Source organism: Sinocyclocheilus grahami, unplaced genomic scaffold (assembly GCF_001515645.1).
Source record: "Sinocyclocheilus grahami isolate Dianchi unplaced genomic scaffold, SAMN03320097.WGS_v1.1 scaffold715.1, whole genome shotgun sequence".
Taxonomy (NCBI): Eukaryota; Metazoa; Chordata; class Actinopteri; order Cypriniformes; family Cyprinidae; genus Sinocyclocheilus; species Sinocyclocheilus grahami.
In genome coordinates this window covers 46,793-118,881 of record NW_015505894.1, presented here as the reverse complement: position 1 = coordinate 118,881, position 72,089 = coordinate 46,793, and the positions used below count along the sequence as shown (strand labels likewise).

Here is a 72,089-nt window from a genome sequence, read left to right as displayed (position 1 = left end):
CACATCAACTATGGAGTGTTTATGTGATGCAAAGAGCAGATCTGTGACCCTTGCAGAGGAGAGTCATTAGACTAATAAATAATGCTAATGAACTCCATGTTGCTGCCTGCTGCATTATCATGATAAAAAAGATAATTCTAGATCAAAATAATTCTCAGATTTGTGCTTATACAAGACCTGAAGCTGTGGTTTTGTAGTTTATTAACTAGGATAAAAAAGTAATTATAATTTTTTATTAAAAAAAAATCTAAGTGTAGTATTTCAGAGTTTTAATGTAATTCATAGCTTCTACTTATTAGCTCTGCGTGCTGAAGCATCAGCCTTCCTGTGAAAGTTGAGGGTTGATTTCCTCTCGTGTGCATGTGAAGTGGGGATGCAGCCTTGTGACGGCATTCTCTGACATGCTGCGCACTGTGTAAACTTTAAGTCAGTGTCTCCCTTTGACCCGCATATTTCACAAACCCTAAGTCTCCTCTACGGTGCCAGACGTCAGCTGCCACTTAGATGATTAGATGTTTCCTCTGAGAGTAAGTGTGAGGTTGAGTCCACTTTCATTGGTGAATTTTATCACTGCAGTGTTAACTTGTGATTTTGTCTAAAACTAAATCGGCTTGCATGCTTGATCTATAGTGTGTTTTTTCTCTCGCATACTTTCAAAATATATACTGTATGTGTGTGTATTTATTTATATATACATAATAAATCAGTACATAGTAAACAAAAACTTTTATTTTGGATGCAATTAATCACGATTAATCATTTGACCGCACTAGTTTTTATTTTTTATTATTGTTTTCAGAATATATCATATACTCAAGCTTCACCGGAGGTCAAATGTTGTTTTGAATGCTGTTATTCATTTAAGCTTGCACAAAAGTCAAAATTTACTGAAATGAAATGTTTTTTTATCGTTCTGGAAATAAATACAGAAAACACTAGATGAAAAAGACTTTGAGTGAAACAGACAGAGACCTGTCAGGATTACACTCTAAGCGTTTTGCTTTTTAGTGAGGTTGTAAAACTGAAAGGGCTGTGATTGTGCATCTGCTGCTGGAAACACAAAGACCACATGTGTGCGCTCTACCCATGATGAATACTGCTAGATGATTCCCGAGGGTTGTGTAAGCGTGCCACTCTGTGCTGTTCCCCAGCAGCAACATTGGCCTGTGATGACAATCCCCATTGACATCAACGCCCTACTTTATTCTCAGTGTCTCCCCAACATGGAAATACGGATGCATTAAGTCGTAAACACAGGTCTAGACTGCAAATCCTACATGCACAAAGTGTAAACTGACTCACAATAGATTGTGTGTGTTATCAGATATTACACAGTGATGACACACAACATGTAAAGTTAAAGATTACTGTTTTACTATGCTGTAAGGTCTGTTTTTTTTTCCAGAGGCTGAATTTGTGCAGTTTTTCAATTTACTGCTCAGCCTCACAAGAAAACCACAGTGATGTGTGACCATGTTGATTCCATCTTGCAAATATCCTGTGTGGGTTTAGATTTCAGACGCCTACCATATACACAAGCACACTACTGTTCAAAAGTTAGAAGTAAGATTTTTAAATGTTTTTGAAAGAAGTCTCGTACTCATCAAGGCTCAGTTTATTTGCTTAAAAATATAAATGAAGAGTTCAGATGCAAAAGTGCCATCTGAAATTTTCATATACTGTAAAATCAGCATTTTTATCAGACTCCTATGTGTAGGTTCAGTAATTTTACTCTAATGGCAATGTATATGTCCTTATCTATGCAATTAATGTGAAATAACTGAACATAAATATAGGAGCCTGATAAAAATGCTCATTTTAGAAGAAAATTCCAGACGGCACTTAGAGGCTTTTCAAATGCTTATATGCTTAAAAATACAGTAAAAAAACTTGAATAATATGAAATATTACAATTTAAAATGAAATGTATTCATTTGCGTGTCACAAGACACTTCAGAATTCATTCTAATAGGCCTACTGTATGCTGTTTTGGTGCTCAGGAAATGATGCAGTAAGATCCAGGCAGTCAAGTAAATTACTATGTCGGAGATCAATTTTAGAAGAAGGAATAACAAATGTGTTAAAAGTTATTAATAAAATAAAAGAATTAAACTCTAAACAAAATTAAGATCTATTTTATAGTGGTGTGTAACGGTATAGGCCTATGTATTCGTACCGAACATTTTCAGTACGGGTCTTTAGCTTTGGTACGCATGTGTAACGAACAGATACAGCATTGTTTTAACAACTGCACAAATTGAGCTTCATTGGAAACTTCCACTTGTCTTTCATATTGTTACTTTTGATAAGAAACAAAGTCTCATCTTTCAAATTATGTCAGTTTTTTTCAGTTAATTCAAACAATAAATGCAGTTTTGACGCTCTTTGGTGAGGTGTGTAATCTCATGTATTCACGCAATCAGTGTTTCAAACGTGGAAAGATGTCAAAACAAAATGCAACTGCAAAAACAAAAATCACGTAGCATTTATTTACATCAGGCAAGTCATCAGTGTCCACAGCTCATTAATTGGCTACAGAAATTAAGTCTAGAGAAGAGCATTTTGTGAAATATTAGACTATATACTTATTATATTTTACTTTACCTGTTAGTGATGTTTTAATTATTTGATGTGTTTAAATAAATCTGTTATGAAACAAGTTATGACAGCCACTGTGAAAATGAATATATTTCAACAACAAATAGAAATTTAGAAGTTAATTTAAAAACTGCATTATGTGCAGTTTACATGATTGCATAAAATGTTTAAGTTGAGTGTTGATTATTATATTTAAAAATCATTAATTGGCTACAGAAATTAAGTCTAGAGAAGAGCATTTTGTGAAATATTAGACTATATACTTATTATATTTTACTTTACCTGTTAGTGATGTCTTAATTATTTGATGTGTTTAAATAAATCTGTTATGAAACAAGTTATGACAGCCACTGTGAAAATGAATATATTTCAACAACAAATAAAAATTTAGAAGTTAATTTAAAGACTGCCTTATGTGCAGTTTACATGATTGCATAAAATGTTTAAGTTGAGTGTTGATTATTATATTTAAAAACACATAGTAATTAAATTTAAGTTTGGGCTCTGTTGTTAACTAGGCCTGTCACGATAACAACTTTTTGTTGTGCGATATATTGCCCCAGAAATAATTGCGATAAGCGATATTATTGTAATTTTAAAGACCATTTTATGCCACTGAATATATAATCATAATGTAACAGCATAATAATGCAAGAAGGCCAACACACTTCCAAATGACAACAAACGTTTAATTTTTAAGAATATTTAGATCATGGAAATGAAGTCTCATAATATTAGATACCTTAAAAAACGGAATAAATAGTAAATAAACATTTTCTAACAAAAAGTGCAAAGTACCAGAAATAATTGCGATAAGCGATATTATTGTAATTTTAAAGACCATTTTATGCCACTGAATATATAATCATAATGTAACAGCATAATAATGCAAGAAGGCCAACACACTTCCAAATGACAACAAACTTTAAATTTTTAAGAATATTTAGAACATGGAAATGAAGTCTCATAATATTAGATACCTTAAAAAACGGAATAAATAGTAAATAAACATTTTCTAACAAAAAAGTGCAAAGTAACAAGTACAAAAAAAGAAAAATGCACAAAGAACTTGTATGGAGATTTTTCCATCTACAGATTTTTCCCTGACCTTCTTTTCTCTGTAAATTAAGGGTGCACACTATTGCTGAAAAACACAATCACTACTTAGCAGTCAGATGTCCATATGCACAAAGGCACAAGGTCATATCTTCAGATGAAACTTTTTTTTGTAGAAGTATTTTTTAAAATTAGAACTAGCACCTCATGACTACACCACGTTATGTACGAGAAGCTGCAAAAGACACAGGCGCAACTTAAGTGGAATGTACAAAACATGGTGACATTAATTTTTATATATTTAAAAAAAAAATGTATTCAATTTAATTATATTTAAAGTAAATATAATGGGCGATATATATTGCGTCACCAAAAATGATTGAGGTCATGTACATATATTGCGTGATAAGTAGATATATTGATTATTGCCACATGCCTAATTGTAACCCTATAGTAATGTAAAGGGGCTACTATAGTTTAGAGCATAAGCTGAGGTAGATTTTTATCCCTAGTTAATTTTTTATTATAATTTAATTTATTTTAAAAAAAGAGCTATTTGCTCAGTAAACCACTGCTTATTTAAAAAAAAAAAAGAAGCAATTTTATGTTTAGATTTCCCCCCCTGCTATACCGAAATCAAACCGAACTGCAAAAAAGGAGAAGAAATAAGCACAAGGAAATAATATATATATACTCTTTTGCTGTTCCCGTTTCCTTGCATATATATGTTGTCTGTGAACAATCAGAAACAAGCATTAATGTCGCCTGGAGCTCTGGGGTGCCTTCCCGCTGGTGTCTCTTCTCCTGGCTTTTAAGGCCAGCGGGAACGAGCTCCAGGTGCGCCACTCATCGCACACAGGTGTTGTGCGTCGGTGATCAGTGTGGCAGCGGCTTTTCCAGGGTGACGCTAATCTGGACTCGGGATACTCGCCATTATATATATATATATTTTTTTTATTATTTTTTATTATATATATATATATATATATATATAAATGAAAGTCTCTCAGTGTGTGTTGTATGTGTGTGTGTATCTTAATGGCACTCATACAGTGCAGTATTGTAGTCCTACTTAGGACATATTTTACAGCTAAGCCCGATTGAGGTGGCCCTTGTGCCATAGTACACCCATTAATGGGCTCCTGATGAGTCCCTGCTGTGTAAATTACATAACCGATGATTGCACAGCTCAACCGTCCCAGCAGTTCTGTCCCTTCCTGTATATTAACATGGAAGTGTTTTTCGCTGTGATTGTACTTTAGAGAGAGAAAGGAATGTTTGGCACCACTTTAGAATAAGGACCAATTCTCACTATTAACTAGTTGGTTATTAGCATGCCTGTTATTAACATATGTGACCCTGGACCACAAAACCAGTCTTAAGTCGCTGGGGTATATTTGTAGCAATAGCCAAAAATACATTGTATGGGTCAAAATTATTGATTATTATTTACTTTTATGCTAAAAATCATTAGGATATTAAGTAAAGATCATGTTTCATGAAGATATTTTGTAAATTTCCTACTGTAAATATATAATAACTTAATTTTTGATTAGTAATATGCATTGCTAAGAACTTTTTAAGATTTTCTCAATATTTTGATTTTTTTGCACCCTCAGATTCCAGATTTTCAAATAGTTGTATCTCGGCCAACTATTGTCCTATCCTAACAAACCATACATCAATGCAAAGCTTATTTATTCAGTGATAAAAAATGACTGGTTTTGTGGTCCAGGGCACATATTGGCTGTTTATTTAATACTTACAAAGCACATATTCTACATGACAATATTCTACATCCCTAATACCTTAACTTAACAGCTACCTTACTTACTATTAATAAGCAGCAGCAAATTGGGTGTTTATTGGGGGAAAAGTCATAGTTAATGATTTGTTAATAGCGAGAACTGGAGCTTAAAATAAAGTATGACCAAATGTTTTGATACCACTCGAAGATTCATTCCCTATTCTGTTTTTCGTTTTATTTCATTTATTTTCAGGTAATACACAATACCACACGGAAGGTGATGGTAGTAAAGATCTATAAGAATGATGTTGATCAAGACAGCATTGTACGAGAAATCAGCCTTCTGCAAAAACTCTCACACCCCAACATAGTGAGGTAAGCCACTTATTAATGCTAATTAATAACTTGTCATAAACTGTAACTCTTATTTATTTTTTAGTCATCGTATATGTTAATTGTCTGCTGGTGTTTAAAATGTATCCCAGGATGCACCTCATGAAGCTCATGAAGAGTGTGCAGTGCTGCAATCTAGACAAATAGAGGCTTCTTTGAAGAAGCTAAAATATAAGATGGTTTTAATTGTTTTTTTGGTCATTTCAAAACTTCATTTTGTGTTATTTAGTAGTAGGTGTTTCCAAACCCCTGTAGAGATGTACATGCTAGATACATACAAGACTGTTTGTACAGGTTACAAGTCACACTAAGCTCTGTCCAGCACAGCGCTCTTAAACTGCTGTTAATCTTGCACTATGATGTGTGTTTGTCTTAGCAATCTCAGAATGGCTTTTTCCAGTGCGTTGCGGAAGGACAAAGCCATATTCAAAACTGCCTGTGCAGTGTTAATTTATCACAACTTTCCAGTTACTGCCAGCTGTCATCACCTCAGTACAGATGACAGTCATGTTAACCCATGAACAGAACTGCTGAATGTGACAGAAACCGCATGAGGTCACCATGACACACTGACATATTACATTTACTGCTTAACTAATTCATGGTTCTCTAATATGTTACTAAAAACATCAATTGAAAACCTGAACATCGTTTTAACATCAAATTGACCTAATTTTCAGTTTCTGCTCAATTGTTGGGCATTTGACAAATGACAGGGGCTTTGGACTGTATTTAGGCTGAACCTACTTGACAAGGCAGATTTAGGGAATGGCTCATAACCTCCCACATCTCTTTTTCCAGGTATCTGGGTATTTGTGTCAAAGAGGACAAGTTGTACCCAATTCTGGAGGTGAGATCTCTGTTTTCTCAGCCTCAAAACTAAAAAGTTTGTTCCGCAGTTTGAGTTTATTTTATGCATTAGACTGTACAATTGCACAGTTAGATTTTTGAAATATCATATAGATGTGATGCTTTGAAACTGTACACTTGATGGGCTCAACAATAAGAATTTTTCTGCTTTTCTTTTAAAATGTTTTATGTGTCAGAAAATATATTTTATATTTAGCAAAAGATAAAAAAATGTACTACCAATAAATAATTTCATGTGCACGTTTTATATAGACGTACACAATGAAATTAAATTGAAACATATGCTGTATTTTCATGTATATTAGTTACATAATACAACATTATATAAGAAATCAACTCCCTAAAATCAGTAGCAGAAATGAGTAATACGTTTAAAAATGTTGCCAACAACAGCTCTGTGTTTCATCTGCCAAGGAGCGAACAATTATGAGCCTTTACCAGGATTATTATTATTATTTTTTATTTTATTTTACAGTAAGGTTTCATTTGTTAACATTAACTAACAATAACTAATACTTCTACAGGATTTATTAATATTAGTCAAAATCAAAAGTTGAGCAGCTCCGGGCGGATGACGTATGAGGTCGGCATTGCGCATGCGCCGGTGAGTCTCGTGAAAACCAATATTTGTTAACAGGAGCAAAGGAAGCAAAGTTTATATCGGCTTATATCAAAATCCTCCAACATTCTTCTTTACAAATCCTTGTTTTGTACTTCTAATAAGTGACTGGTGTTTTGTTTTGATCTCTCCCCTGCGCTTCCGCATTCGTCACTTCTGAGCGGCGCATGCGCAAAGCCGACCTCATACGTCATCCGCCCGGAGCTGCTTCCGTGTAGGACTGTTGGCGCAAGCTACATTAAAGTGATTATTACGTTTTGAATATGGATATTTTTCTTACAAAAACGCATCGATTCGCTACAGGAGGCTTTTGTTCACCCCCCGGAGCCGTGTGAGACACTTTTTTTTAATGGATGGGCGCTTTATATTTAACTTCTTTTGGACTGATGCACGCAACACCCACTGAGTGGCATTACACAGCTTGAAAGATCGAAGACTATTTTTAATATAACTCCGACTGGATTTGTCTGAAAGAAGAAAGTCATATACACCTGATGACTTGAGGGTGAGTAATCTGTGGGCTAATTTTCATTTTTGGGTGAACTAACCCTTTACGATCGACTGGTTCCCTGAAACTGGTTTTGTTAAGTACTTGCATTTGGAACATTAATTAAGAGGGGGTGAAAGGGTTCACTTGCTGAATAGCATAAAATGTCACAGAACTACAAGATCTAAATATGATCTTCTACGGTCCGATTAAAACATTTATTGTATGTTTATCTATATGAAATCAACTGTCTAAAAATGTTCTATATGAAAAAAATGATTCATATATAATTTTAAAAAATTATTTGTGTCATTGAGATACTATTATAAGTTTTGTTCATATTTTGAATCATTTTTTATTTAAATTTTTTTGTTTTCATTTTAATTTTAGTTTTAGTGTTCTTGTAAATTTTTATTTCAGTATTTTAGTACAATGGCGCTTTGGCAAAAAAATACATATTTTACTTAATTTAACTCTCTTTTTATTTCAAGTAATGAAAATGTTGTTTATGGTTTTAATTAGATTTTAGTTTTATTTAACTATAATAACCCTGGACAACAGCAGCTCTAACTTTTCTAAGTGCAAAATTATGAACATATACCAGTATCGTATTTTTATCCAAGCACTTATTATTATTATATATATTTTTTTTTACAATTTCCTTATCATTATAATTATTATATATAATTACTAGAATGAAATTATTATAAGTGTATGGTTTTTTGTTGTTGTTGATTTTATGTTGAATCAAACACCCTTAGTGCTTTTCTTTCAAACCCACCCATTAGCTGCATAGCCAGAGGGTGTTGCAACACTTGGCATGTGCATGAGTTACTGTTCTAAATTTGGAGACTTCTAGACTCTGGGCTGTGCTTGGAGTTTTCTTAGTCCTATAATCATAGGTCAGTTTTTGGGATGGAGGCTTAGCTGAGGTTTCTAATTCAGTCCAGATGCAGAACTCACTGTTGTATCCATCAGCACTTTCTGCTCCAAGAGTCCCACTTGTCTTATGTAACGTCTCTGTTGTACCTGGATTCCCCCTGCTCTGGTCAGCCTCAATGTTTCCTCATTTGCCTTTCTTCTAAAATAACAGGCCATTTTTATTACACCCTCAATCATTTTCCTTTAAACTACTGAGTTTTCAGACTACGTGGTAATGTTTCTAGCCATGACACATCATCACTAGAGACATTCAAACTGGAAGCGAGGTATAACATTGCATATTGGTACCCCTGGAGTGATAGAGATGGAGGAGAGGAATTGTAGGCGGTCCGGACCCTTTGGCGAGGTACAGGGTCAGCTGAATAATTCATTAAACGGAGACGGTGATGATGAGAAAGTCTTTCATTTGAGCCTGGGAGTTCTGCTTCAGCCGCCAGGCACATCATCTCCAAAGAACATTACAGACATGCTACAGATACTAAACCACAAAATTGCTAACATGCATCTTATTTATGCTTGTATTGTATTTGTCTTTATCTGTATTGCATTTAGATGCTTATTAATTCCACAGTTTACATTCACACAAAAAGTCCACAAACAAGTCAGTCCACACAGCTTCAAACTTTGAATTTGGTTCGTGTTCATTTGGAAACTGTAATATTAATGTCTGCCATATGAAGGTGTTATATGGTACTAGACAAGTTCAGATTTCGGAAATGCTATGTAAGAGTTTTTGTGGGTGAATGAGTTTAGAAACTTTCTGCTGGTTTTTGGCGCCGCCTTTTGGCAGAGAAGGACAGCACATTCACTTAAAATAATTTTGTAGTGTTTTTTTGCATGTCTGTATCTGGTATATTTGAATGAATTATATGACATTATTTAAAAAGAAAGAAAGATTAACAGTAAATAATTGCAGATAACATGCAATTATTTATTAGCGAAAATGAAGCGTATATACAGAACAGTTTAAAAGTTTTGAGATCAATTAGATTTTTTTTAAATAAATTAATACTTTAATAAATTAGAAATATTTTTGAGCTGCAAATAAGCATATTGGAAAGATTTCTGAAAGATCATGTGACACTGAAGAATGGAGTAATGGCTGTAATAATATTTCACAATATTACTTTTTTACTTTATTATATTTTACTGCATTATATTTTACAGTCCCAAGAGTGAGAATAAACCACTAGTAATAGTACTAAAATAGACTAAAAAGAGACTAAAAATACTAATTTTGCATCAAAACATCTTTGTGTATTTGTGTCTCCAAAAGAATTGTCTAATAAGGGTAACAGCGAGAGGCAGAGAAGCTCTGGTTACTGATTTTGGTTTGGCTCGAGAGGTGGTTGAACTTCCTGCAAAGGACAGAAAGCTTTCACTTGTGGGCTCTGCTTTCTGGATGGCCCCTGAGATGCTGCGCGGGGAGCCCTACGACCGCAAGGTAATGGCTCAAAAATACCAGAGCAAGATGTGAAATGTTGGTCTTATGTACGTGATGTTCTAAAGCATTTTCTAGTTCTCACCTTCTGATTTTGCTTTATTTAACGCTAGGTGGATGTGTTCTCTTTTGGAATTGTTTTGTGTGAAATTCTGGCTAGGATCCCAGCAGACCCAGAAATCCTTCCAAGAACACAGGTGATCAGAAATAGAATTATTGACACTTTGGAAATGCCAGAAAATATTACATCCAGTATCAATTTTTTACAAAACAAAAAAACCTACTGTCTACCTACACATTTATGATTGTGTGTGTTGCAGGACTACGGCCTGGACGTTTCAGCATTTGGGAAAATGGTCAGTGAGTGTCCTCAGCGGCTTTTAGAGTTGGCAGCCAGCTGCTGTCTGGTAAGTGACCTTGTTACCTTTCGTGTATATCAAATGAACACACATTTCCTCTGTCAGTTATGCCTAAAAACTAACAAACCCTTTGAAAAAGGAAGTAAAGTGTTACCATTGACTGTTGTTGTTTCTCATGCAGATAGAGGCTTTCCGAAGACCCTCTTTCTCAGAGCTTCAAGACGAGTTGGGTGAAATCGCTGAGACTTTGGAGGCTCCTCACAATGATCTCACCACAGGCTGATCTGCGGCACATCCTCTGGTATCCCATCAGCCCTGCAAATGGACACAAGCAGCTGGAGTTCTGTACATAGATTTAAGCACAATGACAAATGCAGCAGAACTGCAGATTTCTCTCTGGGCTGTTTGCTTTGAAAGAGCAAATCAAGGAAAAGGTCGCTATTTATTATGAAGTAACTAGATGGCCTACAGTTCAACTCCGCACAGCTGTACATACTATATATTGCACAGTATATATTAATAGTATACCAAGAGAAATATTGTATCAGGTTCCAGCTAAAGTGTTTTCATTATTTCAAAGCTACAGATTTTCAAACCTATTGTTATTCTTGTTTTGTATATCAATCATTTTATATTGGAAAAACAACCCTAAAATAGGTTTTGAGGCTTCAGATAACCATTGAGAAAAGGACTAACTTGGGGGTCACAAGTTTTAAATAACCAAATAATATTTTCATAGGCTTCAGTATATCGATACTTGATTACATTTGTACAAGAGAAATTTATTTATTTTGGTACCAACTGCCCAAATAGGAAAAAAGTGCAAAAAAGACTTTTTTGAAAAGCCACATATTTGAAAAATTAGTGTACTTTTCGTTATTTGAAAAGCAATTTATACAGGAGCAAGCACTCAACTCATCACTTGTGGTTTTGCCTCCACTGAGCTGAGCTGAGCTGCTGATCTTTGGAAATTCTCCATAAGACCACCGCAGGATGAAGCCCGTTTCCTGCCTGCAATGTAACGATGTTGCTTCTGCAGTGTTCTCATTGTGGATTGTGCTTTGATTGTGGAGTGTTTGTGAAAGCAGTTTTTCTTTTCAGCATTCAAAAGCTTAAATGTTTCATGTTTTAACACTTTTTGTCCATTTTGGTGTACTTGTTTTCCATGTGTTGTGCATTTCAGTACTCACCATGTATCAGAAGAGCAAGATGGCACCAGTCCGACTCCAATAAACAGTGACACCAAACAGTATCTCTGGACATATTATTGGCTGTAACTGAATTAGAAATGTGAGATTAAATGTTTAAGACCATCCTGCTGTAGTATTCTGAAAATGTGTGCAACTTGAGCAAAAACGAACACTCTGTAATACTGAAATCAATATTCCTCTCTAATTTCAAATGCGTAACTTGGCACTATTGATTTGTATTTGTTTTTAATATTTATATGTAAGTTCTGCTTAGATGTTATTTCAGTTTCGTTAGGCTCTAGTGAATTGCATGTTGAACATCGTTCAAGTTATCTTGAACAAAATCTACATTCTGTGCCTCAAAGAGGACGCTTGAGTTAGATCTTTTGGTGAGAACTATGTCATGCTAACCTCATATCTCTGAACCAAGCCTGATGTCTGTGTAGTCTGAATCCTGTGGTTTGTAGTGTTTTTGTAATACAGTACATCATGATATAAAAAGAGAAAAGGAAGCGAAGTGAATGGTGTGTATTTTTCAAATAAAGCCATTGAAAATCTACTGTTCTTTGCACAGGAACTGCACTATTAGCATCAGGATTTTATAAACTGCTTCTGCTTGATAGAAGTTGACGTATGATAAGAAACATTTGTGTAACTATCATATCAAAATGCACTTACTTTCATGTCTGGTTACCTGGCAACTTTGTCTACTGTGTGGACTCTTAAGAGTCGGGCTTCTTTGTGGCGCCTGCTATCAAACCACTTGATGCAAATTATTTGAATAATCATGAATGACAAAGTGTATCATGGGATTATTCTCTTTATGTGATCCTGGGCTATTGAATTAATAACTCAGGTGAAAGGTGACACGTTTAAAACTGCCCTGGACTTTACATCAGATTAAACAAACCTTAAGAGTCTGAACAGACTTTATAATGGAAATTGGTTCTGCACATTCTTAAGTTCCTTTAGAAATCACTGTTTGACTGTCGTATCATTGCTTGTTTTCCCTCAGGGATCGATTTTATACACCCCTTGATTTGTTCTTGCTTGACCTGAAAACAAAATGGAACAATTTAACTGGTGCTCTTAGTGTTTATACAACGGCCTGTTTGTTTCCAGCTGTACCAAGACACTGAATAGATGTAAATGTAAAAAATAGATGTAGATGTAAAAAAAGGTGACATGTAAATGAATAATTAAACACTGGCTTTTCTTCTGGTTTCTGGCGGTGAGCTGTAGAGTGTTCCAAATCAGACACTTATGAGGCTCCATAAAAAAGAATGGAGACGTATTTATAAAGCAGGCTCTGCTACCTTATTGCCGAAAACAGTAGTGACGCAATCTGTCCATTAGATGGCAGTGTCTTGTATGATTTATACTTAGCTGCACTGAAATACAGCAGGTTACTATTGTAGTGCAGTTAAAACTCGTTTTAGTGGCACAGAATTTTTTTTCTTTCATTAAAATAAATCAATAAATGCGGTTCCTTTGAACTATTAATCAAACAATCCTGAAAAATTGATGCTTTCTGCAAAAATAGAAACAATATTGAAATAGCAAAAAAAAAAAAAAATCGAATGATTTCTGAAGGATCATGTGACTAAAGAATGGCTGCTAAATATCTTTGCCACCATAGGAATAACTTACATCTAATATATCTTAAAATAGTTATTTTACATTTTAATGACATTTGACAAATTTACTGTTTCTACTGTATTTTCTATCAAATAAAATGAACGTAAGAGACTTTTTTCAACAAAAAAAAAAAACTTTGATAGGTAGTGTACATGGATCAGTGTACAGCCTTGCTCCATTTGCTTTATATTTTGGACTATACTATTTTCTTACTGTAAAATAGAACCGTCTCATCCCCAGGAGCCCAGTTTGAAAACACCCGGTCTAGCAGACTCTTTTCATCTTTTCTACAGTACATTCATTTCCGGTAGAGTCTCTGTGAGGCTGAATACACTGGAAGCAGGAGTATGATCAATGTAACGCTCTGGTTACTGGTTCACCTTTACCTGAGACAGAAAACTGTGTTAACAGCACAGATCTCGCACCAATTCAACTATTATTATTAACAATAACAGTTCGTGCATAAGGGCTCGCAAGATTTCAAGATCCCTGGTAGCCTTTCGGGCAGGCATTCTTCAGAGTTTGGTCAACCAAAATGAATTAATTAGCTCGAATAAAAAAGATATCGGCTGAACTTCACAGTGAACAAATCAGCATGATTGAAAACCTCAGTGATTGTATTTTTTCTTCAAATAACAAGTCAAGAGAGTAGGGGTGCAACGGATCACAAAACACATGGCTCAGATCATGGTTTTGAGTCACAGATCTTTTTTGGTGAGCAATAAATAAATAAATAAATGTTTAACTACTTAAGTGTCACTAGCCCACCTGTGGGCCCACTGGGGCTCTTTTTTTCCGTGGTCTCCCCCCCCCCACCCATCACATATTTTAGTAAGCATCAGAAATTATATATAATTTGAAAGCTTAAAACCTCAAAATTCATACTGTGAAAACCATTGTTAAACCGGATATTGCTTTACCATGGAAATGGTACTTTGAATCTTTTGGCGGTCTCCTCCCCCTTAGTGGGCGGTGTCAAGTGTCATATTACAAAATGTATTATGGTCTTTTAGAATAAAAACTTTTTATAATCTTGACAAAATACATATCATTGGAAATTTTGTGATGTGCGTAACATTGACAGAAAAAATTTGACATTTGTGACAGAAAAATGCATTAAAAAATTAAATGGAGTTTGAGTCATTGGCTTGTTTAGTTAACACTCGAAGGTGATTGGGCTCTCGGGCGAGATCCCAATTCGTCAGTCACTGACGTAACGTTGAACGTGACTGACTGAATGGGAACCTCAATTTTTTATATCACCTTCAAATATCTTATTTAGACATATGGCTTTAATTTGATAGCAATTTTGGATTTAAAAATACTTTGCAAAATATTTATTTTATATCAAATTAAATAAAATTAGTACACTGCAAAATTAGTAAAGCTACCATTAACAGAATTACCATTAGGCTACACATTACATTACATACAAGTAGAAGGCTTAATGAATCTCACCACTTTAGCAGACAACACGTGCAAGTACAAATCTTTCATATGGGACACACTCATACTTTCCAGAAATGTCATAAGACCTTGAAGGCAATAATCAAGCATTTTATGAGATGTGCTCATCTACTTCGCGTGCTCATCTACTATGAGTTTAATGTTGTGTGTCCTCCTGGAGTGATAGCAGTCTGATGTTCGTTCAGCCCTGCTGCCTCTGACCTTCTTACAACCCCCCACCCGAACAAACACATCTACAGGACACTGGATCCTCGGTGGGGTTCACGCGCTTCCCACAGCCTGTTATGAGAGTCATGAGCGATGGAAACCATTCAAATGTCAGAGCTCTTGCCATAGTGTGCATAACACAACATAACATAACACGCTAACACACAAACATATGGAATAAATATTATTTTAAGGCACCACAGAGAATAGTTTGTGGGTTATGAGTAATACACACTTTAATATCCTACCGTAAAAAGGTTTATTGTGCTCGGAAGAGGTTTCTGCTTCAGTAAGGTGCAGCTACATATTCTCAGCAGAATAAAATGAATTTATAAGGTTAATGGAGTGTGAAATTTAGGACAGGGAAGTGACTAAAGGACGGGTCACAAAGAAGCAACAAATCTGAGGAGTTTAGTGCACATCCCTGATATACTAGCCACGGTATGAGTCAACAGTACTTTTGCAAAATATAACTTCACATATAAACATTCACATAAACATGAGTAAGTGTAATCCATTAGGCTAATAAGAACATGAAATAATCGAAACATGAATTTCATCATGATGAGACATGTTTACAGCAGCTATAAAGTGTAGTAAACATCAAATCATTGATGTGACCCTGGACCACAAAACCAGGCATAAGGGTCAAGTTTTGGAAATTGAGATTTATACATTATCTATGGCTGCTGAAAATCTTTGCCATCATAGGAAAAACTTACATCTAATATATATTAAAAGAGTTATTTTAAATTTTAATGAAATCTAAATTTTAATGAAACCAGGCATAAGGGTCAATTTTTTGAAATTGAGATGTATACATCATCAATGGCTGCAAATCATTGATGTGACCCTGGACCACAAAACCAGGCATAAGGGTCAATTTTTCGAAATTGAGATTTATACATAATCTGAAACGATGTATAATATTTGGCTATATTTGGATGAGATACAACTATTTGAAAATCTGGAATCTAAGGGTGCAAAAAAATCTAAACATTGAGAAAATTGCCTTTAAAGGGGTCATCAGATGCAAAATTACCTTTACAAGTTGTTTGAACATAAATGTGTGTTGGAAATGTGTGTACACATCCATCCTATAATGATAAAAATCCACCCAGTGTTTTTTTTAAAAATCCTTATTTTAAAATCCCCTTTCTCAAATCAGGCTGTTCTGAGATTCATGTCAGAACGACGTAGTTCTGCACAGGCCCCTCCCACGATAGTTGATTGACACTAGCGTCTTACCGTAGACCCGCCCTGAGTGAGCTGTCATCAGTCCGCCATTGTGCCAATCCGGTGCAGGGGAAGTCAAGAACGTCTCCGATTAAGCGATTGAGGTGTTTTGTTGTTGGATGTAATAATGAATATAGCAGTCGTCATTTACTCCCGACATCTGAGCTGCTGAAGACGCAGAGGATTAACATTACTTTCTTTTTGATGGGAATGCGCCGAGCCCAATCTGCCTAAATTCATCTATGTTCGCGTGAATCATTCGTGATCCAGCTTCATCAACAGAAGAAGTGAGTATAAGGGTTTTTTATGAATCTTTGCAAATCGCCTTTCCTAATAACGTGCTAGTTATGCTGGGTACACACCACAAAATAATCGGGCTGATTTTGGGCCGATTTCTCCCCTTCCAACAATCCTAGGTAATGTCCCGTTTATCTCGGTGGTTCTAAAGATTATCTTATCAGATTTTCTGTGGTGTGAGGTGTGTTAAGAGTAGGGATGCTCCGATTGATCGGCTACCGATCACTATCGGCCGATAATCGCTTTGGGATGATTGATCGGCAGCCTCTAAAAAGGCAGATCTCAAAAAAACGATCTCAAGCTGATGGCGCTGCCATGAGAGGTTTGGCACGACATGCAGAGGCACCGTCTCAGTCTCTGTCTGGCGTGGGTGAAATAATTATAATTATAATTATAATTAAAGACACAGGAATTGTCACTTGCACAATCGAGGCAGTGTTACATCGTCACTAAAGTTTATAAATTGCATTTCTGTCAGGACCACTATTGTCAATATAACTTATGATTAGCATACATTTTAGGTTGGAGGAATGGTTCTGTCCTGGGCAAACACTCCCTGCCCATTCACGCAGCTTAGCATGGATAGGAGCAGGGAGAGCAGAATACCCCCCCTTGGGTAACAGAACAGAACCAACATTAATGATAAATGTAGCAGATACCATTAATGTTCAACGTGATTATTTTAACAACATGATTCAGTGGTCTGACTCAATGATATATTCACTGCCAAGTCCTGACTGGATGAGAGGAGGAGCTGGGGATGGAGGTGGGTGATTAGTTCCTGAGCGAAGCGATAGCTGCTGAATAATGACTGAAGGGACCTTATGAGTGTCAGCTGATGCAAGCTTGACTAACATGGCCTGCCAGAACTATCACTACGCTCCATTACTTTTTAATTCTTGCCCGTGTTTAACCATTCAGTGCTCGCGCACTCTCCTGGAGACAGTGCGCTCATGCACACTCGCAGCGCACATACATAATGCCAGGTTCACATTACTCCGTTTGCAGTGCAAATGTGGTGCGTATTTTTTCCGCGCTCATGTTAACGGATTAATTAAGCGTGCACACTGCACACGGTTGCGGTCTGGCAGTGCGTTCTAGGAGCGGTGCGTCTGCAGCAGTGCAGAGACCGTTTCCGCACCAAATCTATTTTTGCTGCGCTGCAAGCGCTGAATTAAAGTAACTTTACCACATTGTTTGCGGTAAATATGAACATGGATTGACACGAAAATGTAGTAATTACACCATAAATGCATATTATTACAGTCTACTGTTTTTCACATTCAACACATATGGCTTGTTGGCTAGGTTTAAAGGGAAAGAGCACTTTTAGATAAACAAGGCAATAATAGATGGCACTTGTGGAGGTAGGAAAACAAAGTTCTTTATGAACTGCACCATTGCTTGTAATAAAGATTTCAATGCAAAAGGAAAGGCAGTAGAGCTGACTATTTCTGTCAATGGTAAGTTTCTGATAACGTAAGAAAAATAGTTTAAATGTTTTACCACTTGCTTGAGCAACTTAATATACAAGTCTAGAAGTAAATGCAAAAGTAAAAAGCATTGAATAATGTGTTGCTTATATTTATTGTGTTTAAACATGTCTGTGAAAGATTGTATTACTGTACTGTGTAAAAAAAGAATCGCAATGTTGAAAAAGCATTTTCATTGACAATGTTTGGATTTGAAATCAAAATAATGGATAAATGTTGTGTTTGTGGTAAACAGCCACGGATCAGTAGTGGACTCCTGTGTGAAAGCTGCTTCCCCTCTCACAAGAGTCACCTAAGAGGGGAATTCCCCCCATTTTCAAAAAATTAAATTCAGGCCCTTAATAAATGTCTAAAAATCTTGATTGGAGTATCACTATAAATAGTTATAAATGATAAAAAAGAAGGCTTTAAAAAGATCAGTATCGGTGATGATCGGTATCGGCAGATACTACTTTCTGAGATCGGCGATCGGCCTCAAAAATCCTGATCGGAGCACCCCTAGTTAAAAGTGACTGAATCTGCTCGGAAGAACGTCGGAGGCACCCCGATCGCAAAGCGTAAATATTCAACATGTTGCATATTTACGATCAGAAATCCTGATGTGTGGGGAGGGGACCCCGAGGACACCACACACTATAGGAGCAAACCGGTTAAATCTAGGATTTTTTGTCCTCATGTTTGTGGTCTCTCACATTTTGAAGATCTTATAAGATTTTAAAAATCTTTTAGTGTGTACCCAGCATTAGTTAGCCAGTTTACACAGTCTGCTGACTCTGCTCGTCACCCCACGGAAGAGAGGGGCGGGGTGAGCAGAGCACATTAGCATTTAAAGCAACATGGACTAGAAATGGCTTGCTGAAAACAGAGCTGATTTTGACAGAGTAAAAAAGGTGTTTTTCCATTGAGAAATGTGAACCAAATTATGTTATAGACTTTTCATTAAAACCCTAAAGAATCATGAAGAAGCCTGGCGAGCGAGACTAGCATCAGTATAACCCAGTTTCCATTTCCATTAGGAATACATTTTGCTTTCCAATGGTCTTCTGTTCAGAAAACATCATCCCTACTTAACAAATTGTGCAATTTGTATTCTCAAGCCCCTGGGAAAAGATTAATTTGTTCACTTAAAATTGACCTCTAATTTGCTGACCACATTTTAAAGTGAAGGTTTCGGTGCATCACTGGACCTCAGCGAACAGTAATTTGTTTTCCGGGAAGGGTTGATGCTTTATGTGGGCGTAAATGGTGCTGTGCATTATTGTTGTTTTCTGCAACTGAAGTGCTGAAATGACAGACGATTTACAGATTTGCCAATAGCAGGATGAAAGCTGGCCAGTCACAGCATAATATGCTGGTCTCAATAAGGCCAGTTGTTATCTGATGACTACAAGTAACTGGACTGGACTTGAAATAAAACATGAACAAAGTGGTTTAGTACTTCGTAATGATTTAGGGAGAAACTGGTGTTGGATCTTGAAAAAATTTGCCTTTATTATTATTATATACTCCACACTACACAAATTTCATATAAACATACATCTTTTTAATGACATCCCAACATGCATAAACACTAATTATGCAATGCAACCTTGTCCCAGAAAAGCTTTGAACAAGCAAGCGGGCAGTTATTTGTAGCCCTGTGATCAATACTAATCTAACAGTGTGAGGAGAAAGAGAGCAGGAATCTGGGTCAATGATAAGGAAATAGACAGAGATGCAGGAACGGAGTGGAGCGCTAGCGTTTATGCAAAGAAAACCTGCCAGGTCAAGATGAAAGAGGGTTGGAGGAAGGACGCAGAAATAGATCGACACAGAATCAAGACTCTTTGACTGAATGCTCTTGTTTATAGGGTGAGGATGCATTAGGCCAAGGCTGGAGCTAAAATAAGCACTGCCCTCCAGAGAGTGTGGGACAGTAATCTGTCTTAACATTGATAGTCTAAAGGAGAGCACTGATAAGGCTAACATTGTTGCAGTCACGCTTCTTACACCAAAATCTTTTTAAATAATTACATTTATTTTTTAGATTAGTTACAAAATTTTCTTTCCTTCTTAATATACACTAACGTTACTGTTTAACTGTGAGGTCAATTTTTACAATGATTTTGAAAGTTGTCTCTTATACCATTTATATGATCAAAAATAGAGTAACAGAATACACAGTAATATTGTGAAATTTTATATATATATATATATATATATATATATATGTGTGTGTGTGTGTGTGTGAGTGTGTTATTACCCTAGTTATATAAATTATTGTCATCTTAAGTCATGTTCATTTACACAAATTTAAAATATTAATGATGTATTACTAAATGTAGAAATTAACATGAATTAACAATGAACAATTTTGAAAGCTTTTAATAATGTTGATTACTACATTAATTAATGTTAATGGATTGAACCTCTTTGTATTGCAGAGTATATTATATACCAAAAAAAGAGAGAGAGACAGAGAGAGAGAAAGAGTGAAAAAATTAAGATTGTCTGACAGTGGTTAAGACAGTATACGTTCATCACTAAATAGGTCAACTCTGATGGCTGTAAAAGGAAGTGAAGGTGGCATTTTTGATTAACATCATTAATGTTTAATGTTCCGTTTTATGTATTACGCATAATATCAATAATGTGTAATGCCCAATGATCTGTTTAATGTCAAATTCTTAATGTTCACCAAACATGAAAAGTATTTTTGATGATTCAGTTGCAGCGGTTTGCACTTAAGCTCCTTCCCATAATATATAGTGTTATTCTTCATGTTGTGTTTTATTGTGATCGCAAAAAGCGGAAACTAATGGAATCAGATAAAGAATAACGTAGGCAATTAAACCAGCTGCATAAAGGAGAATACTTCTAATATGGCAGTGTCTGCTCTATACTGAGGACTGTATCTATATACTGTGTGCTTGTGAGTAATTTTGTTGCTTCTAGGTGAGCAGAAAGTGAGCAAGGTGGGATGGATAATGAAAATAGAAGGGAGTGGTGTAAACGACAAAAGCGATGATGAAGAAACTCAACCTCAGGGCAGAAGATCAGGAGAAGGGTGAGATGAAGTGAAGGATGGCAAAAGGAGTGAATGTGAGAAGATGAGAACAATGCAAAGATGATAAATTAAAGACAAGATTGAGGTAACATGAGCTATACGTTCAGCTCTCATGCACACAGACTGATGGGTAATGAGGTGGATAGAGAAAGGGAGGTGGAATTAATAGTGGCCGTACTTGCTGGAGTGAATGTGTGTGTTTAGAGATAAATGAGCTGTAAAGCAGAACAGATATGAGAGCCTTTCATCAGCAAGGAGACTGAAATATAAAACATAAGCAACAACACAGAAACAGAGGCCAAGAGAAAACAAAGACAGGGGAAATATTATGGATGGTAGCTCCTGATAAAATAAATAAATAAATACAACTAAATTAAAAAAAAATTTTTAATTAAAAAACAAAATAAAATGAAAAAAAAAATCCTGAAATAAAACAATACATTTAATTAAATTAAAAATCTAATGAAATAAAATAAAATGACAAAATTAAATCATTTAAAAAAGAAAACAAATGAAATAAAATAAAGTAGTGCTGTTAAACAATTAATCGCATCCAAAATAAAAGTTTTTGTTTACATAATAAATATACACAGTACACACAAATATATTATGTATATATAAATACACACACATGCATGTATATATTTAAGAAAAATATGTTACGTTTATATTTGAAATATATTTAGATATGATATAAATTATATGAATATAGATATATACATGTAAATATTTTCAAAATATATGCTGTATGTGTGTGCATATATACAGTACATAATAAAATATACACAATACACACATATATTATGTAAACAAAAACTTTTATTTTGGATGCAATTAATCGTTTGAAAGCACTAAAATAAAGTAAAATAAAAAATAAAGTGAGAAATAGAATTGTGAAGGTTGGTGAAGTTCCACAAAAATGATGGATTGTTTTACAGCAGCATCAAATGTACATGTACAGCTATCCACTGTAATTCCGACAATGATATTTTTAACTATACAGGGCTCCAAAGTAGCAGAAATACACAAAACTACATACAGTTGCTTTAAAGACAGGACAAAATACTGAGCAATATCAAAAGAGACAGGAAGGACTGAATGAGAAAGCTCAGAATGGAGTATATTAGAAGACACATAACCGTGAAGAATACATGTGCTCTAATAAACAGCTTCAGTGAACTACGTCATGAGAAAGTAACCCTGAAATCGATGAGGTTCCATTACACTTCAAATGAAATCTCTGAAATAAAATACCAGCTGCCACCAAAAGCTCACAGTCCTCCAAGGAATGAAACAATGTGTGACAAACCGAATGACTCATGAAGCTCAGCCAGCCAATAAAATGCAGACATCCTTTTCATAATGTCTTTACGATGCTGTGCCATGACCTTTCAGCAGAAAACCGGGAGAGTTTCTGTCCTGGGGTCCTATTATCTTTGAAATAACCACCATCACTGTCATGCTTTATTAATGTCCCAATATGAAAAAAACATACACTATAAATTTTATAGAACCCTACTATAAAGAATCACTATAGAACCCTATAGTTTCACAGCACTAAACACCTTATCTTCCTATCTGCTAATTAAAGCACCAAGTTTGACAATCCAGCTCAGGCAGTCGTTGCAGTCACCTGTGGCTAGAAAAGAAATCTGCTGCTACAGATGTGAGCACACGCTGCGTCTTCTCTCCTGATGCCGTCACTCCTTGAGGACTCAAATTAGGTTCTTTGAGAAGCAGAGTGTACATGTAGACTGTAAAAAACAAAAAATAGGTCTTCTATTACGCCACAACCCATTTAATGTAAATGCAAATCTGAAGCACGTTGAGCCTGATATCAGTTTACCCTTCATCTATGATATTATGAGGGGGAAAAAATCTGATTGCACTAATGAACAAGCATTCATTACTGCTGGACAGCTTTGATGGACTAAGATGGATCATCTTCTAATTGCTTAAAAGTCTTATCAACACCACAGAGGTCCACTGCACAGATTATGTTGATAAGACATGAGAAACTAGAGAGAAGGAAGGAGTGAGAGACAGAAAGAATAGACCTACCTTTTGAGAAAGGGCATGCTGTTTGGGTGAATATTGGACTTGTATTCGTACAGACGGGTTTCACCCTTTTTGACAGGGCATGTCTGGGTCGAGATCTTCAGGCCTCTCTCATCCTGACATTCAGAGAAACGCCTGCCACTAGCAATCGCAACTGTGACCAAGTCAGCTACACTTTCAGACATAAAAGCAATGTGTATACTAAAAAGTGGGTTGGCTGCACTACTTGAATCTCTCAAGAGAGATTTTGAATTAATTTAATACATATTGTATTGAATTCTTAAATTTTAGTACTATTAGTCATTTTATGGATAAAGGACGCCAGTAGTAAAGCATTTTTTAAAAGAAACTGAGCATTTGTTTAATACTGTATCTTACTGTTCAAAAGTTTGGTGTTGTTTTTTATTTAATTTTTATGAAACAAGACTCTTATGCTCAGGCTAAACTTATAAAAAAAAAGCAATATTGTGAAACATTATTACAATTTTAAATACCAGTTTTCAATGTTAAAGGGGTCATCGGATGCCCATTTTCCACAAGTTGATATGATTCTATAGGGTCTTAATGAAAAAAATTTCTCAATGGTAGTGTAAAAAACACCTTTTTTACCCTGTCAAAATCAGCTCCGTTTTCAGCAAGCCATTCTAGTCCATGTTGCTTTAAATGCTAATGAGCTCTGCTGACCCCGCCCCTCTCTTCCCTAAAATTTCCATCAGCTACTCTATTCAAATCATTTTAACATGCCAAGAAAAAAAATTCTTAATATCATTGTAGAAAACAGTCATGGTTATTATTTTTGTGGAAACTGACTTTTTTCAGGACTCTTTGATGAATAGAAAGTTCAAAAGAAAATATAATCTTTTTTACATTATAAATGTCATCCTTGCTTAATGAAAAGTATTAATTGTTTTCATTAAAAAAAAATTTTTTTTAAAGGCTTTTGTCAGAAAAATGTTTACACATATTATTTCTTATAAATACCCAGTTGAAAACTGTACTTAAAATTATGTTTATATTGTATACACCTTCAGATTTGGATCTTTTTACTGTTGTATTAGTGTAAGAAAATCAATAAGGCCAAACAATACAGTATTTAAGTGGCTAAAATGGCTTTGAATGAGAAGGCCATTTTTTATTCCTGAATAACCAAAGCTAACTAAGCTTTAATAGTAAAGTTTTCTTGGAACATGTCCATATCTAAATAATAGATTTTCAGCCTTCTACTAAAAACTGCCCGACACTCTTTCAAATTATTAGAGTTTTAGTAAACTTTCATTTTTAAACAGTCAGCTACTGACATAACAGCCATTCTCAGCTATAGAACTACAATAAAACACTCTCAGCATTTGCTATCCCTCCGTCTGGGTCACTCCCACTCGCTCATGGCCTGATGTGGAGAGACGTGGCTCTCCCACTGAGACAAACGCAAGAGTGTGAAGCGATGACAATAAACCTGACGTCCCTGCTGGTCAAGCCTAGCGTTTCAGTGTTCTCTCTCATGCTGATACACGTGTTTTAGCATGAGGCCACGTCAAAAAACGTGTTACTCAACTAGCTGAACGACCATTTTAAAAACAAGTACATGCGTTGCGGGAACACAAAGTAGTACAACCTGTGTTATTTAGTTCAAATGCCACTTATGTAACATACCGTGCAGATGCCACAGGTGTGCTTCTATTCAGCAGTTCTCATCCATTAATGATTCACTCCTATAGTTGCCATCAGCACATATTTTCACCTCTACTAAGCAGCAGGCCTTGACAACACATTTATTGTGGAGTTTGTAGACCTACATTTGAAATGTTCAATGCTCAGAGGAACACAACGTGCTGAGGAGACTTTTTAATGTTGAGACACCATCCACAGATAAATGAGAAGACAGCCTCTTAAAATTGAGAGCAATTACTGTAGTCTGATTAGGTAAATTAGGCCAATCAGTAACATGATAGCATCAGTTGATGACGAAAAAGAAGTGCATCATGGATAAACCAGCAAACCTTAGGAGGGCGAGTAAAATAGAAGTCTGATTTGCTATTTTTCTGATTAACTAGGTTAATAACTGAACCACTTGCTGTGCAATCCATATTAGTAAAACAACAACAAAACAATTGTCTATGCAGACATCTCAAATAATACAAATGGTGTTTGGGATAAAACACTGAAGCTGTGATTATTTTAGAATATCATGCATAAAATGTCACTACAACCTGACAAATATTATTGACACAGATGTCCTGAGAAATAACACTCTGTCTCAGTGACAGCCTGAAGCTCCTGAGTCTCTAAACAGAATAAAAGAATCTGACAGCAGCCTACGTGTGATTGTTTGTCAGTCAAAAAAAGATGGTATACGTTTGGGGTAGCCTGTCGGAAAAAGTCACTGGTTTTGCGATTTCTTTTGCTGCCACTAGGAGCCAAATCATTTACACTGCTTTCAATAATGTACTTTCAAAGGAAGACTGTGGTGAAAATATTGCCCCATACAATTGCAAGTGCAATTCTTTCAGCACATTGGTACGAGTTAAACTGAGGTATGACTTGAAATCATTTTTGGTAATCAACGTGTATATAATCCATAGACTGGTCTATTTAATCTGACGCGACTGAAAACAAAGTATGCTCATTTTACAACTTGGCTGTTTTAGTGTTTGCCAGTGTCAACAAAAAGTATTCTCGTATCTTCATAAATTTAAAGGTCCCATATTGTCAAAACTGAAATTTCCTGGCTTTTTTCATGATAACTGAGGTCTAGGGGCTATTTACCTACCATATAAGTTTCAAAACAGTCAGTCCACAGTAAAATGCACACAGCCTGCATAAAGTAGCTGTGATTTCTCACGAACCATTGTGACTTCCGTAAAAAAAAGTTGACTTCAGAACTACACAGTCGCTGCCATCAGTCACCACCCCGAGCACTGCCCACCGTCCCACACTCTTAAAAATAAAGGTGCTTCAAAAGGTTCTTCAAGCGATGCCATAGAAGAACCATTTTTGGTTCCACAAAGAACCATTCAGTCAAAGGTTCTTTAAAGAACCATTGCTTCCTTACCTTTTTGTAATCTGAAGAACCTTATTTCGCCACAAAGAACCTTTTGTGAAACAGAAAGGTTCTTCAGATGTTAAAGGTTCTTTATGGAACCATTTAGACAAAAAGGTTCTTCTATGGCATCGTGAAGCACCTTTATTTTTAAGAGTGCACTCTCCTTTTGCCAAACCCCCAGACAACATCGCGTCCAAGACATTGCTGAGCAACAACAACACGGAAACATATCGAAAAGGTTAACTTCAACCACAAACCAGATCAGCCGACCTGTAACATTACACTCTCACTCAAAGGATGGACGATCTGACAGGATTGTTACTATGAGGTCGATTACATCTAACATTTATAGTAAAGACAAACTCACCGTGTCTATCTATTCATGATGATGTATATACATTTCAATTTCAGCAGGAAACTATTTTTACAGCTACATTATTGTTCCAGCCACAATTAATCACAACAATGTATATACAATTACAAATGATTATATATAAATTGTCAGTTTGTTGTTTTACACACATGCACACAGACATGATTTCAAATATATTGAGATGCATAGACATATGGCAAGAAATCTGTAGATGCGCCCATAACAACAAAAGACAATACTTTATTGAACCTTTTCTGATAAGAAGTGTGCAGCTGCAAACGCAAGCATTTTTGATGATCGTTTCTGTCCAGTCTGCTCGTTTTATCGAGTTTAACCACAGCTGTTGTCGTTTTTTTTGTCTGGCAGTGGCAGCACATATGCGATCAAATTTCTAATTTGAGGCTGTATTACATCGATTCTGGCACCCAACATCACAACAAGATGATATTTTAAGCTCCTTATGTAGCCGAATCTGCACTGGTTTGAATGGGCCACCTCCAGTCGTTTTGCTGCCTCCAGCTAGCGCTGTGACGTCAGCTGACCCTAGTTACCTGTGGTTGGCCTGGCCGTGCGTCACTCAGAAAACAACAGGCCAATCAGAAGAGAGGCTTATGAATATTAATTAGACAGGCCAAAATCGACCTGTTCTCAGCAGAGCTCCTGAGAGAGGAGCTGTAAAAATATATTGAGATGGTTTTTGGTACTTATACCGCAAAGATATATTCTTAAGGACATCAAGACTTAAAATAAAACTCCAGAAAGGTGTAAAATATGTGACCTTTAAGGCTGAACCACTGATGTCACATGAACTATTTTAACAATGTCTTTTACTACCTTTCTGGGCCTTGAACGTGGTAGTTGTGTTGCTGTCTATGTAGGGTCAGAAATCTTTTGGATTTCATCAAAAATATCTTAATTTGTGTTCCGAAGATGAACTAAGGTCTTGCAGGTTTGGAACGACATGATAATTAATGTAATTAATGATATAATTTTTAAGTGAACTTATCATTTAACTTAGCTTTAAATTTCGTCCTCAAGCAACAGCAGTGTGAAAAAATCAGTCGGGTAAATGATTCAATGAGTCACTCATAAAGAAAGTCACTTGTTGTGTTGCTTTTTTGAAATGAGACTGCCTTGATGACATGCAGTTGACGAATGCAACCTCCAGAGGGCACAGCCTTCGAAATAAGACACAGCTAATGACTCCTTCATAGACAGTATTGTTTTGTTCTTGAATGAATCAGTGTTTTTTATAGGATTGGATAAATTCTTGATTCAATTATTCAATGATGCCACCTACTGGTGTAACAATATAAACTGCAGAAGGAATCACTGAAAAGTAGACTAACATCCCGTCTAGGGTTGCCACCCGTCCCTTAAAATAAGGAATTGTCCCGTAGTTAAAGGTAAAATGATGCGTCCCGTATTGATTTGATTCAAATCAATACGGGACGCGATTTGTCCCGTATTTTATAAAGGCCAACACATATTTGAATAAACAAATAAGTATTTTGCACTGTTTATAATACTAATAGCAATTATAATGAAATCAATTTGCTTTTGGCGTCTTTGTTTCCATAGCGACGGAGTCTCCAGGGGCCAGTTGCATAAACATAGACACTATGTTAAGACTGTGTCTTAGGAACTAGTTTGACCAACTAGCAGTTAGCCAAGAGATAATCAGTCTCACTTTTCTGAATAAAATTGGGCCAATCTACATTTTTGTTATTGACTTTAAACAGTTATGACCAGTCTAGAAGAAAACAAATTAGATGGCTTAATTTTTAAGACTTGTCTAAGCAGTTTATGCAACCGGCCCCAGAACACGCGCCGTTAAAGCCCTTTCACACGAGCGCAGCATGCAATAAACCTGCACGGTTTAAAACAAATCTAGAGCTCACATCTGCCCTTTGAACACAAGGCTCTCCAAATGTAGGGCTGAATGGGAAAGTTATTGATGGATCTGTCCAGTAACTAATAATGAACGTGCAGTTTGCAGAGAAGCTTGCTCACGGTGGACTGTCTGACTTAAAGGGACAGTTCACCCAAAAATGAAAATTATGTAATCGTTTACACACCCACAAGTTGTCCCAAACCTTAATAATTTTGTCATGAAGGGCAAAATTAGCTATATAGACCAAAATAATTTTTTGAACCAGGCTGTAAAGTTGGGCATTTTAACATGGGGAGTCTATGGTATTGACTCCCTTTTGCAGCCAGCCTCTAGCGGCCAGTCGATGAATTACAGTTTAAGTCACTTCCGTGTTGGCTTCAGGAGAGAGAGCGGGAGGTTGCCGCTTGGGTTAACCAAACAGTTTCTGGTTCCCAATGACTCTTGATAGTACTTTTTTTTTTTTACCTTACTATGGAAGTTACAACCAGCAGCTGTTTAGTTGAGACACATTCTTCAAAGTATCTTCTTTTGTGTTCAACAGAAGAAAGTACTTTATGCAGGTTTAGAACAGACACATCCATGCTTCTAAAGGTATAGGCCTATTGTTTTATTAAAATTGGGATAGTCTGTTAATATAATATTCCATTCATTATCAGAGCTTGGTAGACATAATTATTATATATTTTTTTAGAAATGATTAGACAGATAAAATAATATATTATAATTAATGTTAGGCCCTATTTATTAATTTATCATTGATATTAGTCATAAATATATACATAATAAATAATCATATATGTCATAAACAATTTGGCATTTTAAAACTTTAAAAAATGCTAGATTGTTTAGATAAAAATGGGACAAATAATTACATAATAATGTAGTCCTAATTCAAGCAAATTAATTGTAAAAAAAAATAAAAAAAAATAATAAAAATTCATCCCATCCAGGTAACAGCTGCAGAGCTGTCAAAAAAGACTAACAATAATTAATAATCATAAATAATCACATTTAAAATAACAATATTAATGTTTTCTGCTGCAAGTTTACATACTTGAGCATGTTTTCTCATGGTTTATTGTTGAGCTATGAGTTCCTCACTGATTATTTGTGTCCTTTTTTTTTGTGGTCGTGAATGGGTGTCCCTTATTTTGCCTCGCTGAAGGTGGCAACCCTAATCTTGTCTAGATCACACAAACGAAGTGAAAAGATCATAAAATCAGTAGTCTTGGAATGCCTCATCCAAATTCAACAAAATTCACTAGGTCTTATTCTTTGTAGCAATTGTTAATCTTATCTCTCGCTAAAAGTAAGACTACAATCAGAGCGCTGGCACAGCAAGTAACCAAGCTTTTTACTGACAACTGCAAATATTCACTGTCATCAGTTTGGTTCATTATCAATGTGCACAGATATCACAATGGTCCCCCTGGTCATATAATGTGACAGCAATAACAGCAATACATAGAAAATCTCAGTGGAGCTCTTCTATCTACACACCAGCCTCCACAATCACCTGTGGCATCACGGCATTATTATTATCACTCAGTGAAGCAGAGCGGGGTCTAGCGTTCTCTAGTTCCACATAATCATGATGGATGCACTGGGGCAATGCACCCGACAGATCCCTTCTCCCATCAGTACACATTCTCCTAATCACTTCAGACACCAAGATGCTCAAGCCAGTCACGCCTAATAACCCAACTAGAAATAGATGATGCAATGTTGCCTCTCTCTTCTGTGAGTGAGTGTCAAGCAGTGATTGCTGTATGCAGTAGGAAAAGTCATGAAGCTTTGCTTTCCTCAGCTTGGATTCAGTCACTTTATTATTGCAGCCGTTGGTGCATTAGGTTACAGTCCATTGCACTGCAGCATGTCAATGCCATAACCCAACAAAAGTCATAGCTGCTCTCCTTGTACACCCAACTGCTCTGCTTGCATCTGCTGCTGCCTAAGCCTGAATGATCTTTACGGTTTATATCAGTTCAATCCAATTAACCTTCAAGCTGCAAACATCTGAGACTTTCGGTTAACCCTTATTTTAGCATGCAGGCATGGGGTGTGGGAAAATTCAGACAAGGAAAGGTTAATCTAAGCCTCACGATTCTGAGCAGAGGACTGCACCTGCAGAGCCAGAGCTGGAAATGGATAGTTGATAGCATGTGGGAGTTGATAGTAAGAGAGCCATAAGAGCAGAGTGCTTCATTAATCTAATGTTGCCGACTCATTTTCTTTACATATTATCTTTGCTCTAGACCTCGTAGTGTGCACAGGACAGTATTTTTAAACCTTTACTCAGACCATTATAGAGATATATACATGGGGTTTTCAGAGAACCCAAGGAAATTTAATTAGGGAATTAGCTTGGAAAAACACAGCATTGCTTTGAATCAAGTATGATGCCACTTTAAGACTTTTTTCTACCCATATGAGTCACTATTATGAATGTATAATTTCTTCCCCATATCAAACTAACACAATGTTTCTAGAAAAGTCACATTTTCTTGTCTACTTTTTGGAAAAACACAAGAATGCAGCTTCAATCATTTCTGCCAACTGCATTTTGATTAAGCCAGAGGAAATTAATATAATGGAAGCCGAAAAAGGAAAATGATTAAAAAAATAATTACAAAATTATTCCCTGGAAGTTGCAAAATGAAGGTTGATTAGTATTGACTTTACCTTGATTTCACTTGTTTAAATAACAACTGAGGCACTTAAAGATGCACTGCCACAAAACATCAGACATTTTTACATTCCAAACACTTTTCAGACTCCTTTTCCATCATGATCAATAAATGCATGAAAGCAGTGGGTGGTCAAATATGATTTAGCAGATGTGATGCATTACAGATTCCTGGAAAGTATTTGGGTTTTACACTGTTTTGTGTAATGACAAGAGTTAAGACAGAGACTAAGTGGCATTGTGTCCTTGGTATATGTGGAGCAAATAGCAGTAAGTCCCAGAGAACGCATTCTGCTTCTCTCTGGCAGTCTGTACGTGCTTGTGTTGGTCGGAGATTGATCGCTCCTCTCTCTCTCTCCCTCCCTCCTCCATGCCCTCACAAAGAATCAAACTGCTTGACCGGCAAAAAAAAAAAGCAGAGCATTCTCTCTCTCCCTTTCTTTTTGTAAGGCTTCATACATATTCATGATAATGTTTTTAATTACACTTCCGTGTTTATATTTTCCAATTGAATCACAGAATGTTTTTGTGGTGCTGATGAGCTTGTCTGACTCATCATTTTTAATGAACAAAAACATGTAGCAGCACCAATTAAACAGTGCAAGCTGTGATTATGTCAAGAGATTTGGCAGAGTGGCCTTCGCTGCTCTTCGGGTCACTATTGGAAACAGGAAAATGAAAAAGAAAAGGAGTAAAAGAGAGGGAGAACTAAAAGGAAAGAGACGGAGGGAGGTTGTTCTAGAGTAGTTCATGCTGTACAGTGGTTTGTCCAGCATGTAATGAAAGCACATGGCAACCTTTCCCGACAGCTTTGTGTCAGGCTTTCAGTTCTGTACCACAGGGAATCTCACCGCAGTCGTTTTTCTATTACTCAACCCTTTTTGCTCATGAGAGAAGGACTACGATCCCCTTGGACTATTTGTTTCCAGCCCAGGCTATACTTCCATTCAGAGTTTGTGCGATTGTGTGAGCATGTGTGTACCAGTCTATCCATCCACTCTCCGAACCGCTTACCCTACTGTATGTAGAGTCACGGGATGTGTTGTATAAATAGCGTTTAGAGATCATCACTGATAGATTTAGAAAAAGGTAAATCTTAGTAAATGTCACCCTTTTTTATTTCTCTGGACACGGCTGGTCACATGTTCACCGAGGGAGATAAATCGCATTCAGGTAGAAGAAAGAAGACTCGAGACAAAATTCCACTTAAAACTGGGTACATTTTACTGTAAAACATGTTAGGAAACATTTCCAGTGTTCATTGCTGTGAAACAAAACAGTTGTAGAGCAAACTACCTTCCTGAATACAACGTCTCATAGTAAATACTGTGAACACTGAGCTAAAGAGATAGAAACTAGGAGCTTATGCTCGGTCCTTTAAAGTAGTAAATTGATAAGATGAGCTAATTTGCTTAAGAAATATTACCCATTTAACTGAACTAATCACTATAATGTCATATACTGTATTTGGCAATGTAGCCAGACTAAGAAAACCATACATGTTTACTATCATCACTCTTCAAGACTTTCTAGATATTGTAATACAGGCTATTTAAAGTATTATCATTGCTACTGACAATGCTTAAAAGTGATTCGTTTCACCCGTTAGGCTTTGCAGAAATTAAGTCACACTGCAAGGGTGCAAAAACATATTTCTCTTAAAAACACCATGAGCCAAGGAGTCTAATGGCGCAATCATGAAGCTATCAATCATTCAGCATTTATTCTAATCAACCACTCCATATCAAACAGCAGGACGCCAGTTTAGAGACACAGGACAAGAATAATATAACATCAACTAAAATATTGTTTTTAAAAGCTGGGAAAAAATGTTACATATGAAGCAGTGTAACAGTCCAGACATGAAAAAAAATTATATCTTGGTGTAATAATCAGGCTTCTGGAGGCATTTTCTCTTCCCAAGCAGGTAACACCTCAAAACCATACCAGAACCATTTGAATATTCTGTCGATGTTTCTCAAATTCTCTTTAATATCAGGATTTCAAGTTTGCTTTACAAACTCCAAAGGGAACTAACGGTCATGCATATCAGTGCCTTATTGATTTTAAAGTTGACTAATTATTAATGTTTGACTTAGCATCACAATAATCATTTAGTTTAACTGCTTCATATCGAGATCATGAATAATTTGTACAGTCAACAGAGAGAAACTGCTTGAAGCCTTCAAATATTATTGCCCAAAGCTCAATGACATCCCATATGTCTCTCTCCATTGTGCTGCAAAGCCAGTGGCCATGGTAAAAATGAAACGGATGCTGCTTGAAACATAAACAGCATACAAAGGTATTCAAACAGCAGCATTCTAGAAGCAGTACAGTGTGTCCTAGAAACAAAGCAGCTCATGTTACAATGTCTATTGCTACAGAAGAGATACACAAGGATGGATTAGTTAAGAATGAGACACTAATGCATGTTTCCACCAACTCTCCTTTCATTTCCTAAAACATGACGCATAACAATGAATATATCAAATGACTTTCTAATGCATTACACAATCAACACGAGGCCATACGGCATACACTAAACATCTTCTTGCAAGAGCAGGGGGGTCTTCACACCTGACATGCCAAAGACCTTTCCGCCAATCCAGATGGCTCCATGAGCCTCAGAGATCTTGCGGTTCTTATGGTTCTCATGTGCCATTGGCTCAATCAGTGACAACACACAAGAAATCAAATGCTATGTTCTATTACACCCATAGATCATATTCATACTACCTAGCAATTTGACAATCATTTTAGCATTATAGCATACAACGACTTTGGTAGAAACAGTGCAGAAATGATTACATGAGTTTAAATAAGTTTGGATAGCAAAATACAAAGCCATATCGAGACATGCAATCGTCTGAAGCGGTCGGGTTGTTTTGATTTGATCTAATCAGAACACACTCGTTCCCTGATGGCCCTACAGATACAGAGATTTTGTGCTTTATTTGATTTTCAGGGCGTCTGCATGTGTGGTCAGAGATGAAAAGAGAAAAGAGCAGCCGTCACATCTCAGTGCCCGTGTCCGCATCTCTAAAGCTAAAACACTCACAAACAGATATGCGTGATTCTTCACATGCTCTCATAACGGCAAATTTCAACTAGAGTTTTATGCTCTAAATATAGCAACATTAGGGATCTTTTTCCTGTTTGCTTCCATTGAATATTGCAATGCATACTCATTTTTGTATTATTACCCCAGAAAGACTAACCACATTGCACTTTTTCTATCTGGCAGCTTTTTATGAAATGCTATGGACGCTGCTGTTTTGCACTTATACATCCACTCGTGATGATTAAAGATTACAACTATCTACTGTTTTATCTGTTTGGTGCATCCAAAACACACCCACACACCAACTAGAGCGATTCATGAACATTTTCCTCCACAGAGAACCACTTTAAAGACTAAATGTACTATCCTGTATACTATGAAAAAAATACTAATCTTGATATTCAAAACAGGATCACAGTAACACGTAAAGAGAAATATTGCAGATACAATTGCACTTTGACTTATCAGAAATGGAAAATGATCAGTTATCCTCCACCTACAAAGAAAACGCCACAAAACAGAGCTCGACATCATGTCAAATACTTAGACGCATAGGACAAACAAACAGTAGGAGAAAATTCACAAATATGACACGATCTGAGCGTAAATTCACTAACTGAATAACATTGTCTATATTACTGTCAAAATGAATCAATTTTAAAATCTTATTCAATGTTTTTTCTTTAAGATGCTAGAAAATTTTTTAAGCTAAAGGATAGAATCTGCCGCTCTAAAATGAGCTCCGTCTACACATGCCTTAATGTTACACATACAGTACATGAGTCTATATAAATCTAAAACATCTAAACACACAAAGTTCCTGATACAGATATAAAGTGTGAGTGTTATTTCAACACCACTCAGGTAGCTCAATCATTCAAACTGAACAGCTTTCTATTGAAAAAAAGTTTTGCTTTCCTCTTTTCTCTCTATATCTAAAGATGTACAGTACAGAGGGAGGCCAGTTAAACGAATGAAACCTGAGTTATATTCCCTCTAATGAATCCTAAAAAAACACCATACTTTAACAACTAAAACAGTGCAATATTATGCTGAAAGATAAATTACAGTAGTTATTTTATAGAGTTTGAGTGAATATGTACATACAACAGATATGTAGTTCCACAGTTTATCCTGCATTTGTAAATAACCTCAAGGCGTTTTTCACTGTTAAATGGCCTTGGTTCACTGCCCCTGCTAGTTAACCACAAAAACAGCTACTCAAAAGTACTAAAAACAAATCTGTTCTTATTTTTTCTGCTCCTTAACACAGCTTTTTCAATTTTCAAAGAAACGGAACGTTATTTTCTAAACCTCTCACAGGCTAAAAGTTAAGACCTGCGGAGATCTCCCCGATTGTTTCTCTTTCAAGCTGAAAGCTCAAATGGATGGGGTGAAGACACAGCACCTAACAGTAATGGCTGCTTCCCCTCGTTACATCTGAGGGCGGAGAATTAGAACGTCTTCTCAATGTCAGCCATCCTCATCCTCAACCTCATCTTCCTCCTTCCACCTCAGGGCTTTTCCGCCCAGGCTCTCTCCGGAGGGAACGTTGCCGCGTGGGCCCTAAAGAAAGCTACCTGCCTCTTGGGCTGCTTAAACCAACGACACAATGTCACAGAAGGTCATCGTAGTCGAGAAGTTTGGAGTGCTGGCGGCTCTTCCACAAGCGGTAGAGGCGGAAATCGAAGTACATCTCGATCATCTCCTTACCTGAGTGTGGAGAGAGCACAACATTTTTAGCTCTCCTTAAAATATCTGACCATAAAATAACAGGCAGCATGCCACACATCTACCGTAATATTGAGTAAAATAGATCTACATTAGGAGGCCTTTATAGGCATTTGTGGGTGTTTTAAATACAGTTCTCTATTTAAAACAGTGCTAATTATCCTCAACAGTGCGAATCAAGCTGTGTAGAGACCATAGGGGACAAAAGGAGATGGAAGAGGAGGGAGGGGGGCAAGAGTGCCTGCTACTGGGTCCAATGAAGAGACAGAAACAGTGGGGGAAGATAATGAGGTTTTAATTGGAGAACAATTACTGTCATGTCTGTGGCATGGATGAGAGTTGGGGTCAGAGTTCACGTGGCACATGCACGTTTGTTGAAATGCATGTGTGTGTGTGTGTGTGTGTGTGAGAGAGAGTGAGTGAGTGTGTGCGCAGTACACTCACCCTGAGCTGACAGTTCCAGAGGAGACTTAAACTCAATGGCATGAGGTTTCATCAGTCTCTTGAGGTTTTGAAAAAGCTGAGGACGAGAGAAAGTTTTGCTGTTTCACTACTTTTCACAGTTCAAACTGGCAAAAGACCATCAGCATTACTTACAATATTCCCAATCAGAAACAGATATTGCAGATATATTTGCAGCTTTTTCAATAATTAATACCAATATTCAGTACTGATACCAATATTCAGATAGCAGAGGGGTTGATAAATATATAAACCATATATTTGATACCTAACATCAGGTAATAAATGTAAAAATGGGATATACACAAAATTATTTGATTATTTTATTTGATTACATACACACAACATTTAATATTATAAATAAAAATAATAGTAATTATTATGATAATTACTGGAAAAACAAATATTGTGAGTGTATATATAACAACAACAATGATAAGTATTCAATAATATAATAACTTACTGTTTTAACAAAAATATATTTTAATACTTTACATCTTTGTTTTTATTACAATTATTACAGTTATTATTATTGTATATATAAAGCAATAATAACAATACCAAGTATTTAATAATAGCAATAATTGTTTCAACTAATATATTTGTCTGTACATTTCAAAATATCCAAAAATCAGTCTATAACTGCTATAAAAATCTATAACTATTTACAGCTAAAGCAAACTCTTTTTAAATTTTGATCGACTTGATAATCTGATTGACTACTAATAGGAGCCATACAGTGATGAATGTGCATCATAAACCAGAGGAAGCGGAACAGGGCGACCTGTGGTGCATTAAAGTGAGTGTTCTGTGGTTCTGTGATTGACCTCCGCTAGAGGGGGTCTGGTAGTGTCAATGAGAATCCTTCATATCAGGACAAAGCCTGTCAGAGTGCATTAATTGCCTCCTGCTATTCCCCTCCCAATCCTTCGACTTCTGTTTCTCTGGTCGCTGTCAGTATAATCTCTCATCTCGGCATCTTTTCTAGAACCTATTCTCCACCTCTCTAATCGATCATGAAAGCCCCAGAAAGCCTCATGAATCCATGCTCAGCTAATCAATCTCTTTCCATTGTAGTGAAGCAAGGGGTCTCTGGCTCTTCAGGCCATTTCATCTTTCCTCTTTCATCGTGACACACACATATGACACAACTGTGAAAATCATAATAATTAACAGCATATTAGCAGCTGAAATCAAATTAACAACAGCAAAAGCAGGACTCATGAGGAACTGGCTCAAACTCACGGTATTGATGATGCTCAGCAAATTAGTCTCTTCCCTTTATTCAGTATAATATTACATGTGCTCAGGCAGTTGTTACAACCTTATTAGCTTTCTGGTATAGAACACACAAGACATATGGCCAGCTGCTGCTGCCTTGGCACAGCTAATAGAAAACAAATCACAGAGACAGTGTATTACAGTTATCTGATGCTAACACAACCACCAAAGCGCGCACACGGAGAAAGAAAAAAAATCACTCTTTTGAAATGGATCTTTAAAATGAATTTGATCCAGGTCATAAAACCAGTCTGAATGATTTGTTTACAGACTCGCATGGCCTACTTATGACACTTTTGTGGTGCTTTTGTATCCTTTATGAATTGTTGTTTATTGCATGGAAATGCATACAATATTTAAATTTCAGACGGGCTTGGAATGACATGAGGGTGAGTAAATGATGACAGCATTTCAATTTATGCAGGAATATTCCCTTAAATGCAAAAAGAAGGCATAGAGCTGTTGGGCTTCTCTGTGCACCTGGTCAGGCTCTATATATAGCAAGTTCACTCAAGCTCTTTCTCTCCCCTTCAGAAGTAGCAGGACAGTGCTGAGAGGACCATAGGGGAAAATTGCTAAATGCAGCGAAAAAGCCTCTTTGTTTCTTTTTTTCCCTTTACTTCAGTTATTTTCTCTCTGTAGATCTGTCTTCATAAACTGCCTGGATGAAATGTTCATGTGGCAGAAATTCTAAGAGACTCTAGTTTCGTGCACGGTCATGCGTACTTCAATCAGGGACTGTGCGCACTTCAATCAAGAGACTGCATCCAAATTTGTTTACAAAGTGTCTGTCATACAGGTGCACCACAGTGCTGTCAATGTTCAGCATAATGCTGCTGCAGAATATTAACTCTGCTTTAAAATATCTTGTGTGACTTGCATCTAGGAATACTTTGCATATAGATATGGAAAGAGAGGAGAGAAAACTGGAAATTTTCAGTGATCAGCGAATCAGGCAAAACGTGTGTTGGAGACATTACTGCACTATTTACACTCATAAATATGCATGTATGCACTCCTTTATCATTCAAAACAGTGAATGTCACATGCGAGTAAGACATCTGTTTATGTGCCTATGATTCATACATGATCTCACAGTCATGAAGCTTTCCGAATTATGAAAACAACAAGTTGAAATTTTATCTGACCATTCAGACGGCAACATATTTACAAAAATCAGATTTTAATCTGATCTCAAACCAAGTGGAGATTTGGCTTGGATCAGATTTGTCTGTATTTTGGACGTCACAATAAAGTATCACTGTATTCTTTGAAAAACCTTGAAGTAAATACCATGGTAATCATCCAATACCAAGGTAATGCCATAGTAATTTTCTGTGTGAATGGTTATATATATACACAGTTAGAATTGCAGGATATAAACTCAGAATTCGGACTTTTTTTGTACAATTCCAAGTTTACATCTCACAATTCTGAGTTTATTTCTTGTAATCCAAACTTTTTTCTCAGAATACTGAATTTACATCTCACAGTTTTTTTTTTTTACCTCCACAGAATAACAAAAATACAAATATAAGTGACGTTTTCCATCTCAAAATTATTTAATTTTCTTCTCAGTATTGTGAGTTTGTCGCAACTGCAAGTTAACATCTCACAATTCTCGCAATACTCAGAACTGCGAGAAAAAAAGTCTGAATTACATATTAGTTACAAGCCCATATCTAGATTGGCACAGCTGAATACATGTCCAGAGCTGTAGTGGCCAGAGGCTACTGTCAGTATGTGCCGCTGAGTGTGTGTACGTGTTAGAGTGTGTGCGTGTGTGAGAGTATATGCGGCACAGAGGTGCGGGGGCGGGGGGGTGACAGACTGTCTATCTGTCAGTCACAGAGCAGTTGCTCGTCAATCTGGCACCTTCATCTCCTGCCATCATATCCCTGCCTGACCCTGACCACACTCCCACCTGTCTTCCTCTGTTTCTCACGCACACACCTGCCACAGCATGAAGTATGAGGCTGTACAGTAATGTCTCCTCTGCAAGTGTGCTAAAATCCATAAATGACTATTAACATAATGTGTATGGCTGTAAATACAATATGTACATAGTCTCTCTATATTTACACTGAAAGCCTGTCTTGATAATTTCCTGTCTTGTCTTTATGACAAAAAGCCCATGGCATGAGGGTTGAAACACACAGGGTGATGAGCAGATGTGATTATCTACCTTTTCTCCGTTCGCATTGCCGAGCACATAGCAGCCCATAATGTGGATGAGGTTAGGCTCGGGATTTAATAAGCTCATGAATCTGCCAAGTCTCTTCCAGAACCTGCACACAAAAGCTCACAAAGTAAGGCTATACAGTTTTTTTATACTGTAATCACAATTAAAAATGTCACTTTTAATGAACTGACATATAAAATATTTATTCTGTGCAGGGAAACCAAATGCCATCTTTAGGTAGTCTATACATCCAAAATGATCTGAGCTGTGATCTTGAATTATTTATTCAGCAGTAAATAAAGAGTGTCTTAACAGCGTCATGAAAAACAAAACCATCATTCAAATTTTGAATAAATTATATATAGCACAGACCCCAATAATCCTGGAACATTCTCATAATAATCACTGAAGCGGTCACTGCACGTTTATATAGCTTCACACAACTATTTGAGCCATGCAGTTCAACTCAAGATCTATACATCCAAAATGATCTGAGCTGTGATCTTGAATTATTTATTCAGCAGTAAATAAAGAGTGTCTTAACAGTGTCATGAAAAACAAAACCATCATTCAAATTTTGAATGAATTATATATAGCACAGACCCCAATAATCCTGGAACATTCTCATAATAATCACTGAAGCGGTCACTGCACGTTTATATAGCTTCACACAACTATTTGAGCCATGCAGTTCAACTCAAGCTCACTGACTGTCACTCACCATTATAATCAATGAATCGGTCTACACTGCACAGTCAATCCCGTATTTACACTGTGTATTGCAGATTGATCATTATTATGTAAACATTAATGTAGTTTGAAGCAAAATTGAAGCAAAAGGAGTAAATCTAAAAGGCAATTTTTCACATTTAATTATTAATTGCAGGAGCCACCATCATAATCTCACATTTTTTATGAATTGTGCAGCACAATTACAAATAGAACAAAAAGAAACATATGATAGGCTGCGCTTTGTTTTGTGAAGGTGAACACTCACTGTATCATGTCCTCCTCCTTCTCTACTTTAGCAAATGTGGCCACTTTGTTCTTCAATAGGTAGAGATGACCTGGACCTCCCTGGAGAACACAGAGAGCCAATTTACGCAGTGAAAAATAACATGTACATAAATACACCACATGCAGACTTGTGAAAAAGCGAGATATGCAAATAATCACACACATATTTTTTCAAACCTGACAGAAGATGAGCATGTTCCAGATTTTGCAGCCTTTTCTGTAGGCGGTGAGTTTCTTTTCAATCTCCTCTGAAGAGCAGAGAGATGAGAGAAGACCGATAGCAGAGAGGTGGAGAGAGAGGCAGCAAGGGAATCATATGAAATTACAGCCCAGCTTTTTCATAGTAAACAAACAGCAGGAGCAAACATCAGGCATACGCAAAAAAAAAAAAAAATAAATTTGGCCAATTAACACGTACCTAGTATATCATCAAAGGTGGCATGTTCATGATCCTGTGGGCAGAAAACAGGGCATGAATTAATGACTGTTCTGCGACAGGAATTATCAGTTGGTATATATTACGTTGCATTTTTATTTGAACATAATTCAAGCATAATATAAGCACTACATCGCTAGCTCAGCATTACAAAGCTGCAATTTCAAACAACGATGATTTACACTTCTAAAACTTGCATGCTAGAGCTCACTGGTAGACATCATTAGCTGTGATTAACACGAGGGGCTTTATACTGGATAATCAAACTTTGATTCGCTTTGATCCCATGTATGACTGCATCACATTAAATTATACTCACATAGAGAATGGGGATTATGGAGGGGTCGTCCCGACGGATGATGTTGGGAACGTATTCGGCCTTTGGTACTTTTGATGAAATTAGCTGTTCAAAAACAAGGATGAATAATACACACTCTTATTAATGAGCCCATCGATGATCAAACAGCTGCGCTACATGTAATGAGGATCTGGCGATGAGTTCATAAAAAGGCAGTTGGCTCGTGTCAAAATGGTTGAAAGATGCATGTACCATGATTTTGGGTGGGATGAAGTCATCGCCCTCACAAGCTGCTCTTTCCGACTCTCTCTCTTCCTCCCAGTTGACATCATCGCAGTCTTCTTCATCCAGATTGCCAGACGATGCCTGGAGGTCTCCACCTGGGGAAGAGGGTATATGCAAATACACAGAAACACAACACAAGCACATAAACAACCAATGAGATGACAGGTCCTATCAACAAGCATTCTGTGGCTCACGTCTGAGAGGTTAGTCGTCCTAACATAACCTTTCCTGCTTGTTTATGAGAAGATCTTACACAACAACACGTTTAGTGATACAGGAAAGCACACATATAGACAGCAGAGTACAGCCATGGTAAACAGACATTTTACACATACGCACAGGTGCTGATGTGTGATGAATTTGCAAGATGCGTACATATTATGAAGCCTTTAAAGAAAATATCATATTCAGATTTTGTTTTACTTTTTTTTATTTATTTAAGGACATTAGATTCCACCATTACAAATTGTATTGCCATAATACAAAAAACATTTAATCTATATTAATATAATATTAATATTAAATTATTATAAAATTAATAAATAACGTTTGGGATTTTATTCAGTAAGGATTAATTAAATTGATTAAAATTGACAGTAAAGACACAATGTTACAGAAGATTTCTATTTTAAATAAATGTCATTCTTTTGAACTTTCTAATCATCAAAGAATCCAGAAAAATCACATTTTCCACAGAATATTAAACAGCACAATTATAATAATAATAAATGTTTCTTGAGCACCAAATCAGCATATTAGAATGATTTCTGAAGGTTTATGTGACACTGACACTCGAGTAATGGCATCATTATAGGAATAAATTACATTTTAAAATGTATTTAAATAGTAAACAGTTACTTTAAATTGCAATAATATTTCACAATACTAGCATTTTACTGTATTTTGGATCAAATAAATGCAGCATTGGTGAGCATAAGAAAAAGAGACAGACAAAAATATTTTTAAAATGTACCAAACATTTGAATGGTAGCATATTTAAAAATACAATCGTGATTATACCTCTTTTACTTCTTTTAAAGTTACTTTTAAGGCAAGTCAGTCTAACCTCTTTTCACTTCAATGGATAAAGACAGAAATCTCTGAATCTGTCTGTCGATGTTATGTTTAAACAAGGCAGAGATATGATCTTAACAGGCATCGTAAGATTAACCCATGTATGAGTGTTTTGCATGAGTGACCAATCATGATCATGTACTGAAATCAGAAAACAAGACAACATGTCTGTGCATGTGTGTGGACTCACTGTCTCTGGAGTCATGGAGAGAGTCAGGCTTGACGGGTGTGGGGTCACTCCAGGACCGGCTGAAACTCTTCGTATTGCGATCAGCAAATGCTAATAACGAAGCGGAGGAGGAAAGCATCACACGCACTGCTCTTCATCAGACACGCACACACTATAGGCTCTTGTCTGAGGTTGACATGTTTGAGGATTTCTCCATTTTAGGCTGACTAGCTTTAAAAAATACTGTAACTGTATACTGTTATTGATAAGAGGGGAGGCGAATTATTCAGAAACTAAATCATATCGCTAGTTGTACATCAGACAAGAGCACCAAATGGTTTTGTTTTCATCCTTTTTACCAGATGCCTGAAGCGTCTGTAACCCCTGAAAATAATTTATCTGACACCATGAATTATTGTCAAGCAACGGCATGTTTGCGTATTTACATAAAAAAAATTGCACAAATATACAGATGAAATCAAACAAACGTATTGACAACACACACACAACCATACATAAGCATTAACATACTCATTCACTCACTCACACAAACGCACAGACATCTGCAAACAACTCACTCTGGGCCTTCACTCTCCTGCTGCCCACCATCCTCAGGTGTTTCCGGAAGTTCCTGGGATAGAAAGGATTTGCAGAAGCACAGTGGATTGGAAAAAAGGTATAAGACAAGAAGGGAAAAGCACAAGAAAAATGGGAGATGGAGGAAGAGGAGACAAATATGGAAATGTTAAATACACTTTCAAGCAATCCGTTTATACATGGTAGTATTAGCATGGCTGATTATGGATGGGGATGAGTGTTTGAAGTTATACAACAAGCTCAGTGCGCTCCAAACTAATCTCCAGTCCTCACAGTTCCTCTGTAATAAACAGGCATAAATAAACAGTTTGTCCCAGTCTGACACTGCTTCAGGCTTCAGAAACATAACATTTATTCATCTGTGGGTCAGTATTTCCAGATATTTTCATTACTGTATTCTCAAGCACACTGTCTGAGCTATTAGCTTGAAGTCACCATGAAATCCAAATTGACAATTCTTATTTACTATGGAATATTGCAGTGTTTATTATAAATGATTTATCAGTGCACATCATTATTTTTTTAAAAACCATACGCCCTCGTCATCTTTAATCAAAATAACTTCCTCTCCTCCTCGCAATTACATCGCTACTCTTCTCTGATGAAATTTTCACTGGCGTGAAACAGGGGCTGTAATTTCTTTCTTCCACCAACTTGTCACTCACATGAGAATGCAACAATTAGCAAACAACAATGATCCAACAAACCAATCAATTACTGGTGGACAAAATAAAGTCCTGCCTTACATTACGTCTTGTTCTAGAAGCCAGATATACATCACATCTATTTTATGCAGATTTCAAATGAACATAATAGAAAACTTAATTTTTATCTGAATTTTGTATTTTTTTCCACTAAAAGTTTTACAACTATAGAAGTAAACAGTATTTTTGAATATGTTTATACTTACTTTTGAATGATGAACAAACATGAGAAATGACTCCTGTTTATTCTACATAAGACAGGTCACCACTGGCAAGGCCATCCTTTTGAGAGCACAGGTTCTCAAATACTACTCTATACTTTATTAAAAAAATAAAATTAAAAAAAAATTGGATAAGGTATTTTTTTTTTTTTACTTGCACTGGTAAGAGTCACGACGAGGCGTTCCCCATAGCGAACCCTAGAGGACGCAGTTCGAAGTTCCCATGAAAGGGAACCATTTGATTTTGTGTGATGTTATATCTATGTAGATGAATATCAGTATAAACACTCTATTAGCCAGAGAAACATAGAAAATTACTTTGAACCTTAAAAGGATAGTTTACCCAAAAATGAAAATTACCCCATGATTTACTCACCCTCAAGCCATCCTAGGTGTATATAACCTTCTTCAAACAAAGATGTCTTGGCTCTTCCAATGGCAGTGAATGGGGTTCTAGATTTTGAAGCCCAAATAACTGCATCCATACATCATAAAAAGTGCTCCACGTAGCTTGGGGGGATTAAAAAGGCTTTCTGAAGTGAATCGATGCTTTTGTGTAACAAAAATATCATAATTTAAAACTTTACAAATAAACTTTAAACTTTATACTTTAGCTTCCGCTAACTGTCGTATGCTCTCTGTGGCACAAATTAATATGCTAATATCGCAAGAACCAAGTTTTGTTTACAGCAAAGAAAAAACAGTCTCCTCTTAATTTATATCAAAATCCTCTTACATTTTTCTTTACAAGTCCTCGTTTTGTACTTTTAATTTGTGACCGGAGTTTTGTTTTGTTTTCTCCTCTGCGTTTGTCTACGTCCTACATCTTCCGCTGGAACGCCACTCTCTCATGAATGTGAGTACAACGCGAGTTATTGGAAGCTAGAGAACACAGTTTGTAAAGATTTAAAGATGGATATTTTTCCTAACACATCAATTCACTTTAGAAGGCAATTATTAACCCCCCGGAGCCGCGTGGAGTACTTTTTATAATGTATCTTCAAAATCGGCCTTCAAAACCTTAAACCCCTTTCACTGCCATTATAAAGCTTGGAAGAGCCAGGACATTTTTTTATGTAATTTTGATTGTATTTGTCTGAAAGAAGAAAGTCATAAACACCTAGGATGGCTTGAGGGTGAGTAAATCATGGGGTAATTTTCATTTTTGGGTGAACTATCCCTTTAAATTTCACTTATAGGTAGGTGTTTCACTGCTTCTAAAGCATAGTTATCACATTAAAACTGGCAAACAATTTGAATAATCTTCTAGAAAGTGCAAAAATGCTTTCATTTTATGTACTAATTCATTACTGCGGATTCAAACCAGAAATACCAGAAAATCAGTCACAGAAAATTGACCACTACAAACATCCTCATCAGAGAATGAAAGCAAGCTCAGTTGACCCACTCTTTCAACTGACAGCCTCTCTCCTCTCGTTAGCACTAAACACTTGTTCTCCATGCATCATGTCACCATGGTTACACTGTAGTGTAGTATAGTAGGAGAGTGTGCTGTGGAGAGGTAGGTGGTCTTTCCTCATTTGCCAACAAATAATAGAGCAGCTCACACAGTCAATGCAGAGCCTTTAAAATAAATGAGAGCTGGGCTAGGGATGAAATTATGAGGCAATGGCTTTTACAAAATGCAGAATCCAAAACTGATGGCCACAGTGTCATATTTCCCCACAGTCAATATCTTACCGTTAGCATTTTTTCTGCAGGCATAATGCAGTTGCACAACACCACAATATTAGAAAGCAGCACTGCTGCCTAAGTTAGTTAAATATACTGCGAGAAAACTAATCTTCCTGCAGTACAGTGATGCATAGCAGAGGACATTTTTTACAGTATGTAGCTGCTATGAGCCTCTAATCAAATCCACCAACGTGAACATTTTACAAAAGAGAAGTGGGCTTTTTTTAATATCGCTTTTATATTTGAGATGCTTACAAAGAGCACGTTGACAATGCATCTGTATAGTTGTCAGAACTGCTTTTCTCCTTATGTCCGTCTTGCTGACATGCTTCTAAACTGCTGTCAAAGTCAATGTGCCGGCTGACAAGGAAGGAGTGCAGATCTTCATCCAGTTTCAAAAATAGAAGTGCATATCAAGAGAACTATGTCTTTTCAGCAGGCCATTTTTAATTAAACGCTCTAATGATCTTAATCCTCATTTGTGAGCGTGCTGAAAATAGAGCGATCAGTCTGATCACCAGAGTGTGACATGTTGATCCTCACAGATATATATATCTATATAGCCTATATATTTGTTCCTTTTTATGCAAAGAATAAAATATCACATATTTCTTAAGAAGCACAGCCATTTAACGGGTACATCAGAAACAGCTTCTATGAAACAACTCATCAGAAGATCTAGTGCATGTTCCACTGTTTCCATCAGATAAAGAAACTCAGCATAATCCAAAATACTATGAGCTTCAAGAGATAGTTCACTCAAAAATTGTAATTTTATTATTAGTTCCATGCTCAGGGAACAGACCTGTAGATACTGCTTTTTAGAAACATCTTGGCCACTACAAAATAATTAAAGTGAACGAGAACTGTCAAGTTCCCAAGTCACCATAAAAAATATCTGAAAAGTAGTCAAAATGACTCATTCAATGAACATCTTGACATATGCTCTACCTCTCTTGGGTGCATTCTTGAGAAGTACAGCTATCTGATTTGTGAATTAATCATTCATTTGAATCATCTGATGCTATTCACAAAACTAAAATGATTTGTTCACTAATCAGACAGGTCCAATCCAACTGTGCAGTTAACTTACTGACTCAGTTAAGTCATATGGAAATAAATGGATTGTGATTCAACGTAATTGCATTACACATTAGTTCTCTTTAGCAATTCAGAATCATGTTGGAAGAAGTTTTTGATGATCTGCCAGCAGACCAATTAGGATTTACCGGTGAACAAGTGTTTTTAAATACGTAAGCCAATTCGACCTGGCATAATGAGATTTGCTGTTGAGTTATTCATGGCGTTAGTGTGCTGCGTGACTCTAGACCGATAAGTGAAACTCTGAAAGTGTTCAGTTGTCAGCTGTATCGACTAACACACTTCAGGCACTGCACCTTTGGTTATGCGATTGGCCTATTGAACCAAGCAGCCAAACAGACAGACACACACACACATATATACACAAATGCTTTGTGTACGGGTCAAGGTTTTACCTTCATTCAAAGGCAGTAAAACCTGAAATCGCTGAGACCACAAAATGGCTTAATCAACATACATTTGTGTGAGGGTTAGGTGTAGAGGTCAGAAATATCAATGGCTCTGTTAAAATAAATAAATAAATAAACACCCACTATGATAGAAAAATAAACGTGTCACCTCTGACCCAGACAATAAGCCTACCCAGTAGAGTCTAAAAAAATGTTAGTTTCTTGGTAACACATTTATTTAATAAATGAACAAAAAAAGGAGATTATTGCTAGTGTTACAACATTAAATGAATAGCATATTGTTAGTAAGAAAGTTAGAAAATAGCAGTTAGAAATGTTAAGAATTTTTTTTTTTCTCCACTGACTCCTTAGTTTAAATCTAAAGAAGCTGGTTTCCGCTTCAGAGTAAAAATAAATAAATATATAAATATTGTGACTTCATTTATATAATTGTAACTTTATTTCCTGTAATTGTGACTACACACTACCATTCCCAATTTTGGTGTCAGAATGTTTAATGTTTTTGAAATAATTCTCTTATACAGACCAAAGCTGCATTTATTTGATAAAAAATACAGTAAAACAGTAATATTGCGAAATATTATGATTAATTCCATTTTAATATATTTTAATGTGGAGTTATTCATGGCGTTAGTGTGCTGCGTGACTCTAGACCGATAAGTGAAACTCTGAAAGTGTTCAGTTGTCAGCTGTATCGACTAACACACTTCAGGCACTGCACCTTTGGTTATGCGATTGGCCTATTGAACCAAGCAGCCAAACAGACAGACACACACACACATATATACACAAATGCTTTGTGTACGGGTCAAGGTTTTACCTTCATTCAAAGGCAGTAAAACCTGAAATCGCTGAGACCACAAAATGGCTTAATCAACATACATTTGTGTGAGGGTTAGGTGTAGAGGTCAGAAATATCAATGGCTCTGTTAAAATAAATAAATAAATAAACACCCACTATGATAGAAAAATAAACGTGTCACCTCTGACCCAGACAATAAGCCTACCCAGTAGAGTCTAAAAAAATGTTAGTTTCTTGGTAACACATTTATTTAATAAATGAACAAAAAAAAGGAGATTATTGCTAGTGTTACAACATTAAATGAATAGCATATTGTTAGTAAGAAAGTTAGAAAATAGCAGTTAGAAATGTTAAGAACATTTTTTTTTTCTCCACTGACTCCTTAGTTTAAATCTAAAGAAGCTGGTTTCCGCTTCAGAGTAAAAATAAATAAATATATAAATATTGTGACTTCATTTATATAATTGTAACTTTATTTCCTGTAATTGTGACTACACACTACCATTCCCAATTTTGGTGCAGAATGTTTAATGTTTTTGAAATAATTCTCTTATACAGACCAAAGCTGCATTTATTTGATAAAAAATACAGTAAAACAGTAATATTGCGAAATATTATGATTAATTCCATTTTAATATATTTTAATGTGCAATTTATTCCTGTGATCGGCAATCCTTCCTGTAGTCTTCAGTGTCACATGATCCTGATAAGAATCTTTTTTACTGTTGAAAACTCATTGCTTAATATTTTATGGAAGCTGCAACACATTTTTTTCCAGGATCCACTGAGGAAAGGAAAGTTTAAAAGAATGCATTATTTTAAGGTTTTGTAAAGATATTAATTTCTTAAAAAATTAACCAACATTCACCAACATTCTGAACGGAAGTCTATATCTAACAATTGTGACTATTTCTTATCTTAAACTTTATCTCACAATAACCACCTTTATTGTTTACTCTGAAGTGGAAACCGGCTTCAGTAGAAATCTGTGGGTTTCGATCAATAAACTGCTGCTGGCTTTCTGTTTGGTAAGCTTAGCATCACGATTCCACAGGGAAAAGTGCCATGAACGAAAAGTAGATCCTCATGTGAAGTGTGCAGGATTGGAGTGAGGACTAAAGATTCTGAGAGGATACACACACCATAATTCTACACTAACACAGGACAACACAAAACACAAACACCATCTCTCCACTGTCTCATTCTACATGTGTGTGTTGAGGGAAGGGCTGTGACACAGGGCACAGGGCATTAGACAGTACCTCTCCATCAGTGCGGTGGCCTCTTGCTCTCTTTTTCTCCTCTTTCTCTCTGCGATTCCACGGAACGCCCTGCTGGGACCGGTCACAGTGTTATAGGTTGTGGGTGTAGGTGTGTGTGCACAGAGAGCAGTGCGAGGGGAAAAAATCTAGAGTGGCTAGGACGGTTCAAACCACAACAGGTGATCACCACCCACAGGTCAACGGGACACTACAGGCACGTACACACACTAAACACTACGACCACAGTGAAGTCAAGTGTAACAGACACTCAGTCACCAACCAGCACAGAGGATGAATTCACAGAAATCTATAACATCTTTGTGGGAGTGGTTATCATATCTGCTGTGCATCTATTGTTTTTCACAGCGTGACAGAAGGTACGGCCATCATTACTGACACCTGACGTTAAATCAAACCCCTGTCCTCAGCAGATGAGGTTAATGGCAGCCCAGAAGCTACGTTCAGACAGTGTGTGTGTGTGCATGTAATTGCATGTCGATGCATCCTGAAATCCTTCAGAGCCTTGACAGACTGCCGACGGTCTTGGAACACTGCGTGCAAATCTTGAGATTAGTGACTTTTCTGGGGTATATTCAGGCTATATTTATATATTTTATGTGCAATATTCAACACAGTGATGGCAGCAATTACCATATTCCAGGGCCAGTCTACCATTTTGTCATATATTTTAAAATATACCTTGCATTATAGTCAAAACACAAGCTCTGTTCCAAAATCTAGTCAACTGTCTACCTAGATCTTATTTTAGGAAATCGTAGGCAGACTCCTGACATGAAGGCTATTCCTAAAGGTAGGTAGATAAATTTTTCTGCTCTCTTACACCTTGTTTTTAAGATACAGTTTAAGATAGCATTGCAAATGGAGATTTTGACGATAGTTTATTCAATATCAAAACTTTATAATTGTATTGTTTTATGTAACTAAAAAATTATGTTATTTTTATTTATGTGCTCCAGGTGATTTAGACACTACAGTATCATTTTTGTAACTTAGCATGCATGAAAAGGTTTTATGTAATGGTGTTATTTTGCATTTCTTTCAAACATACAGTATTTACAATAAATGAGAAAAACGTAGTATGCTAGTATGGTATTTTGAATTCAAACTTAGTCAAGTTCACTTGTACTTGAGCTAAAGCATCAACATACTGCAGTCTGATTCCTGTCCTTTTATTTTTACTATTAAAAATGCTTATCAACAGGAGTTGAGTCTCCTATGAGCTTTAAGTGCCATTTATGTGGCATTCAGAGTTGCCTATGAAGAACGTTCCAGATCAGTCACTTACGAACAAGCCAGTAAATCTCAGTCGGTTTTGGAATAGAGCTTTTGTAACTAAAACCCAGAAAACTTCAAAGGTCAAGTCATCATAGTATTTGTAGGGATTTCTATCCATAAACAGACCCTGATATGCCATGGGATCATCCCAGCACATGACTCCAATATTCGGGGGGCGATTTCCTGTCAGTCTTGTCTCATCTACTCATGAGATCGAAACTAATTCAATCAGGAGACAACAAAGCTTTCTTTGTATCAGAACTGGAACGTTCGTTCACAACATATAGAAACCAAGATGTCTTGTGACCACCAATGGAAGGAACTATTATGTCCAAACAGGAAAAGGACAGTAATTTAATCACACCCTCGGGCCTGCAAGCACGGGATATACAGCGTGACGCCACATGACTTTTTGACCATCTTCTTCCTGCATGACTGAAACCCTTACGTTTCTTTTGTCACAGACAAAGAAACAGAACGTACACAGACAATTCATAAGACAATCAGTAAAATAATTTAAAGTATCGGAGCAATAAACTCGTGAATAATATGCTTTCTGTTTGATGTGTTTATTGTAACCTATGAAGTTTAATCGATACTTTATAACCCTTTTTTATAGATAAAGTGATTAAAGGTACTCTGTGTATGCCAGATATGCGAAGTTTAGGCTTGTGGGAATGGTCATGATATTTAAGTAACATTGAAATGAGTGAAAAGCTGTTATTTTGAACGGTGTGTGTTGTACGACACTTTATAGAAGTTATTAACAAAACCTGCAAAGACATTTCCCCACGTGATGAATTGAACAGCATTTTAATTTATGCACGAGAAGGGACCCACACAGGGCGTCGCTAAGCCTGCAACAGCGTCCGATTGGACAATCGCGCATATGGGATGGACCAACATCGAGCCTGCTTAAAAGGAATACAAAGCTCTCTCGGGTTTGCTCGCTTCTCTCTCTCAAGACTTTTGGCTTTCACCTTGGTGAGCGCGACAAAAGCGCTCCCAAGCTGTAACATTGCACAGCGAGACCATCTAAGAACTCAAACACTTCAGTTGAAACTTCACGATCGATACAGAGATCACCGGCTTGCTGGCCGACCGTTGATTTAAAGTGTAAACTATTAGATTTGAATTCAGTTTTAATCAGGTGGACCTCAAATGTTCAGATCCGAGTCCTTTCAAAACCTGAATGAATTAATAATAATTAATTCCCTAAAATTAAGTAATCAAAGTCATTACATAGTACAACAAACAGGCAGTTGAAACGTGATTAGTGACAACGGTCCAAATGAATCACACTTGGTGTATCGTGAGCAGTATTTGTGCTGTGTGAGACAGAGTTCCTTCATAACTTCAAACATTCTGTGTAATGCTGGTGGAGTGAGAGTTAACACAGGACAGAATAGGCAGCAGCACAGAGGAGCAGATGGTGGGGATGGAGTGATATGTTGAGTTTTTAAAACAGTGGGCTAATGAGCAAGGTATACTCACGATATTCTTTAGAGCCAAGGAAAAATGCATAATAAAGAAGATATAAAGAGGAAAGAGAGAGCAAGTGCTTTAACCATCACTAGAAAACACATGAAAAGCAAGTAAAAAGGTAAGGTATGCAGGAAATACAGAGTGTTTTTCAAATATAAACACATGAATCGGGTCTTTTGAAAGGATCACCAAATGCTTTATCATTACCTATTACAGTCAATTATCACAAAAAGTTGCAGCTCTATAGCCGACCACAGGAGAAAACACTGACATTTTACACAAATTAAAAGGATTCTGAAGTGAAAGTGTCAATTAGACCCAGCAAAAAGGGGAATTAATAAGTCAGAAGAGAAAGTGAATTAAGTAGCTGCAGAGATAGCAAAGTATTCATAGACAGGAAGAGGGATATAGTGGGAGGGGAAAGCCAAGGAGAACTGACACCAGATGATGAGGTGGGAGGGCACAGTGAGGTTGAGGGGGAGACAACAACCATGTCGGCTGGAGGGAGGTGGACTGCACCCCAGTGGGGGGGTCTCAGCCAGTGGGCTCTGTGATTAAGACTTCTGCCCGACAGGTGATAATTAAGCAGTCAGGCTGAGTGAGAGCATCTGTGCACGGAGAATAACAAAGCCTGAGATCACTCAAAAAAGAAAAAAAAGGAAAATAGGAAACAGGAAGGAACAGAGGAACGTAAGAGAACAAAGAAGGTAAAGAGAAAGAAGAGGGGACACAGGAATGGAAAGAACAGGCAAAGGGTAAAGAAAGTGAAACAGGAAGGGGATGAAAAAGAAGAAAGGGAAGAGAAAAAAAGGAAAATAGAAGGGGAAAAGAAAATGAAGAAGACAGAGATAGAGAAAGGGAAAAAAGAAACAGAAAGAAAATGAGGAAGAGAGAGGAAATGGAAAATAAAGGAGAAAAAGAGCAAAAGGAAGAAAAAGAAAGCTAAGGGAAAGAGGAAGGGAACAGAAATGGAAATAAGAAAGAAAGATGAAGAGACAAAGGAAAAGAAAAAGTAAGTGATGGGACGAAAAAGAAAGAAAAAGGAAGAGATAATAAAGGGAAAGTAGAAGTGGAAAAGAGAATGCAGAAGGCAAAGAGAAAGAAAAAGGGAAAAAAGAACTGGAAAGAAAAAGAGGAAGAAAATGAGGAAATGGAACAATAAAGGAGAAAATAAAGAGGAAAAGGAAGTAAGCAAAGAGCAAGAAGAAGGAAACAGAAATGGAAATGTAGAAAGAAAGATGAAGAAACAAAGGAAAAGAAAGAGGAAGTGAAAAAAGAAGGGGAAGAAAGAGAAAAGGGCAAAGAAAGAGGCAATGAGAATGAGGCAATGATAAAGAGGAAAGGAAACATAAATGGGAAGAGAAGAATGAAGAGACAAAGGAACAAAAACTGAAATAAAAAGAAAGAAGAACAAAAGCCAGAGCAAGTTAGGAAGGTAAAGAAGGTAAAAAGAGGATCAGGAAAAGAAAGAAAGAAAGAAAGAAAGAAAGAACCACAGGAGAAAACACTGACATTTTACACAAATTAAAAGGATTCTGAAGTGAAAGTGTCAATTAGACCCAGCAAAAAGGGGAATTAATAAGTCAGAAGAGAAAGTGAATTAAGTAGCTGCAGAGATAGCAAAGTATTCATAGACAGGAAGAGGGATATAGTGGGAGGGGAAAGCCAAGGAGAACTGACACCAGATGATGAGGTGGGAGGGCACAGTGAGGTTGAGGGGGAGACAACAACCATGTCGGCTGGAGGGAGGTGGACTGCACCCCAGTGGGGGGGTCTCAGCCAGTGGGCTCTGTGATTAAGACTTCTGCCCGACAGGTGATAATTAAGCAGTCAGGCTGAGTGAGAGCATCTGTGCACGGAGAATAACGAAGCCTGAGATCACTCAAAAAAGAAAAAAAAGGAAAATAGGAAACAGGAAGGAACAGAGGAACGTAAGAGAACAAAGAAGGTAAAGAGAAAGAAGAGGGGACACAGGAATGGAAAGAACAGGCAAAGGGTAAAGAAAGTGAAACAGGAAGGGGATGAAAAAGAAGAAAGGGAAGAGAAAAAAAGGAAAATAGAAGGGGAAAAGAAAATGAAGAAGACAGAGATAGAGAAAGGGAAAAAAGAAACAGAAAGAAAATGAGGAAGAGAAAGAGGAAATGGAAAATAAAGGAGAAAAAGAGCAAAAGGAAGAAAAAGAAAGCTAAGGGAAAGAGGAAGGGAACAGAAATGGAAATAAGAAAGAAAGATGAAGAGACAAAGGAAAAGAAAAAGTAAGTGATGGGACGAAAAAGAAAGAAAAAGGAAGAGATAATAAAGGGAAAGTAGAAGTGGAAAAGAGAATGCAGAAGGCAAAGAGAAAGAAAAAGGGAAAAAAGAACTGGAAAGAAAAAGAGGAAGAAAATGAGGAAATGGAACAATAAAGGAGAAAATAAAGAGGAAAAGGAAGTAAGCAAAGAGCAAGAAGAAGGAAACAGAAATGGAAATGTAGAAAGAAAGATGAAGAAACAAAGGAAAAGAAAGAGGAAGTGAAAAAAGAAGGGGAAGAAAGAGAAAAGGGCAAAGAAAGAGGCAATGAGAATGAGGCAATGATAAAGAGGAAAGGAAACATAAATGGGAAGAGAAGAATGAAGAGACAAAGGAACAAAAACTGAAATAAAAAGAAAGAAGAAACAAAAGCCAGAGCAAGTTAGGAAGGTAAAGAAGGTAAAAAGAGGATCAGGAAAAGAAAGAAAGAAAGAAAGAAAGAAAGAAAGAAAGAAAGAAAGAAAGAAAGGTGAAATAGAATACCTCCTGTCCTCCCACATGCATGAGTCAGGATAGTTACAAGTCTGCTTCATAGACCAACCCCACTCAAGAGGAAGCAGCAGATTTGATGCAATGAATTCCCATGTTTACTCACGCTTGCATGGTGGTGGTTGCAGTCTGGAAGCTAAACATGTTCTCTTTAGGGAACCAGCTGTTCGAGTGATCCTCTGCAAACAAAAAGAGATAGCCTAAGCAAAGGTAACAGGTACGGTGTAAATCTCACAATGATTTAACCAATAATCCACCATTCAGTGATGGTGATCTTCTCCTTACCTCGATCATCAGAGGACACACGGTCCTCACTGTACATCCTCTCTAGCTTCTTGTGCTGTTTGCCACCACCGTGAGGTGACGTCTCAAGGTCTAGAGAGCGCTGGCTCTGGCAGTGTGGCCGAATGCAGTCCACACAATCCGGCGTGCAATCCTCCCTCGACCTGCTCCGCCTCGACCCCCAGTCCCGGATGTTATGGGCGCTCCCTGAGCTCTGCAAAGGTTGTGTCAGAGGTGCATGGCTGTAGTGATGCTGGTGGGTAGGGCCGTTATTTCCACGATGGTGGCTTCCTCGATGATGGCTGCCACGTAAACTGGAGGGAGCATTGGTTCTTGGCGGTTCTGTGGTCCTCTTCAGCACCTCTAGCTCCAGGCACTCCTTGCTTCCCTGGCCTCCAAGCATATCTTGCTCCCTAGTAATGGTGTAGACGCGTGCTGGCTTCAAAGAGCTCTCTACACACCTTTGATGATGCTGGTCCTCAGAAGAAAGGCTGCGTTCTTTGGAGAGACGACGTTTGGAACTGGTAGGAAGGGGTGCAGACTGGCTGCCTGGCTGAACCTCTTCTTGACTGGGCTTGACTAGGAGAGTGTGTTGGGAGTATGGCTGGAGGCTGTTATTGTTATTCAGTCGGCTGATGTCTGGGGAGTCTGTGTCTTGACTAATGAAGGTGTCAGATAGCAAGTGATCTGGAGTAAGAGACAGAAAGAGACCAAGATAAACAGATTTTTCATCGTCTTGTCTCGGCAAAGCAACAGGTGCCAATCAAGCTCTCCTGTAATGATCAATTAAAGGATGACTGGATGAGTGGACAGAAGTGTAATTAATGTTGAAACTGAAGGATGATGCTTTCTTATGGCAAGTACTAATACATTCAAGCACTTCACAAGGTAAACAGGAGGAGAAAAAAAGACTTCAGGACAAATGAAGGTAGGGCATGAGGTAGAATGGACCTAACCTGATCCGTTGCGGTTCTCAGGGTGCGTGTGAGAAAGGTACTCTCCAAATGCTCGAGCTGCTCTGCAGAGAGACAAACAGGAGACCAAATCAAAGAATGGAGATAGAACTCTGTCTTGATGTACTTTCACATGCTACTGCTTTTAGTTCTCAGTAGTCAAGTTGTTAAGTCTGACGTCATGTATCACAGTTTCCAGGTCCAAATGCTCTTTCGATTTCAAAGCAAACGACAAATGGTGCTACTATAAAGTTACAGACAGTGTGATGTGGTGCTACCGAAAAATCCACTTAACCTATACTAAAATCTCAGCTGGTCAGATTAATATTTTCTGAATCATTAAAATACTGGTGCCAGGAGAATGCAGCGTACACGGTTCAGTGCTCATAAATGGCTGCTGAGATAGTATTCTCAATTGAAATGGCACAGAAGCTTGGACCTGGAAACAGTATTCAATACATCACGTCTTAACAAGCAGTTTGTTTTTCATGATAATATTGCAAACAGCTTCCATCTTTCATATCCATATCGGTGGAACTCTCTGTCCTAAAGTGTTACATAGAGACATTTACAGACCACTAACTTGATAATGCAATTTTAGATATTGCCCTTGGCCACCGACGTGATTGAGTGATTTATGTGGTTTTGCATTTAAATATAATGTCCGCTTTATAATTCGACTCGCCGGAACACAGTGTGAAATGTGCAGTCAAGACTAAATACTGTTTTTTCCTCTTCATAAAACATAAAACTACAGGTCTAACTCAGTCGATTTCCCATATCCAAACACCTCACAAGTGAAAATGAGAAACATTAGCAGATAATGTCACAAGATGTCCAGGCAATTTAAACTGGTATACCACACCTGCAGATGCATTCAGAAAAATGCAGAATTTCTCCACATCCCATAACTTGTCTGAGCAATGAAGTGTAAAGCACTGAATGAAATCTAGATACAACCGGCTTCCAGTATGAGGTCACTCAGCTGCTCTGGCACAAGAACATGGCCCCCTTATGACTTGCTATATAAAGAGAGGGAGAGATAGCTCAGGAAGCATAGCAAGGAAGATTGGTTGGTTATAGTGAAGGAAAAAAGAAACAGCTTTATTAGTAGAACCGTGTGTTCTCAACAATAAAATACAGGTATCAAAGAACTCTTTGTGCTACATTGCCATACCTTTCCTCTGATTTAACCAACAGGATGACCTTCACGCAATGTTTGAGGAAAAATTTCTCTTCCAAATTCTAATTTATGTCTCATATATATCTATCTATCTCAAATTAATAGTATTGTAGCAGTACCATCCAAAAAAAAAAAAAAAAAAAAAAAAAAAAAAAAAAAAAAAAATAAGGCTTCCAAAATTCATGTCCATTGAAAAAAGAAAAAGAAAAAAAGAAAAAGCTGCATTTGCACTCCCGATGGCTCTTATAATTAGCATACACACATGATTTATACAAATCATTAATGCATTCGAAGAGTTGCTACATTCCATTATCAAATGCATCACTCCACCTCTTAACCATGGGAAAGACTTACACAGCATTCCCCTCCTGTATGGCACAGCGAGAACACAACTAATGTAGCCTAATTACTCGCATATGCTGGGGGAGTAAACCAACTACCATGTACAAATGAAAAATAGCACCAAACCTGTTTCACTCTCCTTGCCTTTAATTTAGTTCCCAGCTAATGATGCCTTCCCACAAAAGCGCACTAAATATGTAGATTCTAACATGCATAAATAATACACTGAAGCTCACCTCTATCCCTGCACCCTTGAGAAACATGGAAGCTACACAATTGCACCTAGATGCACGCGGTGAACTGACAAACACCTCCAACAAGCACACAAACCCATAATCAGCACGCTATTAGCAAATTGTGCAGTCTCGGCACTTCTCAAGAGATGCTGGGAAATGGGATGGTTCTGTTGTTGGAGTAGCCATGCTTTCCTGCAACGACACTTTGAATAATTAAATAGTAGCCAGCATGTGCATCCCTCTCTCTCCTCACTCAACAAACTCTTCTAACAGATGGGAAGAGTGGTGCAGAGTGGAATCATTCAATCCCTTTCTCATCATTCTTCTCACTGTCTCACTCCACAGTGTGATGGGGCGAGAGGTCAGGGGTGAACTAGAACTAAAAGAGAGCACAGAGTTTGTGTTATGATTTTACTGACTTGGTTAACTTGAAATGGACTCTGTGGTGCTCTTAAAGAGCAGGTCATATGGGTTTTTGAACAATATCTCTTTTGCGGTTTATAACGTAGCTATCCTTAAATGAAAACAATCTGCAAAGTTGTTAATCAAAAAAGTGCATGATAAATAAAGATATTGTCTCTCAAAAGAGAGAGCTGATTCTGAATCGCTTTAACGAGTCGTCACATTTTCGAATCTTTTGCCTGTTTGCCTGTATACGTCACTGGGTAACACATCTGCATAATCCCCCCCTGCCCGCGACGAGTCTGACCTGCCCACAAACACTTCAACTAGTTAGTGTGTTTACATCATGTTGAGAAGATGCTGTGTTCAAGGATACCACAGAAATACAATTCGAACCTTTTGTTGTGTGCATGTCATTTTACCAAGGACTTCTTCTCTAATCTTGGCTTTTATCTGCGTTGGCTTCCAATCTTCTTAATTTGGACTAACAAGCTCTCCGAACCACAACCTGTAAGTACGATTGATACGCTATGTGTACATTTTCAATTGAGTGTTTAAAATATCAAGTTTTTTGCTAATATGTGATGTATACCTGGTGCAGGTTTAGGTTTCCAGGTAAAGCACAATATTACTGTCTTACTGAAGTAGTTCAGATAATTCGCTGTGAACTCACTATTTCCTAAGAATGTGTCGATTAATGTAGACTGACGTTGTTCTAATTACTTTATGCTACACTACATTATTTATTATTAAACACAGACTTTATAATCATTGTGAAATTGCTGTTTATTTTGCTGCACCGGCAGTTATAGGGTTAATGCGGGAGAGACAAGTGAGTTAGTTAGACTGTGATACAGCTGTTCTGCGTTCTGATTAAAAGTTAAAGCTAGAGCGTCTTTTGTCTGTCATCTTCAAACATTACAGTAGACATATTTTGGTTTACAAACTGTATTGTTTCATCAGTTAGTCACGTTAACACTAATGTATCGACCATTATTTGTTTTAAGTGTTCACAGTTTAGCAGCTAAACTTTAGCTGTGGGAACGATTCGCTTGAATTTGTGTTTTTGTATTTTATGTCATTATATATGAATAGAGCTCAGAATAGAGCTGTGCCATTACAGCTCGTACCTGCTAAAAAACATCTGTTTTGATTCTGATTATCATGTTTATTGCGCTGAAATCATGCGTTTTAAACCATATTAGTTTTAACTTCTGAAATATGGTTTTCTGAGTGCACACGTACAGGAAGCAGCTGTCACAGCATGCGAGTAACGTTACTAATCCAAGTTCTCATTCACACACAAGTTTACATTAAAAACACACATGAGTTACAAAAACAGTTGGATATGTCTGTGAAGGTAAATAGCTGGGAAATAAATTGCATGTTTATTTCAGATCTGTGTGGCAGCAGCAACATACAGTAAATAAATCCACTGTCTCCTCTGAGGCTGGGACTCTAAATAGTGTTCTGTGCTCGTCTGTGCCGCTAAAGACAGAACAGTTAGCATGTTCTGCTCAAACTTTCACATGGCATTAGAACTGGTACCCCGTTGTCGCTTGCAAAATCAAAATGACGGTGCCGTGGGTGGAAACTTACAGATTAAGGGGCGGTAATATTATAATGAGATCCCTTTGCAACGTCACTAGGGGAGCGAAATCAGACGCACTTGTTTTTTTCAGACGCTTGCAGAAAAAGGCTTACCAAAACAAAGTTACTGGGTTCATCTTTTTCACGTTTCCTTGGTTGGTAGATGCACCGGAGTCCTGATTATAGCACTTAAACCCTGGAAAAGTCAGATTTTCATGATATGTCACCTTTAATGTAATGCTCAAATAACAAGCAATTGCAATGAATCTGCACAAAAGAGATGCCCCACAACTAACATTCAACATCAAATCTGTATAATAGTCACTGTTGGTGCTAAAGATGAGCCAGGAAAAGACAGCAACCCCTCATTTCCTCATTTATTTTGTTATAGCAATAGTTATTGGCACACATTCAAGCACAGTTCAATTATTTACTGTATATGTAAATAAAGCTGGCTTGTTTCCAAGTATCAGGCCACCATGTGCCTCTCAGCTGGAGATCCCTGACAGTCAGAGGCCCCCCATCACTGACCCCGTTGGCTTGTTTTACAATCTATCCTTTGTTAAAGATGGTAACAAGGAGTAAAGCAGGGAAAGCGATACCGCATTCCCACAGCTTCACAGCTGAACCGCTGAACCTCAAAAATGCCTGCGCTTGTCCACTCTCTGTAATTCATTTGCGCTTCTTTGAAATCCAATTGTTCTGCATTAATACCTTCTGCCTAAGAGCGGGGGCAAAACCAATTACCTAGGATAGTTTACTGTTCTTTTTTTTAAAACTGAACCGATTAAAAACAACACAGCTACTCAGTTGGAGAGAATTAAGATATGAATAATAAATATTGGGAAGCACTAGGGTATGAGACGGCCAAATCTCTCACAATCTTATCGCCACTTTCTCTCACACACACAGACTAGCCTTCGCTTCATGCCAGTTTGTCTGATGGTGTAGTAGCGTGTACATCTGGGAGCATCTCTCATGTTTTCAGCCATGTGACAAAAATGGGGGAAGGGAGAACCCAAGGGAACTCGGAGAGAAGTGTTTTAACCGTATTAACTAAAGCAGATGCTTTAAACAAGACTACTGGACGAAAGCCCCGTGGTGGTCCAGAAGAAGAGGTGGATGACTAGTGACTCAGATGAACAACATGAAGATACGAGCAGATGTAAAAACAATAACTGCCCCAACGTGGACTCAAATACACACTGGCATATAGATAGAAAGCGCGAGGATTTACAAAGGCAGCATGGGTAATGGAGAGTGGATATAACAAACCCTGGAGCTGTTCTTGCACTGCTGTTTTTTTTAGGCGTCCGTTCAGGCACAAACATATCCAGGAATGACTGCTTTTGCCCTGGGTGACACTGACTTCAGCAGACCACTTTGGTGTGCTACACTAATTTAGTAAAAAGCAAGTACAATTTGTTCTTGAGTGCCTCAGCACGCATTATCCAGAACATCCGTGTGTGACATGACCCCTTTCTCTCGCTTTTTTGCGTCCTCCTCCTCGTTCACTTGTTTACAAATTGTGTTCTTTTTGCTTATTTGATTTCTTAGTGTACCGTTCAGGCCATCATCTCACACTGTCCTCACTGCCATCTAAGAGTTTTTGTCATTGACAGCTAGAATTTATGTAAGCTTGTAGTGTGAACTAAACAGTGAATCATATTCATTTTGAAAATGCTCAACATCTGCCATTGGCATTCAGCTTTTAAAATCTCCACATTAGAAATTCATTAACACATAATGAGCAGGTCTCTAAATTAGTCGCACTAGCAAACATTTTAGCTCCAAATGGCAATCGACCAAAATGTCCCAGCTGATCCATTCCAAATGTTTGAGACCTTTTAGAACTCAAAACTCCCCCTGCAGTACAAAAAGGCCATTTATTGGAACTAAGCTGCAAAAGGGCTTGTTCAGAATGCTTCGGTGGGCAACTTGGCTTGCTCATTAGTAAAACAAGAGGAGAAGGGAGGATATTATTATTCAGAAGAGGAAGATAAAGCACTAGGGATGCTCCGATCAGGATTTTTGGAGCCGATACTGAGTACCGATTTCTTGTCATGGTGATCGGCCGATACCTATGCAGATTCTGATGCTTCAAGCTTCATATAGACGCACGCGCCTGGCACGAAGTTAACTTCCGGTCTGTGTTTGTTTACCAGTCTGGCTATGGCACCGGCTACAAACGCAGTTAAAGTTAAGGTGATGAGTAGACTGAAGTTGGGCTCAGGTGGTTGTGCTGTGGGATGTGTTTCCCATACATTTATTTATTTGTGGTGCTCGCCACAATATCAAAACTGACGGATTTTCCAAAAGGCTTCGCTGAATAAACATGAGCACGTACTGCACGTTTAAAAATCTAAACGAGGTGCGGGTGTTTTTATATCACTGTATTTCTGAAGGAAGACTAGCTTTAGAAAATGTTCGATGTAATTTTCATTTCATCTTGCATGTTATACACCTGATAAAGCAGCGTTTGTGAGCTCAGCGCTGCTTTGTGTACAGCCGTTACTGGGGAAACCTCTGTTTCTCCTGCTTTAAAGAACCTCTTGCTGGCAGAAAATTAATTTGCTTTTTCAGTAAGTCCATCTGATTTACGCAGCAAACTTATTTTGCTTTTCCTTTTACAGGTGCTATGGATAATCCGCGGGTTGGGTAATAAAAAATGCATTCTGATTATTTGCGGGTGGGTCACGGATGGATAAAATAAATCATAAATGATGCAAATATTAACTACATTTTTTTTTTAATCTTTTTTTTTCATGAGGCAGACGATTTCGTGTGTGTGTGTGTGTGTGTGTATTCGTTCGCCTGATCAGGAAGTTGCAGTGACAGAAACGGTGACATTCCAGATAAAGTTTGAAAGGAGTAAAGCCTGTGTTAATGCTATTGAGTAGGCTAATATGGCCAAAGAAGTTGTTTTGTTTTATAAATAAATGTTAATTTAAGAGCAGGCTCCGAGCAGGTCTCTAAATTAGTCGCACTAGCAAACATTTTAGCTCCAAATGGCAATCGACCAAAATGTCCCAGCTGATCCATTCCAAATGTTTGAGACCTTTTAGAACTCAAAACTCCCCCTGCAGTACAAAAAGGCCATTTATTGGAACTAAGCTGCAAAAGGGCTTGTTCAGAATGCTTCGGTGGGCAACTTGGCTTGCTCATTAGTAAAACAAGAGGAGAAGGGAGGATATTATTATTCAGAAGAGGAAGATAAAGCACTAGGGATGCTCCGATCAGGATTTTTGGAGCCGATACTGAGTACCGATTTCTTGTCATGGTGATCGGCCGATACCTATGCAGATTCTGATGCTTCAAGCTTCATATAGACGCACGCGCCTGGCACGAAGTTAACTTCCGGTCTGTGTTTGTTTACCAGTCTGGCTATGGCACCGGCTACAAACGCAGTTAAAGTTAAGGTGATGAGTAGACTGAAGTTGGGCTCAGGTGGTTGTGCTGTGGGATGTGTTTCCCATACATTTATTTATTTGTGGTGCTCGCCACAATATCAAAACTGACGGATTTTCCAAAAGGCTTCGCTGAATAAACATGAGCACGTACTGCACGTTTAAAAATCTAAACGAGGTGCGGGTGTTTTTATATCACTGTATTTCTGAAGGAAGACTAGCTTTAGAAAATGTTCGATGTAATTTTCATTTCATCTTGCATGTTATACACCTGATAAAGCAGCGTTTGTGAGCTCAGCGCTGCTTTGTGTACAGCCGTTACTGGGGAAACCTCTGTTTCTCCTGCTTTAAAGAACCTCTTGCTGGCAGAAAATTAATTTGCTTTTTCAGTAAGTCCATCTGATTTACGCAGCAAACTTATTTTGCTTTTCCTTTTACAGGTGCTATGGATAATCCGCGGGTTGGGTAATAAAAAATGCATTCTGATTATTTGCGGGTGGGTCACGGATGGATAAAATAAATCATAAATGATGCAAATATTAACTACATTTTTTTTTTAATCTTTTTTTTTCATGAGGCAGACGATTTCGTGTGTGTGTGTGTGTGTGTGTATTCGTTCGCCTGATCAGGAAGTTGCAGTGACAGAAACGGTGACATTCCAGATAAAGTTTGAAAGGAGTAAAGCCTGTGTTAATGCTATTGAGTAGGCTAATATGGCCAAAGAAGTTGTTTTGTTTTATAAATAAATGTTAATTTAAGAGCAGGCTCCGACAAGGTTTTGTTCTGTCCTCCACGCTGTGACAACTCACAAAAGATTATTTTTATCCAAGCAGCGCGGAGAGCCGCATCAGAAACGTGCCATGGCTGGCTGATAAACACAACGTCATTGCATTTCCACACTGGCGATGACATGACTGCGGCACCAAATCATTTATGTCCCCACGCATCAAATTGCGATCGGTTCGTGAGATCGGCCAAGTTAGTGAGTACCGATCGAGTCATAAAATGTGATTATCGGCCGATACCGATCTCTGGCCGATCAATCGGAGCATCCCTATAAAGCACATTATTCCAGATGGTATAACTAACAAGCAAGATGTGGGGGAAATCTGCCAAACTTGGTGCTGTTTCGGCCGTGGGGTAACCTCAACATCTGTGTAAAAAATCTCAATGTTAGTGACTAAGGTTTCTTTTAATAAGATCCCTAATCATATCAGTCCAACCATCACAGTTTGTGCTGTACGTTTCATTGGTTAGTCAACCTGTCAATGCCATGCAGGCTTTCTACAGAGGTGGACCAACTATATTAGACCCGACAGAAAATCTTAAGTCTGGAATTAAACATCTCACAAATGCACACATCATTCAAAAATAAATGTAAAAACGAGACTCGGTAACAAAAAATTGTAATCACAAAACACTTTATTGTAAGATGATGCTATAAAACCTTGACTAAAATTATCGAAGAAAATAAAAATATATGATAAACTTTGTAATAGTTATTTTATTTATCGGCTTTCTAATGCAATAACTCTGTGAAACATTAGCAAAAAGACAGAAAAACAGCATGTGTCCCAGTCTGACCCTAAGCGTCGTCACACACATATAAACATACAAGTTTTTGTATAATCTGGGCCTCCCTCCAGTACAACTGCAGGTGGTCTCAAGATTTAATTAGACATTTACATGTCAGCCTGTGAGACAACTGGGAAGCTTGTAGATATATAGCCTCTCACTGCGTAGCTCTAATTGGCATCGGGCTGTCATTTTAGCGTGGTTCCCACTTTCTGTCTGTCTTTGGATGCAGGAGAAATTTGAACCTTTACACTCTAAAACTGGAAATAAAGAACACCTCACAAGTAATGCTGTTGTCAAGTAGCCATATCGGGCTCCCACAAGGCCTATGTAGTGCAGTTCAGTCCATATCCAAACAGTCTATAGGCATCTTACACAACAGTAGCCCATCTGAGAAAGTCAACTAGGTTGAAGCAGCAGTAGAGACGGGGAGGAAACGCACTGGAAATGATCACGCTTCCCTCTTGTCCAGAGTATATTTCTCTGTACAAAGCATAAAGCACATATTGAAGTGCTGCTCGGCTAAGTCTGAAGCTGTCAAGCATCACCCAGCTAAACAGATGAATTATAGAGAGAGGATGAATACAGCATGTGATCACACTGTCACTGTAATGCAGAGGGAGTCTCAAGGGCTGGTCAGAAGTTTGGTGACAGCCGATTCAGGGAAAACGCAGTGATGTAATAATGTGAATTCAGAAGGTTGTTAATGGTCATTTACAGCGTGTGGACAAATGAACGAGCGACTAACTGATTGACTCAGTGAGGAAGCCTTTCAAAGGCTCACACAATCCTGTTGGTTGGGTCCAATCACTTCACAAAACTCCAGATGACCTATATAAACAAATATACTAGACAAGTAAAAAGAACAAACAGTGTCAGTAAAGTAGGCCTAATCTAGTGACTTCATGCCGACTGAGAAATTTGCCAGCTGTGACTGAGAGTGACATAGTGTCATGGAGAATCAGCCTTATGAATATTTGCATTGTTTGATGAGCAAACAAAAACCAAAATGACAATGAAATTAAACTGTACTGAATTTTAAGTATATTCATTTGGAAGTATAATTAATTAAAACATACAAAATAACATACTAAATAATAATAATCAAAAAATATTTTTTTGGTTTAAGCCTAATCACCAGGATACTGTAAACTGATGAATTCGGAAAATAGCATATGATGATGATAATAATAATAATAATAACAACAACAACAATATTTTTTATCGTCATCATCAACACCACCAGTATATCATCGTTATAACAAGGACAACAATAAAACAAAAGCAAAAACAACAACACACGTATAATAAATATGTTCACTGCTGTTAGCTCAACAGTAACTAAACAACATTTTTGATTCTTTCTGAGCAAACTAGTCCAAATAATGTTACCACCATAAATAGCCTAATTTAATTTTCGTTAAAAAGCCCTTAGGAGTAGGATGATTTAAGTTAAGATAATTTAACAAAGTTACTAGCAAGCTAGTTATGTAGCATATACAAAGTGTCGTCAACAGCCCCATTACAGCCTAGCCCTCAGGAACTGTCACTGATACAGTACTGACAGATCTTTATCTTAGTTGTACAGTCGTCAACAGCAAGGAAACTATGATATGAGGTGTGATGAGATGTGATAGTTCCGTGCATCAGCACATGAGCCTCAATGAGACGTGCTGCAGCGGCTGCAGAGACTCACCTAACTTTTGCGGCAACAGAAGAAATCGCATCATTCCTTAAGTTCTTCTTCTTGGACACAGCAGTTCCCATGCTGCAGTGAAACCAGAGTGTAAAAGCAGCTCATTCCACTCTTCACATCTGCAATGGGGGAAAGACATGCACAATGCAAACAAATCATCCGCCGAGTAGAGATACGATCTCCTCCTCTTTCTTCTCACGGATTCAAACTGCTGCTCAGGGTCTGTGTCAGATGTTCCGTTTGCTCCTCGTGTTTAGGAACGCGACGTCCAGCTGAATTTCACTAGGTGAAGTTTATGGTCTTTAGTGAGCGGAGTTTGAGCTAGTACGGCAATGTGAAGAAAGGTGCGCTGCTAGCACAAAAGGAATTGACAAAGAAACAGCAAATAACACATTAAACTTAATGTGAATATTTAAACAGAAAGTCTGAAACAGTACTATCTTGTAAAAACTACTCTGATATTTACAACTTTGACAACTATGTTTACAAACACAACCCAAACTGTTGTATAACCACTTTCATTTAGACTTCAATTCAAACAAAATTACAACAAAAGAACAAGTCTTTGTTGGCATCCTTTTTCTTTGTGTAGAGGTTGAAGTTCCTTCACTGTGTGCTCAGAAAGTTCATCTCTCTTTAAAAGCTGCAGTCAGAAGACCAAGTGTGGTTTACCTGCCTCAGCATGACAACATTCCTTACCATTTTTGAAAAAAGAAGATGAAGGCTTACTGAAAATGTTCATGCTACAACCTTTACATAAGACAAAGAAAGCATGATGAAAAGTTCTTCAATGAATGGAAAAAAATGGTTCTTCTATGGCACCGCTGTGAAGAAACCTTTACAGCATCTTTATTTTTAAGAGTGTAGGCACAGTTCAAAAGCAAATAATTAATATTAGACTCAGAAAAGCTTTTGCTTTACAGCTTACTCAGTTTCATTCTGATGTTGTTGTGGCTCGTCTGAATGCTGTTTTCTTCTGCATTGCAGCGTTCGAGCTGAAAAAGCGTAAAGAAAGGGGTTCACGCAACTGTTGATGAAGAAAAGAGCCCCGGTTACATTGTTGCTGACATCTGATTCCCATGACACTGCCATTAAGACCAAGTTGTTGATCATACAGGGGGTGCTGAATATGAAGAAGGCCACTACGATTCTGACAGACAGTTTTGTCAGCCTGTGGCTTTTGAAGGAAGCTGACTGACTTATCCGTTGATGAAGTCTAAGGTAGAAGAACAACAGGCTGAAGAGAGGCACAACAAACATCACTAGAGTCTCTACAAGTAAGACAGCTAATTGTTCTTGTTTATTTGTGTAATCCTGATAACAGTGTAAAAGCCTGTCCTTCTTCTTCTTCACATTTCGGAAATAAAGAGCATAAGAACCCATAGCTCCACTTGATGTCCATATCCCAAAAATCAGCCCCTTTTGGCCCTTCTGTCCAAGCTTCGCCCATCGCTGTGGATACAGCACCTGCAGGTACCTTTGCACACTCAACAAGGTGACAGAAAGCACACTACTGTAGAGGCTCCAGTAGACTACATAGGAAAATAGCTTACACAGACCATGGCCAAAAACCCAGCCGTTCAGGAGGGCATAGATCCACACAGGCAGAGAAATCAGACTCAGTAGATCCGAGACAGCCAGACTCAGCATCAGTTTTGGGGTAAAACTGCCCTCCTTTAAATGTTGGGTGAGCATAACCAGCACCGCTATATTACCTGGTACACCCAGAGCACAGCACAATCCCAGAACAGTGCTGGATACAAGCTCCTCCACTGAGGTACGGGCAAACAGAGAGCTGTTAGAAATGTTCTGGTACTCCATGGTCATCTGCCAGTTGCTGATGTGAATATGAAGATTGAGGCTTGTTCAGTAATAGTGAGGAAGTAGTTTCAGGAAGTGAACTTTAATCACAATTGTCGTCATGTGGAAAGATTTGCAAAAGTGTGAAAAAACAGTGCAGTTAAAAGTACATGATTTGCATACTTAAAAAAAATGTAAATCTGGCAATATAAGGCTGTGCATGAATGCAGTGTTTGTTTTCATTTAAATAGCATTTCCTTCTAAAAATGTTAATGTATTAAAGTAATGTGTGTTTATAAGCTGTTAGCATGCTTGATGTGGTTGAAGCTGTAACCTGACTGACCTTACACACAGAGCACATTTCCCATGGTAAGCAGCCACAGTAGCATATGTATGCACCCCCACATTCTGGAAATATAATTTCAACCAGAAAAGCCAAGAAACTAAAGATGCACAATATATCAGGTCAATATCGCCCATCATTAGTTATGAGTTATCAGATTAATTTTGCCATCACATAACAGTTAATTTTAACAGATGTGATTCTGTGACTGTGTAAAAGTATATAAACAAAATAACATGCTTATTTTGTGTTTCATTAGCATTATGTCTACAGTATTATAATTATGCAGTTGTTCCCCTTATGTAATGCTTGTGCATTTCCCCCTTTTATGCTATGTATTACTGTTTGTGTGTTTTGTATTTAGATTTTCAGACATGAGTCGGCTTATCAGAGTGACAATATCCATAAATGAATCTGAATAAACTGTCTACAAAAGCAAAGGCAATGTCAATAACTGCTAATTTTAACGGCCTGTGTCTTCATGTTTTTACAAAACAATGACCTTCAACCTAATGTCAGCCTTATTCTTAAACGGTACACATCAATCCAAGGCCGTGGAAAAAAATTGTAAGAAATTAAATTTTGAACCTCTGGATGGGTTCTGTTCTGAGGTCAAGACAATGCTAAGATACAGTATATTCATGCAGAATTGCTTCCGCTGTTTCCTGCATTGTGCACAAGTGTAGTTTATACATCATGCTAATACATCCATCCAGAAGGCTGATGCAGTGATCTGATAGCTCCCTCTAGCACACACACAGAGAGCTGGAATCACTGGGAATGCAAAACAGGAACGTTCATCACCTTCTCTATAGGAGTACTGACTTATTTATTGCCTCAGATGATTTCATACATAAATGTGCCAGAGGAAATTTATATGGCAGCGACTAACCACTTCACCTTCACTGATGCAGGAACTGGCATGACTGCAGTAGAAATAATTGTAGGGTATGGAGGAATCATGTATGATATAGGCCTAAGTATGTTTTAACTAGATTGGACAATATGCATAAGGAATACAGTTTATAAAAACGTTCCATAAAAAAAGAAAAGTAAATAATAGCTTGAAATAACTGATAGTGAAACATTTTTCCCCTTTTTTGTTTGCACTCTTAAAAATAAAGGTGCTTCACGATGCCATAGAAGAACATTTGTCTAAATGGTTTCATAAAGAACCTTTAACATCTGAAGAACCTTTCTGTTTCACAAAAGGTTCTTTGTGGCGAAAAGAAGGTTCTTCAGATTATAAAAAGGTAAGAAAGAGATGGTTCTTTAAAGAACCTTTGACTAAATGGTTCTTTGTGGAACCAAAAATGGTTCTTCTATGGCATCGCTTGAAGAACCTTTTGAAGCACCTTTATTTTTAAGAGTGTACTATTCTTCTTTAAAGAAAGAAACTTTTTGAAATGAAACAGCAGAATATGTGGTACTTTGTGAGAATCTTCATTTTATTGCTTTTTTTTTTATCAAGTGTTTAATAATATTAATGATAATGCTATGATAATAATATAAATTATAATTTAGCAGTATAATTTGAGTTAAAAGGAACACATTTGAGGGTTTTGGTACATAAAATGGTGTGTGTGTGTGATTTACCACCCACATTATTTATTATTTAATTTAATTTTTTTCTATTCATGTCTTCATCTGCTTCCTGTTTGGATGCTACCCAATTATTTGTCATTAAAATATAAATTCCAAAAACTTTTTTGCCATTGGTGACAAAATCGGTGACGCTGATGCAAACACTCCACTTTGATGTGACTTGCAGCCCTTACTGGTCTTGCTAAACAGCCTCCAGCGAGGCAAGCAGGCATGTTATGATTACTCCTGCAGTTTGTTGGTACGAAGTAATGAGATTCTGTTTTGGAATTGAGACAATTTCAAATTGAGGCCTTTGTTTCAGCAAATATTACATATTCCATGCAGTAGGTTGAAACAAAACACACACACACACACACAGAATGACAGAGAAAACGCTGTAAACAAGCTCAAATAAATTGGTGCCTGAAAGAGATGAGGTGTGGTGCATTTTTCTGCAATAATGCAAAATTAATTTTCACTGTGTCAGAGATGTCTTTGGTTTACTGTTTGCTGAACTGATAGAATCCAAAGATAACTTAGTTAAAATGAGAGACCTAAATCAGATTACGCCGCATATTTTCCATCAACAGAATGGAGTGTGACTTTTACCATGACCTTCAAGAGCAGAGCATATACACTGCAGGAGACCTTCAGATGCAATATATCTTGGCATGTCAACTTAAAGACTTTCTTGTTGAGCAAACACGATTGATATGCATGTCAATAACCATTTGAAGGGTGATCTGTTTGTTTGTATTAACCTAATGAATACGTCCATGTGAATGGCTGGTGAGAAGCGCAAGGCGGGGCAAGCGGAGGAGCAATGGAACACATATAAAGACACGTGAGGAAAAGAGGACAGACAAGAATTTGCAACAATTTGCAACTAGACGGATGCACGGTTACTTCCTCTACAGTCAAGAATCTGGGTGTTATATTAGATAGCAACTTGTCTTTTGAAAATCATATTTCCTATGTTACAAAAACGGCATTCTTCCATCTTAGAAACATTGCCAAGTTACGAAACATGATACCTGTTTCTGATGCAGAAAAGCTAGTTCATGCATTCATGACCTCTAGACTGGACTATTGTAATGCACTGCTAGGTGGTTGTCCTGCATCTTCAATAAACAAGCTACAGATAGTCCAAAATGCAGTGGCTAGAGTCCTTACCAGGTCAAGAAAATAAGATCATATTACCCCAATTTT

General features: G+C 37.3%; 3 protein-coding genes across 6 annotated transcripts; 1 reads left to right on the top strand and 2 right to left on the bottom strand.

Annotated features, from left to right (window-relative positions):
• The first annotated feature begins 9,016 nt into the window (after positions 1–9,016).
• LOC107560215 (dual specificity testis-specific protein kinase 2-like) lies at positions 9,017–11,755 on the top strand. Its single transcript, XM_016244331.1, has 5 exons — positions 9,017–9,058; positions 9,989–10,156; positions 10,267–10,350; positions 10,474–10,560; positions 10,694–11,755. The coding sequence occupies exons 1-5, from the start codon at positions 9,017–9,019 to the stop codon at positions 10,793–10,795; spliced, it is 483 nt and encodes a 160-aa protein (XP_016099817.1). The 3' UTR covers positions 10,796–11,755.
• Positions 11,756–32,346: 20,591 nt separating this feature from the next.
• On the bottom strand, positions 32,347–67,506 carry LOC107560226 (NMDA receptor synaptonuclear signaling and neuronal migration factor). Of its 4 annotated transcripts, none has more exons than XM_016244341.1 (16): positions 67,154–67,506; positions 56,726–56,787; positions 55,773–56,456; positions 55,594–55,666; positions 52,719–52,724; positions 49,929–49,997; positions 43,715–43,767; positions 43,158–43,247; positions 41,861–41,988; positions 41,630–41,713; positions 41,293–41,326; positions 41,052–41,122; positions 40,855–40,934; positions 39,861–39,963; positions 36,377–36,452; positions 32,347–35,914 (listed from the first exon to the last, which is right to left on the bottom strand). In XM_016244341.1, exons 1-16 carry the CDS (start codon positions 67,222–67,224, stop codon positions 35,817–35,819), a joined length of 1,782 nt encoding a protein of 593 aa, XP_016099827.1. In that variant the 5' UTR covers positions 67,225–67,506; the 3' UTR covers positions 32,347–35,816. The 4 variants fall into 4 exon arrangements, with proteins under 4 accessions (XP_016099827.1, XP_016099828.1, XP_016099829.1 ...); XM_016244342.1 differs by having other exon boundaries at positions 56,726–56,782; XM_016244343.1 differs by lacking the exon at positions 49,929–49,997.
• A 571-nt stretch (positions 67,507–68,077) lies between these two features.
• LOC107560213 (C-X-C chemokine receptor type 2-like) lies at positions 68,078–68,974 on the bottom strand. The gene has a single exon (XM_016244330.1). The coding sequence runs from the start codon at positions 68,972–68,974 to the stop codon at positions 68,078–68,080; it is 897 nt and encodes a 298-aa protein (XP_016099816.1).
• Between the last annotated feature and the right edge of the window lie 3,115 nt (positions 68,975–72,089).

Coding starts and splice junctions, on each gene's coding strand:
- LOC107560215 (XM_016244331.1), top strand. CDS start 9,017: ATGGAGGAGAGGAATTGTAGGCGGTCCGGACCCTTTGGCGAG. Junction 9,059..9,988: donor GGTCCGGACCCTTTGGCGAG/GTACAGGGTCAG, acceptor TGTCTCCAAAAG/AATTGTCTAATAAGGGTAAC. Junction 10,157..10,266: donor GGGAGCCCTACGACCGCAAG/GTAATGGCTCAA, acceptor ATTTAACGCTAG/GTGGATGTGTTCTCTTTTGG.
- LOC107560226 (XM_016244341.1), bottom strand. CDS start 67,224: ATGGGAACTGCTGTGTCCAAGAAGAAGAACTTAAGGAATGATGCGATT. Junction 55,667..55,772: donor TGTGTCCTCTGATGATCGAG/GTAAGGAGAAGA, acceptor TTTTGTTTGCAG/AGGATCACTCGAACAGCTGG. Junction 41,989..43,157: donor TCTCCATGACTCCAGAGACA/GTGAGTCCACAC, acceptor CCTCTTCCCCAG/GTGGAGACCTCCAGGCATCG.
- LOC107560213 (XM_016244330.1), bottom strand. CDS start 68,974: ATGGAGTACCAGAACATTTCTAACAGCTCTCTGTTTGCCCGTACCTCA.